We start from the raw sequence: 72,089 nt of genomic DNA, 5'->3' as shown, positions 1-72,089 counted from the left end.
GTTTTATCACCTCTTTCAACTGGGGGGATATGCTTCAAAGAAAAAAAGTGCATTTTGGAGCAGTGAAAATTATGAAAAAGACCCATGTGTAGGCTTATCGGTGTCTCCATTTTTTTGTTTTGATACGAGGGAAATGTGGTCCCTAATGCGGTGAAAGAATGGTCGCTTGGTTTTTCCCATGTAGAAGGCCTTGCATTTACACAGCATTACATATACAACTCCAATTGATTGTCAGGTTGCCATTAATTTGGGTTTTTATAAGCGCCCATTTGGGAGGGTGATTTGTCATGCCGCATAAATATAGTGACATAAATTGCATTTGTGACAAGGTTTTGTACCCTTGGTCCCTTTGGAAATTCCTGTCTGAGTGGTATAGGTACTGTGTATAAAATTATCCCTAAGGGATCAGGATCTTCTAAAAGTGATCTCTGGGTATTTTTTAAGATGTTTTGATACATTGTCATCCCCCATCAGGAGATACCAATATTTTTGAATGATGTCATGCACCTGAAGGTGCTGACCCGATAAACGAGTAATCAGCCTAACCCCTACGCTGAATTTGACAGGTTTGGGGTCATGTATTAATGAAGATCTGTTTTAATTTTTTTCCCCGATATAATTTTTTTTTAAGGCATTTATTGCTATATCCACATTGTTTTAGGCGTGACTGTAATGCTTTTGCTTCCTTTTCAAAGTAACTATCTTCACTACAGTTGCGTTTGACTCTTAAGTATTGCCCATAGGGCACACTAGCTATAAGGCTATGGGGTAGAGTGGCAAGACGGAAGCCTTTTCTTACCAAGAAAAACATCCAAGCCCAGCAATATTTAGCAAAAACATATCTGAAGTCTCCCAAAAACACATGGGAAAAATGTGTTATTATATAAGGTTGAACTTTTTGGCCACGATTCCAAAAGATATGTTTGGAGGAAAAACAACACTGCACTTTACCAAAAGAACACCATACCCACAGTGAAGCATGGTGGTGGCAGCATCATGTTTTGGGGCTTTTTTTTCTTCAGCTGAAACAGGGGCCTTAGTCGAGGTAGAAGGAATTATGACCGGGTCCAAATATCAGTCAATATTGGCACAAAAATTTCAGGCTTCAGCTAGAAAGCTGAACATGAAGAGGAACTTCATCTTTCAGCATGACAATGACCTAAAGCATACATCCAATTCAACAAATGAATGGCTTTCACCAGAAAAAGATTAAAGTTTTGGAATGGCCCAGCCAGAGCCCAGACCTGAATCTGACTGAAAATCTGTGGGGTGATCTAAGAGGGCTGTGAACAGGGGATGCCCTCGCAATCTGACAGATTGGGAGTGTTTTTGCAAAGAAGAGTTGGCAAATATTGGCAAGTCACGATGTGCCATGCTGATAGACCCATACCCAAAAAGACTGAGCGCTATAATAAAATCGAAAGGGGCTTCAACAAAGTATTAGTTTAAGGGTGTGCGCACTTATACAATCATATTATTTTATTTTTTTATTCTTACTTCTCTCCACCTAAAATATTTCCGTTTGTTGTTCAACTAAGTTGTACAGTTTATAGGTCACATAGAAGGTGGAAAAAGTTCTGAAGTTATTTATCTTTGTCTCATTTTTTTTTACATCACAGAAACCTGACATTTTAATAGGGGTGTGTAAACTTTTTATATCCACTATACAACTAGTTTCACAAGAAAAAAACAATACATTATCTGCTTCATATATTGACCTGGCACTTAGTATTGTCAATACTATCCTACAGCCATGGCCACCAATAAAATCCAAGCTTGCCATGAAAAATAAGAGCTGTAATATGAAAGTTTGATTTTGATTGGCGACTGTAGGAAAATACTAACTAATTCTACTATTCACATGTTGATTCATGAGGCCCTATGTGAACTTAGAGTCTAGCAAACTGCTGATCACTCATTTTGACATTTCTCTGCATAATAATAACATTTTCAAGAAAGAAGCAATCAAGGGTGTAACTCAGTGACTGCTGCCAGTGCTGTGGTTTTATAAAAGAATGTATAGTATGTAACAGAAACTTTGCTTCAGAAGCTGCTCAGAATTCTAGAGTTAAGTGATACCCTTGATTGGCTAACTTAGGCAATGTGTAATGAAACTAAAAACTTACATTATTTACACTCATAATATCAAGGTAATATAAAGTACATGTATAAAACAAACATTTGGACAGATACTGAAACTACTCCCTGAAACAGCTTCCTATGGTGGAACACAAAGAAGCAGGGGACCCCAGAAGAGGAGGATCAGGTCTGCTTTGTGCAAAACTATTGCACAGAGAAGGTAAATAAAAAAAAAAACCATTACAACATTTACCAGCCCTCAGGAAGGATGTACTGGAAATGGAGTGAGTACAAAGAAGGGCAACAAAAATAATAAAGGGTCTGGAGGATATTAGTTATGAAGAAAGGTTGCGAGCACTGAAATTTCTATCTCTGGGGAAGAGACGCTTGAGAGGGGATATGATTTCAATTTACAAATACTATACTGGTGACCCCACAATAGGGACAACATTTTTTCACGGAAGGGAGTTAAACCACCTAAGCCCCGGACCATTTGGCTGGCCAGAGATCAGAAAGTTTTTTGCGATTCGGCACTGAGTCGCTTTAACTGACAATTGTGCAGTCGTGCGACATGGCTCCCAAACAGAATTAATGTCCTTTTTTTCCCACAAATAGAGCTATCTTTTGGTCATATTTGATCACCTTTGCGATCTTTATTTTTTGCGCTATAAACAAAAAAATTGCGACAATTTAAAAACAAAAATGCATTTTTTTTTTACTTTTTGGTATAATAAATATCTCCAAAAAATATGTATAAAACATGTCTTTTTCCTCAGTTTAGGCCAATACATATTCTTCTACATATTTTTGTTAAAAAAAAAATTGCAATAAGCGTCTATTGATTGGTTTGCCCAAAAGTTATAGTGTTTACAAAATAGGGGTTAGTTTTACGCCATTTTTATTAATATTTTTTTTTTTTATTAGTAATGGCAGAGATCAGCGATTTTTATTGTGACTTTTATTTGCGAAATTATGGCAGACAGATCAGACACTTTTGGCACCATTTTTGGACCATTCACATTTATACAGCGATCAGTGCAATTAAAAATGCATTGATTACTATGTAAATGTGTCTAGCAGTGAAGGGGTTAACCACTAGGGCGTGCTGTAGGGGTTAAGCGTGTCCTAGGAAGTGATTCTAACTGTAAAGGGGGAGGGGCTATGTGTGACACAACACTGATCACTGCTCCCGATTACAGGGAGCGGTGATCAGTGACAGTGTCACTAGGTAGAATGGGGAAATGCTTGTTTACCTTAGCATTTCCCCACTCTTCCTCTCTGTGAGACGATTGTGGGTATCTCCGCGGACATTGAGTCCGCGGGACCCACGATCATGCTGACGAAGCTCCTGGCGGGCGCGCGCGCCCGTAACCTGCCTCTTAAACAGCAATATACAGGTATGTGATTCTGCCTGTACATGCCCTTCTGCCGCAGTATATCTTTGTGAGGTGGTCGGGAAGCGGTTAATAAGACACGTGGCCACTCACTAAAATTAGAAGAAAAGAGGTTTAAACCACACAAAATGGAACTTACGCTTTTCGGAATCCTCCCCCCGGTGTCATATTTGGCACCTTTCAGGGGGGAGGGGGGCACAGATACCTGTCTAATACAGGTATTTTGCTCCCATTTCCGGGCATAGATACCCGGGCCACCTGTGAGTATCTACGCCACTTCCCATCCCCGCCCGCTGTCTTCTGGGAGACACACAGGTCCCTGGAGACAGCAGGGACCAGTGGGAATGCGCAGCACGAGTTGCACATGCTCAGTAGGGAACCAGGAGGTGAAGCCGCAAGGCTTCACTTTCTGATTCCCTTATTGAAGATGGCGGCGGCAGCACCCGAGAGATGAGTGATATATTGGCTTCGGGTGCCGACATTGTCCATATTTTAAAAGTCAGCAGCTGCAGTATTTGTAGCTGCTGACTTAAAAAATAAATAAATAAATAAATCGGCGGAACTCCGCTTTAACCTTAAACTGCATAGAGGGTTCTTTACTGTAAGGCCGCGTACACACGCGGGGACTGTTCGCTCAACTTTGTTCGCTGAACAGTGTTTCGGCGGGCAGTCCGCTCGTGTGTGGGCTTTCAGCGGACAGTTTCAGCGAACAATCTGCTGAACAAAGTTTTTCGGAATTTCCGAAAAACTGTCCGCTGAAACTTTGTTTCAGCGAACAGTCCCCTCGTGTGTAGGCTTGTTCGTCAAACTAAGTTCCGCGCATGCTCAGAAAGTATTTACACGCCGAAGTTTGCATTGCAGTGTATAGGACGTCGTTTTCTAGTCCCGTCGTACGTGCCGTTCACGTCATCGCGCACGGTTTCAGCGGACTGTTCGTTCGTCATGTGTGGCCAAGTCCGTCCATGCTAATTTTGAGCGGACTGTCCGCTGAAACTGTTTGACGAACAAAGTTGAGCGAACAGTCCCCGCGTGTGTACGCGGCCTAAGAGCAGCAGGCGGCGGTTTCAGCAGGGGGGCATCGATAGTTTAAAAAAATTATTAGATAAGCACCTGAACGACAGCAACATACAGGGATATATATATATATTTTAAATAAATATATATATATATATATATATATATATATATATATATACATTCTTTTTTTTATAAGTGATTATATAATCTCCATTCTCAGCTGCATAAGGGCTAGGAGACATCGGAGTGAAGAAAGAGCAGTACACTGATCTTCCCAGTGAATAGCTGTGCATGTGGTGTGTCAGGACAACTCTGATCATTAAAGGACAGAAAAGCTGATCTGTGTGTGTACAGTCCAATGAGATCTAAGAGCGATCTGGGCTTAGCGCTCTTCTGACAGGAGAGGAGAGCACAATACAGCGCACCTCCTCTGGGCTCTTTCCTCTCTGCCTCTTATCCTCTCAGTGCTCCATCCTCCAGGCTGCTTTGTCCTTGTCCAGTCTTGAGTATGGGAGAGGGTGGGTGGGGGAAGGAGCTAAGCGGCTGCTGGCCAACATAACAAACATGGGATATGCTGCCTGGGGGGGGCAGGACTAAAGCTTGGGTGGGCCAAGCCCACCCCAGCACCCCCCTTAATCTGGCCATTTGTGTCTTTCACCCAGCAGCTGAAAGCAGGCGGGAGGGAGAGGGGGAGAAACCGTCTTTCTTTTTCTGCAGAGAGCCGCACAGGGATTGCTCTGTCATCATTTTGTTTCTCTGTTCTACAGATCCTCCTGCTATCTGGCCCCCTTTGTGCCCAGGCCCCCTATAGGAGAGCCGATGTTTCCTCACCTATCGGTGGCCCTGCATGTGACACAAGCCTTACCACCACACACATGCATTAGGTAGTCAGAAAAAGGTTAACAATCCAGTATTTAATATTCCAAAAAAAAAAAGTAGAAGGACTTTAAAACAAGCCTCATTCACCCATGTAGCTATAGACATTGCGGATAGATTAATCTTCAAAATTCACAACAAAGGCACTGAAATCACCTTTTGTATGGACAGCAGCTACTTGGCAGCCTTCTAATGTAAACGAACACCAGGTGCTGTAAGCTGTTAGAAACTGACTGAAACCCAACTTTAGAGATTCTGGTGTGATCTTTGAGGATGAATTACGTCCAATGTAAAAACATGTCCATAGTCTGGAACAGACTTAGCATCAGATATAGTTTTTCCTTTTAAATTCATCATGCTAAGTACTGTGTAAGTGTAACATCTGTAGGTATATACCACATCTTACAGAGCACACAATACTCTTCTTAACAATACCTTTATCTGTTTTTCCAGAAGGACAGTGCCAACTTTGTTCAGGCAATATCTAGGGTCAGGATCTGTTTCCTGGACTGGGACAGGACGAGTCAATCATGTAAATCACAGTGCCTGTGCAGTTCTTGGCTGTGCTTGTCTGACAGCTGCCTGCTACAGCTATTTATCCTTGTGATGTGCTACAAAGTTGTATGGTCTAAATGACTACTGGGGAGAGGAAACCAAGAAAATGTTTCCTTTTGCCCACAGCCTAATGATGAAACCATTTCATTATGGGCAAAGTTGCTCAAAAAAATCTCATAGGCTGTTTTCTAATGATTACAGGCACAGATTTTAATTTTTTTCAAAATTAGATATCTTCTGTATATTGTGACATGTCAAAAACATAAATCAAGTGATGTGACCTGATTGAAGAAAACTTGCAAATTTATTAAAAAGACCAGTTTAATATAGCTGGTTCTACTATAGTATACTCCTACTGCACTTCAGGCACAATCGAGGGAGACTAGCCGGTATATCAGACTCAGATCATCAGTATTCATGCATCATGGCAGGCGGTTCATGTGACAGACAGGGTAATCTGGTATCATACATAAAGTAAAAAGCACAACAAAGTGCACTGGCCTTGTGTGCTATGTAAAACTATATATTAAAGTAGAATTGGAGATAGCTCTAACTAATCTTAAAACTGCTCCCACTCCATTCCTCACTCCTATGCTAACTATGTGGAAGAAAGATGTACATTCTTACCTAGAGAGAGTGCTCTGACAAGGGCTGCAATGCCTGAGTGGTGACATCACCCTTAGGCTTACCAGGGACCATTCGTTGTGTGCCCACCCTCCTCTCCCCTGAAGCTGCTTCTGGCTGACACAGGGGAGCCGAATATGTGACCAGACTGGTAGTTAGTATAAGTTTTCAATGGGGGTGGTGGGAGAAGTTTTAAGATTAGTTAGATTGATCCTGGAATTCCTATTTAAATAAAATGTGAAGACTACTCATAAGCATAAGGAATCAATCTGCATACTTAACCATCCACCTGGTAACATGAAGGGTAAACATCCAATGGTTACCACCAGCATCCAACAAGTTGCTATCCACAGATAATTCTAAAATAGCTGGAAAAGCTGTGTTTCTATCTGGATGTCTAGAATAATTTACTGTTGGCAGCCTGAAAGCCTTGGATTTCAAAAACACTCTCTAGTCCCCCAAATGTATTCGGTTGACATTAATTATATTAAAACTTGGAATTGATTTCCGTATGTCAAAATGATAACAATTTTATTATTCAGTCCTGATGTCTATTATTGAAACCAAATGTCAGATTCTGTACTACACTTTCCCTGAGCTGTAATTTAAGTTTTCAATTATATAATAGTTAACCAGTAAAAGGTAACCTGAGGGCTGGCTATGTTTGTAGGGCAGATGTCTTCTCAAGTGTCAGGAACAACCAATGTCATGTCAGTAGTGTCAAATAAGTAGACACATCCTTCCTTCATAGATGATGACATTATTTTTCTAGTTGTATTGTAATTCTGAATATAGAACATAGTGGCTTCACAAACTTTCACACCCCTGTCACATTCTTAAGCCTGGTACACACTATTAGTTTTTCCATTCAATCCAGTGGGTTGAACAAAAAGAAAGCCTGTCAGCTTTGGTCTAAGCCACTGTACTAACGATCTAACGTTAGTACAGTGATCTCCCCCTCTGAGCTGTTATGTTCTGACAGGGGGGGCCTCCAGAACACTCCGATTAGCGATTTCAGCCATTCAGGAGCTGGTCGGCTCGCTGATCAGGAACTGGTCGGCTGCTGTTTTTTGAGCATACTCGTCCGACAGAAGCTGGCAAAACAACATACACATGTGTATGGGGCTTTAGACAATTAACATCTGCCTTGACATATGACATGGCAACATGGTGACTGTTTTAAACCGACTGAGTTACCTGTGTGGCCATAAATGATGCCATACATTTGTGACCCTCATTAGAACTGAGAAAACCACCTGGATGATTAATCAAAAAGTTTTACTCAAAAAAAGATGACTCAATAAGATTACCTTAAAAGTCCCACCCTGCTGGGGGGTATTCCTCTCCCTTTTTTGGCTATATAAGGGATGTTGGCAATCTTTTAGTGATATAGGTGGATGTTCTCTCTTTTATCATTACCTGGATGATTACTTAAATGTCAACACTAGAAAGTAGGTCCAGTTGAATGTGACAAATTGCTATTAGCCATAACTAGTATACCGTTAATAAAATCCTACAGAAACATATAGAATGTACAAAGATTTATGAAACATTTGAAAAATATGTGCTATATTCATCGACATCGAGGTCTTCCCTAAAGAAGCCCAATCCTTGCCCCAGAAATGTATTAGGACAATGAATTGTGACATTATCAGCCTTTTTATGACCAACTTTAACTTTATATTCTTCTGCTTTTAATAATGTCTAACGTGGTACAGTAAATTGATAAAATTCAGCCTAACGCGCTGTGGTAAAGTATATTGTGCAAGAATATGCAAAGTATGTATAATATTGTTAACAACACCATAGAGAGTAATTTCTTCTGGGCTTGGTTGGACTAAAGGTTATAAATGCCTACTATGTATATCTTACAATATATTACTTTTAGAAAGTGCATTAAACCATTAGGCTAGATTATACATTGGATTATACTCTAACCAGAAAGCAGTCTGTTAAAAATTCATGTAAAAAATATATTGTCTAACAACATTTTTACATTCAGTTATTACTGTCCCTGAATGCAAGTTCTAGGTTTAAAATGAAAAATATATTCTGATAACAATTGCCACTGAGGAAAACAGTTTTTACGCAAAAAATAAATAAATATTAAAGCTATGTTTGAATTCATCTATGTCAGTTTCACTGTGCTCAGATGACATTTGGGTAGTGTAATGGAAATGTTATGACGAAGTTCATTCAAGCAGTCGGCTAAAGCTTTTCTTCTGTCAACTTTCTGCTAACATTGGCCCCTTTTCCTCCAGGAATCAAACTCACAGACACATAGATGACAGTAAAAGTAACTTTACTGCTGTATCATATCAACCAAGAACAAGTATACTTACAAGGTGGCTTGTCAATACAAATAGCTTGTAGAAAACTTAGAATACAGTAACCAGGCTTGCTGATCTGATTCTTTTGTGAAACATACACATTACCAAAGTGACAGGGACAATCTCTGCTGTCTAATGTCAGGGGGATATAAATCACTAAGACGGCCCCTCTCATGGAAACCCTGGGAGCTTCTCTCCCAGGCTCCATTGCCTGTGGTTCCATAAATGATGACAGTCTTTAGCTAATCTACACATAACTTGCAGTGACAGTTGCTTGCATGTTGCACCGTAGACCAATGACAGTTTCACGTCAGTGTGTGGATGGTGAGAGAGGGTTGTGACGGAGTATGATTTTTTTTTTTTATATAAATTATTTTATATTAATTATGTATGTAGTGAAACTATTGCAATGATAATTTTATTTTTTATTTTTTAACCAGGGTACCCATTATTGACTCAGTTTTGGCATCTGGGGAGAACCAAGGAACAGGCCTTTACCATTGCGCTGCTCCCTTTTGCTCAGTACACAGGACCTCTTAAACTATCTACGGAATTGTGTAAATGTCGAATCTCTCTCTCAGCTGAGACTTCTTTCCACCAATTCCACTACAGCCTTTTCCAGTAGAACTCTTCAGAGGACAGAACTAACCAATAGTATCTGTAGTTCCTATTATAGTTAGCTGGCTCATAACCCCAACAAAGTTGCATGTATCTCTGGCCTAATTTCCATCCATGTTTCATGGAAGCTACCCACGCACACACAGATCCCCTTATGGTGACCAGGATATGCCAGGCCAGACTCAGGTTTACATTAAAAAACACTTGCCGATTGCCCACGGTGTATATATGTATGTATATATATATATATATATATATATATATATATATATATATATATATATATATATATATATATATATATATATATATATATATATATATATATATATATATATATATATATATATACATATATATATATATATATATATACATATATATATATATATATATATATATATATATATATATATATATATATATATATATATATATATATATATATATATATATATATATAATGTCATTACTTTGATGTTAAATATTGGTTTTTTTTTTCATTACTTTGACGTTAAATATCGATTTTATGACAGCAGCTAGCTGCCATAACACTGGTATAATTTTTTTCTTGTGGGCGATTCAGCATCTGATCAAAGTGATACCAGTGGCGCATTTGTCGCAGGATCACTTTTAGATTACTTCCCGGTGGTTTCCAAGCATACTGGAATCGGCGGTAAGCCCGGAACCAATCTGATGTGGCTGATGGCTAGGCAGAAAGTCGAGTGAGGGCAAGATAGCCCCCACCCAGCTCTGTGCACTTGGAGGACCGGAGCGACCTCTGATGTCACTTCCGGTTCTTGGGCATAAAGACATTTTTTTTTTCTTCAAAGTCAGTGTCAACATTTATTTTGCTTTTAAAGGTAAATTAGAGATCTGGGGTATTTTTGACCTGTCATGCTTATTTCTGTTACAAGGAATGTTTACATTCAACAGTAATAAAAGTGATAAACAAAAAAATAATAATAATAGCAAAGTGGAAAAATAAAAAAACAAAAGGTAAAATAAATGAGAAAGCACACCATCCCTCACCAGTCGTGCGCAGAAGCGAACACATACGTAAGTCGCTCCCGCATATGTAAACGGTGTTCAAACCACACATGTGATGTATCACTGTGATCGTTAGAGCAAGAGCAATAATTCTAGCACTCCTCCATACCTCTAAACTGGTAACCTGTAAAAATTATTAAAGCATTGCATATGGAGATTTTTAAGTACAGTAATTTGTCCACGAGCGAGTGCAATTTTAAAGCATGACATGTTAGGTATCTATTTACTCAGTGTAACATCATCTTTCACATTATACAACACATTGGGGTAACTATTGTGTTTGTTTTTTTATTCATTAAAGTGTATCTTTTCCAAAAACAATTGCATTTGAAAGACAGCTGTGCAAATACAGTGTGACATAACATATTGCAGATATAGATAAGATATAGATAAGATCACCATTTTATTCTCTAGGGTCTCTGCTAAAAAAAGTATATCATATATAAAGTATTTATTTTCTAGTAAAAAAATACTAATTTAAATTTGTGAACAAGAAAAAGTTCCAGAAACGGCCTCGTCAGCAAGTGGTTATAGCTTATCCAAACCCAAGAACAAAAATTTAAAACATGTTAGATTTTAGCCATTGAGCACCCCATTCTAGCTTTACTCAAATAAAAAAATGTAATACATTAAAGCATAAATCGATGCTCACGCTGATAACACTATAGATAGACTTTTAAGTCAATCATCATGCAGACACCCCTAGGCGTGCACACAGGGTGTTCCTGGTGTGCCTGGGCACACCCTAATCACCCTTTGTGGTTCATATTCCCCCTGTGTAGACCCCTGACATTTCACCAAATTAAAAATAAAACCTCTTTTTTCTATTTTCAACAAAAATATTGTAAAAATATATATACAATTATAAGTAATAACAAATAAAATAATAAAAATAAAAAATCCTGACACTGTCCACTGCCCTACTGACACCGATCTCTGCCTTTATGACATCATACACTGCTCTACTGACAATGTCAGTATATATACACATGCACACACATGCATATATGTTTGAGGTTTGGGGTGCACACCCTTATGCAATAGGCTATGCACACCTATGCACACTCCATATGTCACCAGGGAAATGTGTGCCTTATTTGATTCGTTATTGACCAATTTCTGTGTGGTAAAAATGTAGACAATAAACTCCAAAATGACAGCAGAAAATAAAGTGCATCATTTTTAATTACACTAAGTTAGATCAGTTTTTGAAGTCGGTAATATTTGACAATTAAGGAATTCAAATTTATCAAACTATCCCACTAAAGTCTCCCTTATGCCTATATGTTATGTATTGTGAATATCCACATAAGGTTAATGATTACTCCTTTCTGTGGAATACAAGAATTATTTTGAGTTTTGTTTAATGTGTCCACATTTGCTCCTCTTTCTGTGGCCCCCTTCCCAAGGCAGACTCTGTATCCATCCTGTCAGCTGCACTAGAACATTGCTCTATTAGCAATGTGTTGTCAGCATTTCTGAAGCCAAAAACTCTTGGAAAGCTTCCAAAACATTGTGCTTGAATAAACCCTGATATAGATCCAGCATCGGCTTAAAAGAGTTAATAAGGACATACAAAATTAACAAAAATGAAAAAGGTAGTAAAGGAAAACCAGAACATGAAATCTGTTATGGGAAATTATGATCAGTAACTTATTTAACATCATAGTTTATATCTGTGGAATATGCATGTGGAATGAATACAGGAAAACCATAATTGGAATTATAGTTTGTACTGATGTAAAGACATGAAAATAGGCAAACAACAATTCTTGTTGACAATATCCTATTAACCACAGCTTTCCAATCCTGCTGCGCTGGAGTAATAATTTAGATATACTGTCCATTCATTCAAAGCCCAATTGAACATTTGGTTTAATTAAATTAAATATATTTGAGAAGTATTTAAACAGTTTGTTTTATTTCGAAAAGCAGCCACAGCCCACATAGAAAAACCTGTACCCTACCAGCATGTCCAATTTCTAGTCCAATAAATGGGCAACTTTAACACAACAAGCTTGGGTTAACACCAGAGGCGTACTTTGGGTCTCCAACACCCTTGGCGAGAATCTCTACAGGCACCCCCCCGCACCCCCCTGTCTTCATTAAAGAGTTAGAATTTCAGTTGTTTGTTTTTTTTACATCAATTTTCATTTCATTTTAATTTAATTTTGAATGCAGCACCCACTGTATTGCCATGAATTCAGCACCCACTCCATTGCCATGAATGCAGCACCCACCGTATTGCCATGAATGAATGAACCTCACAACAGGACACACACTCACTTGCCACACTGCTGAGAGCTGACAGGGATCATCCCAGACAGTCTGACTCCCAGATGAAGTCCTACTTCCAGATCCGGATCCGCGGTGATGAGTGGTGACTCACTCAGGTCAGGAGGAGGAAGACTGGAGGAGAAAGCGGCGGCTATACAAGCTTGGGTGGAACTCCAGAAGGAGGCAGAGGAGCCTTGCGCCGCCCACCTTCAAGAGCTGGCCAGCCCCGCCTGCCACAGCACAGCACACTGGACACATGACCACTACATTCGCCCCAATCACAGGCGCAACATGGCAGCGGCCGGATCTCAATCATTGGGGACACAGGCAGTTTGAGATAGAGAAGAGAAGTGACGCAGCGGCGCAGCACCTAAGACTTTGCACACCCTGTGTTTTGATATACATGGGATGCATTAAAGTGGCTGTAAATCCTTACATATACCCTGTGAAGTGACTGGCCTCAGGTGATACACAGAGATAAAACAAATCCAATTACATAAGTTGCACCTGTTTATTTACAGCCATCTGTCTCCTAGATCCATTCAAAGTACAGAATTTACGCAGGCTCTCTCAGCTCTGAAAAAGGGGTGGGGGGGAACTGGAGTTACACACCCTAGGAGAGCTCTGAGAGCTGATTGGAGGGAAGGAACACCCTCCTCTTCAAACAGCACAAAGAAACAGAGCTAAGCCTATCAATCAGCTGGAGCTTCCTCCTCTGTCACCATTTTTCTCTTGGTGTCAGAAGTGACTCATGCAGATAGCAGAAGAATGTAGCACCAGACAGAAATTACACTTAGTGCTCTTAATTAAGACAAGTACATACTATAGAGGAATATTCATTGTTCATATTTCATGTCTGAGGTTTACAGCCACTGATAAGCTGATTTAAACGGTAAGTTCAGCTGTGATTTGGCTATGCAGAGCAAATCAACTGGTTTTGTTTAATTGCCTCCCTTTCAGCACTATTTCTTCACATTTTCCTTCACAACTCTAGCACTAGGGTCAACTGTTGGCAGCAATCAAAATTCCCAGTAATTCCAGTATGGAGGACAGTGTGACTCACTCTATTTGACTGTGCTTGGGCCAAGCACTATGGCTGTCTCACGGGAAGAGTTAGTAGCCCTATGTAGACTATGACATGAGCTACTTGAGCCTTCCTACTCAAAGTGGCTTCTTTTACTCTTGACATCTGTGCCCTTCATGGGTAAAACTTGCTAAACTTCAAAGAATTCTACCGTCTTGTCCCTCCATACAGTTTGCTATTCATTTCCAGATGCTGTCTCGTGTGTAACCTATGATCAGCACATGACCTTATCCTATCATCAACTCTAATCTCTTCTTCATACTTTTGCATCCAAGACACCAACTCTCACATTCTTAGGTGATCCCTTTCCTCCTGCCATTCAACACTCTAACTCTTAAAGCATTCAAACACATGCTTAAAATCACCTCATTGGATATATAATCTGAACCAGGATGCTCAGCATAGTGACTGATTCAGAAGCCCTTCCTCTGCCACAATATGACATATTATTGACTGTAACCTCACATACGGCTTACTGATACCCTTACTTATAGATACTTTCTATGTGTCTAGATTATGAATTTGTGTAGACATTGCTCTCTTCTTTTCCTTATTATTGCTATGCTTTGCTGTTTGTTTTAGTTTTACCAATATTATGTCTGTAAGCCTTGTTGTAATTTGTTAGGGTTATCTTTAATTACCCTTTCTATATCTATATATCTCTATATGGCACTCCAGAGTAAGGGTCCATTTCAATGGTGTACTGTCAGAACCCTTTGAAATTCAAAATGTTACCCCTACTCTCTTTCCCCTCTTCCCTATATGTTACTAATATTACACTTTGCAACTGTCATAAGTAACAACCTTGACATACAACACAGCACAGTGCAGGGCCATCGCTCATTTATTCAGAAGATCCTTTTTATTTCACAAACCAAATTTGAACATCTCAGTAATTTTAAGATACATTTTGAGAATAAAAAGAGGCACACTTCAAAGTGACACTAAAAATTGCTCTCTCTATTGCTCTCAGCCTCCAACAAATCTCCAAATTCAGTTTCTTTCTGCTGTGATCCAACTTCCTGTCAGCCCTTGTACAAACGGTCGGAGATTCTGACGGAATGTGTCTGATCGGACCATTTTGTCGGATATTCCGACTGTGCGTGGTCTACATCGGACTGTTTCCGTCGGAGTATCCGACGGACCAAGTTTTCCAACTTGTTGGTAACATTTTCAGACAAATGCTCCGATCGGACATACTCCGATCATGTGTAGAGAATTTCGATCGGACAAAGTGTCACGCATGCTCAGATCAAATTCCTACACCAAAGCTATTGGCTACTAGCCTCAACGTAGTCCCGTCGTAATGAAATAACGTCATCACGTCGGATTTTCCAACAACTTTGTCTGACCGTGTGTATGCAACAGTTTCGGACAAAATCCAACGGACAAAATCCGACGGATTTGGTTGTTGGAATCTCCGACTGTGTGTTCAAGGGCTTAGGCCGCGTACACACGGGCGGACTTTTCGTCCAACTTTGTCCGCTGAACAGTGTTTCAGCGGACAGTCCGCTCGTGTGTGGGCTTCAGCGGACAGTTTCAGCGGACAGTCTGACGAACAAAGTTTTTCGGAATTTCCGTAAGACTGTCTGCTGAAACTTGGTTTGAGCGAACAGTCCGCTCGTGTGTAGGCTTGTTCTGCAAACTAAGTCTCGCGCATGCTCAGAAAGAATTTACACGGCGAAGGTTGCATTGCAGTGTATCGGACGCCGAATTTCTCGTCCCGTCGTACATGCCGTTCACGTCATTGCGCAAGTTTTCAGCGGACTGTTCGTTCGTCGTGTGTGGTCAAGTCCGCTCATGCAAATTTTGAACGGACTGTTTGTCAAACTGTTTGACGAACCTAGTTGGGCAGACAGTCCGCCCGTGTGTACGCGGCCTTAGAGGTGGCTATGTTTGTTCTCCATGGTCCCACTGTATGTAGGAACGTAGCCACCCTCTTACTTCTGAGACAGATCGGGGACTATAGACTATGAGATTTGAAGTTTGCATAGAGCAGTGCCCATGACCATAACTAATCTGCACTGCCCGCTCCAAACAACTGGAAGTGAGGGGAAAAAGAGAGGGTTGGGAGCTCATAGAGGACATTACAAGGAGGCAGAAAAATACAGTAAGAAACAATTTTTCATTAAAAATAGATCATGGGCCCATTAAGTAATATATATGTTTTTTTTTTAATAACGATATGTATTGGGCCACTTTAACCTGTTGCATAATAATGTTCCATTCTTGTGGCAACTAAAGACAAACAAATATCTGGGGATCTACATTCCACAGGATCTCATGCAATTAGCTGATCTTAACTACAGATTTCTTACCTAATCCATCCTAAGCAGTCTATCAGTCTATAGTTTATAATAGACCATCACTTTTTTGCTGGGATGTATAATGTCCCATACACACGGTCGGACATTCCGACCACAAAATCCGTCTGATTTTTTCTGCCGGATTTTGGCCGAAATTAGTCTTGAATACACACGGTCGCACAAAGTTGTTGGAAAATCCGATCGTTCAGAACGAGGTGGCGTTCGTAACATACGACCGGACTACGTAGAGGCCAGTAGCCAATAGCTTTCGTCTCCAAATTTTTTCTGAGCATGAGTGGCAATTTGTGCGTCGGAATTCTCTACACACGATTGGAAAAAGTCTGATTTTGTTGTTGGAAAATTTTAGATCCAGCTCTCAAACTTTTTCCATCAGAAATTCAGACAGAAAAAGTTCGATAGAGCCCTCACACAAACGGATTTTCCGACAACATAATGTGTATGGGGCATAAGTATAATAAAGATGGATATCCAGCCTACACTATTGTACCTATTTAAAACTCGACCTTAAACTGTTTGAACCAAAGAATTAAAGCAGTAAGATATTTTATGGCTACATAGGAGATCTAGACTTTGTAAGTGTAGGGTCACATTACACAGTTAAGAGGAGACTGCTACATTGAAGGTCTGGAATCTGCTAAAAAAGAAATCCTATGCTCCAGACTGTGACCGATGACTTTCCTGTTCTCTAATTCATGGGTTCTCATCCACCTTACATTCAGAGCATGGCATAGGGAGGACAATCTAAGGATAGCCTGAATTCTTTGCCTCCCCTTTCAAAACTGCCCTCATCTTGGTATTGGCGAATGCATATGGCCTGAAAAACTTCATTTAGGACTACAACAATTCTCTTAAACCACTCTCCTTCTGGTCTCCTACTAATTTTAAACAATATTTACTTCAGGAACAGAGACCTCCCCATATTCAACAATTTTAAATAACTACGCCTCACTTATATTTATCTAGAAAAATTGGAGATAAAACTGGGTGTGTTCCTCCCTCCTTTTGAGCTGGGACAGAAACACCATGACACATATATAAAGTTCAATGTACTCCTAACGTTCCAGTCCAAAAAGGTGCCTTTCCAAAGGATTTTTAACATTTCCAAGTCCAAAATGGTTCAAGCAACTCCAGTAATGTCCCCTCTGATGAAGCTTCTTTGGTACGTTTCCCTCCCATCTGTGAGAAATTTCCTATATGGCTTATATGGCTGATATGACTGATACCATCAATAAATACCATGCGTTTATATTATACTTACATAAAACAAATCTCTATCAAATCCAAAATGTGTTCATATACAACGCATTGAAAAAGTATTCATACCCCTTGACATTTTCCACATTTTGTCATCTTACAACCAAAAACGTAAATGTATTTTATTGTTTTTTTTGTGATAGACCAACACAAAGTGGCACATAATTGTGAAGTGAAAGGAAAATGATAAATGGTTTTCAACATTTTTTATAAATAAATATCTGAAAAGTGTGGTGTGCATTTATATTCAGCACCCAGACAGGCCAGGCATTAAGTTGTGGAGAAGTTTAAACAGGGTTACGTTATAAAAAAAACAAAACAAAGCTTTGAACATCTCATAGAGCACTGTTCAATCCATCATCCGAAAATGAAAAACGAATGGCACAAATGCAAACCTACCAAGACATGGCCATCCACCTAAACTGACAGGCCGGGAAAAGAGAGCATTAAACAGAGAAGCAGCCAAGAGGCCCATGGTAACTCTGGAGGAGCTGCAGAGATCCACAGCTCAGGTGGGAGAATCTGTCCACAATTAGTTGTGCACTCCACAGATCTGCCCTTTATGGAAGAGTGTCAAGAAGAAAGCCATAAGAAGTCTTGTTTGCAGTTTGCGAGAAGCCATGTGGGGGACACAGCAAACAGGTGGAAGAAGGTGCTCTGGTGAGATGAAACCAAAATTTTTGTCCCAAAAGCAAAATGTTATGTGTGGAGGAAAACTAAAACTGCACATCACCCTAAACACACCATCCCCACCGTGAAACATGGGGGTGGCAGTATCATGTTGTGGGGATGCTTTTCTTCAGCAGGCACAGGGAAGCTGGTCAGAAATAGATGGAGGCAAATACAGGGCAATCTTAGAAGAAAACCTGTTAGAGACTGCAAAAGACTTGAGACTGGGGTGGAGGTTTACCTTCCAGCAGGACATCGACCCTAAACATACAACCAGAGCTACAATGGAATGATTTAGCTCAAAGCATATTTAGGTTTTAGAATGGCCCAAAGTCCAGACCCAAATCCAATTGAGAATCTGTGGCAAGACTTGAAAATTGCTGTTCACAGACGCTCTCCATCCAATCTAACAGAGCTTTTGCTATTTTGCCAAGAATAATGAGCAAAAATGTCACTCTCTAGATCATGGGTGTTCAACCTGTGGCCCTCCAGCTGTTGCAAAGCTACAAGTTCCATCATGCCTCTGCCTTTGGGAGTCATGTTTGTAACTGTCAGTAGCTTGCAATGCCTCATGGGACTTGTAGTTCTGCAGCAGCTGGAGGGCCACAGGTTGAGCACCCATGCTCTAGATAGCAAAGCTGGTAGAGAGTTACGCAAAAAGACTTAGAGCTGTATTTGTAGAGAAAGATGGTTCTAAAAAGTATTGACTCAGGGGGGCTGAATACAAATGCACGCCTCACTTTTCAGATATTTATTTATAAAAAATGTTGAAAACCATTTATCATTTTCCTTCCACTTCACAATTATGTGCCACTTTGTGTTGGTCTATCACATAAAATTCCAATAAAATAAAAATTTTTGGTTGTAACATGACAAAATGTGGAACATTTCAAGGGGTATGAATACTTTTTCAAGGCACTGTATATGTACCCTTACCCTCATAGATCTCAAATAAAGCTTTTCATAATATTCAAATGCAACTGTTGTTGTTGGTCTCAAGTTCTCCTGCAGACAGATTCTTTCCCCCCTTACCACAATACGGTGTGTTGGAAACTCCAAAAAGTGAAAAAAAAACTCACATAGTAAGTAGTGTAACAAAACTTATTTCACCAACTGCAAAATCATATCACTCACAAAAGTTATTGGTGTACTGTATCTCTTTAAAAAGGAAGTAAACCCTGATGGGTTTACTTCCTCTTTGTCTCCCTGCAAAGGTAAAGCATAATGGGCTACTATGCATTGCATAGTAACCCATTATGTGTCACTTATCTGACACAGGAGCCAGCGATGCTTCGGCCACTCACAGTGCCGGAGCAGTGATGACGGCACTCCCGTGTATGCGCAAGGGAACCGCCACTAACAACATATTGCTGTTAGCAGCGGCATGCTGCTAATGGCGTTAGTGCGCCTGCGTGCCGCTGTCTATGGCACACTCGCCATAGACAGCTGTCACTGTCTTTTAGTAAATATCTCCTAAACCGTGTAGGTTTTTAGGAGATATTTCTTGGACCTACAGGTAACCCTTAATCTAGGCTTACCTGTAGGTCAAAGTGGTTTGTAAGGGTTTAAAACCACTTTAAACCCTATATCATATCTCTTGTGTATATATATTGTAAACTTTGGGGATAATAGCTCCGCGGGACTAAGTGCATAAACCGTTTAAACTTGAAACCAAAAGATCTCTTTTTATAAGCAAATCAAAAATAAGGCTTTCTTCAGCACACAGGTCAAAATATAAAACAAAGTCCTCTTATCTTCAGCATAAAACAAAGTCCGCTTATCTTCAGCACAAAGCAAAAATTAAAGAAAAAACACATACAGTTTTGTAGCCGGGTCTTTGCCCCAAGGTTATGAGAGTCCTTATCGAATCTTTAGCAGCCTCCAACCAGCAACACATCTCATCAGACAGGTGTAAATCACCTACTCCTCCTCACCACCACCTCTTCACTACTTTCTGTCTTTTATGAGCTTTTTCCTGGAGGCCTTTAATCCCCTGTGTGCTGAATCCCTGTGGTCAGGGAGGGAGGCTCTTTCCCACCTGAATATCACTTCAGAGCCTCCCAAATTTCGGGTCCCAACTAACTCTCTATTAATATAGAAAGGACTGAGAGTTAGTCCTCTCCTGATTGACTACACCCAGAATTCCTCACTCATTCTGGGTGACCCCCTGAAGTCTACTGTGACTCCCTTAAAGGGACCACAACCCGAATACTGGTGCTACATAGCACCCGTCCAGGACCCAACCTTGGCGTCCTGTACAATATATATATATATATATATATATATATATATATATATATATATATATATATATATATGTGTGTGTTCCACTCAGAACAGTGGTCGAAGTTGAGTGCACATGCTCAGCATCATATCCAGAGGTTGTCTTTGGGAAATAGACCTATGAGTGCTGCTAGGATTTTCTGCAGAGGGTTAAGGGGTGGGGGATCAGCCTGTCAGTGCTCAGACCATACGCCGCACACTGCATCAAATTGGTCTGCATGGCTGTCCTCCCAGAAGGAAGCTTCTTCTAAAGATGATGCACAAGAAAGCCTGCAAACAGTTTGCTGGCTTTCATTTTTAGAAGAGGATTCCTTCTGGGATGACAGCTATGCAGACAAATTTGATGCAGTGTGCGGCCTACGGTCTGAGCAATGACAGGCTGACCCCCCTTAACCCTCTGCATTACAGCTGGCAGCACTCATATGTCTATTTCCCAAAGACAACCTCCGGATATGACGCTGAGCACATGCACTCAACTTCTTCGGTCGACCATAGCGAGGCCTGTTCTGAGTGGAACCCGTCCAGTTAAACCGCTATTTGGTTTTGGCCACCATGCTACAGCTCAGTTTCAGGGTCTTGGCAATCTTCTTATAGCCTAGGCCATGGATGACGCATCACAATTTGAAGATTTGATTAATTGATCACATTAATAACAAACACCCGTGCAAAACTAAAACTGTAGACTTAAAAATTGAGCATGTAAAGTCCATCCATAAATTAATCAAATCTTCAAATTGTGAGCCGTCATCCAGGGGCCCCTGGATGACGTCATTTATTACGAAACGCGTAGGGAGGAGCGACGCGCTGACGTCAACTCATGGTTGCCATTGGAATTTTGGGAAGGATGGGTCTGTCCCTGTGTGGCCGGCCGGTGCACCGGCCGGCCGGCTCTGGAAATCTTCACTTGTTGTAAGTGCAACTGCTGTTTTTTATTCCAAATAAACTGTGGGTTTTACACTATAGGAGCCTCTTATCTCTTTCATGCTATTGTTATATACCGATGAGTCTTGAGTTTAAGAAGCGGATTGAGGAGCGCTGGGTATTTTTATTTATGCTTTGGAGGCTGTGTATTAAAGAGATCTGCAGGATTGTCTGATGATCCAGGAGCAATACACTTCCATTACAAGTTCTCTGTGACCCTCTGTAGCGGGGGGGGGGTCATAGACTTCTGGTAAGAAGTAAATCTTTACACATTGGTGGTGGATTGAACACAGCTCACAATTTGAAGATTTGATTCATTTATGGATGGACTTTACATGCTCAATTTTTAAGTCTACAGTTTCAGTTTTGCACGGGTGTTTGTTATTAATGTGATCACATTTATTTTCAATGGTCACTAATTTGGGACTCTAACGTCACTGTTTGAAGTTTTTTTCACTCAATTTTTCATTATATGATTTGCAGAGTATTAATATGTACAGGTTTGTGTTTAATATCCTCACATATTTGTTGTCACGCAAAATCACATTGTTCCCTTTGTATATGGTCAGTGCGTTTTTGGTTATGTACACATAATTTAATTCGTTTATGTCAACTCTTTTATTTAGCAATTTACTCCTACTGTAGTTATGTTATGCAGCAGAGTTGCAGCTTCCAATAGGTCTTTATAGAAGGTTTACTTTTCAGCTGTTTTTGCATTTACAGTGCATTTATTTACCGTAGCGCAGTCTCTTTTTCTATTTTGTCTCACAAAAGAAAGAGGAAGAAAAATAGTTAAGGCACTTCTGAGGGCAAAAGGGAGTCCAACCCTTTACTAACAAGGTGTACATAATAAAGTGTGTGTATATATATATATATATATATATAGATAGATATATAGATATATAGATATATTTATAGATATAGATCTATATATATTTTTAAGATTTTAAGATTTTTAAAAACTTTTGGGTTTCAATAAGCTATAACAGACTTATTCAAACACTTTTGTGTTGATCTGTAAGATCAATACAGTTTATTCCTTTAATAATACTTATAATAATAATAATTTTCACTTGAATACTGTTAGTTGGCACTTACAACATGTATTAGAAGTCACAACTGCTCTGATATTAGATATCTTTCTATTAACTTTTAAATTTACCAGAAGCTTTATGCAAGTTATAGTCATACCATATTGGATCTATGAAAATTTATTTTTTCAATGGTATTTGATAGTTGATGTGGCTATACATTTCTCTGGCTGGCTGTACATTAACATTTAACTTGAAGATTTCACATTTCCTACTTTAAAAATGAATTTTGCTCACAATACAGTTCAAGTTTAACATAGGCTTATAGCTTTTTCCATCATTGGTATAGTGTCATTGAAGGAGAATTTGGATAAAAATGCCTAGGCTTTTACTTTAACTCTATTTTATTTTATAAACCTCGTTTATAAGAGCAGAAATTGATTTAAATAGGATTGCAAGATTTATTTATATCTGGCCATGAGCAAAAAAAAAAACGTTAAAATTGTGGAAACAAAGATATGTTTGTAGATTTAAAAAAGAAAAGATAGTTTAATGTTCTAACTGAATTAGGCAACTGTAAAAATCAATGGTATGTAAAAAAAATGTAATTTGATCTTTAGTGCGTCGTTTTTCTTCCAAAAAAGGAAAAATACTAATCAAAAGCATGCAATAATTTTGTTCTTCTGTTCCATTTTATTGTATAATCCTTGATCTTGAAGAAGTGGTGTAACTCTAGGAAAACAACTAAATATACTTTTTAACCTGGCAAGGATATGTAGGTGTTGTTAGGTGATATACACACATCTTGAACACTAAATAGATAGATGGTACCCTTGTTCCCTGGTTCAACAACCGAGCTACCTGGTTCAGTAATTATGCTTCTACGTACTGTATATCAGTGGTCATCAACTCTGTCCTCAGGGCCCACTAACAGGCCAGGTTTGCAAGATAACTGAAATACATCACAGGTGATATCATTTGCTGCTCAGTGATTGCAGTATTCTAGTCTGCATCTCCCCAAGGTAATACATAAAACCTGGCCTGTTAGTGGGCCCTGAGGACAGGGTTGATGACCACTGTTCTAGTCTGCATCTCCCCAAGGTAATACATAAAACCTGGCCTGTTAGTGGGCCTTAAGACAGGGTTGATGACCACTGTTCTAGTCTGCATCTCCCCAAGGTAATACATAAAACCTGGCCTGTTAGTGGGCCCTGAAGACAGGGTTGATGACCACTGTTCTAGTCTGCATCTCACCAAGGTAATACATAAAACCTGGCCTGTTAGTGGGCCCTGAGGACAAGGTTGATGACCACTACTGTATATCATCTATCTCCAGCTGATTGCTAGACAATGAACCTAGCTGACCCAGGGAGCATTACATCTGACACAGGAAACATTACATAGTAAAACAAGGAGTAGCATTGTGATAAGGGATGGAAATTTAGTTGAAATTGGCTTTGCAGCGAAATTGCTAATTTTTTGTTTGCAGTTTGCAAACATTTTGCAAAACAATTCTTCTAATTTGGTCCTGCATCACTGCAAGACAAAACTGTGATATGATGTTTTAAATTTACCGTAGTGTATATGAAACTATGGTCGCTTTAAGACAATACCTTTGTGTTGACACAAAGCTATTATCATTGTCATTGCAAAGGCATGTCATATCCCATTGCTGCACCATCCCCGTTTCCCTCCAAACAGACAATTGTTAATAGGCTTTGTGTTTTAAAACAAAACCCGATCTTTGTCCTCTGCTGTCAACTGAGTGCATGGGTGAGTCACCAATGTCCTCATTTAGACCGCTTTCACACTGTGCCGCCACCGGCATCAGCGGTAAAGCGTTGCTATTTTTAGCGCCGCTTTACCATTGTTTTAGAGGCATTATTTAGCCACTAGCTGGGTGGTTTTAACCCCCCGCTAGTGGCTGAAAAGGGGTTAAATCCGCCCACAAAACACTGCCGAAGGGACATTTTGCCAGAGGTATCACAGCGCTGCCCCATTGATTTGAATGGGGGCGAGTGGTGGAGGAGCGGCGAGTTCACCGCTCCTTTACCGCTCCAAAGAAGCTGCTGGCAGGACTTTTCCTGATGCCCTGCCAGAGCACCACTCCAGTGTGAAAGCCCTCGGGCTTTCACACTGGAGTGAATGGAGCAGCTGTTTTAGGGCAGTTTGCAGGCGCTATTTTTAACGCTATAGCGCTTGCAAAACGCTCCAGTGTGAAAGGGGTCTCATGCTTTGAATTTAACAAATGGGACTTATGCACACTCATTAAGTATGGATGGGCCATAACTTGGTAGATAAAAGAGTAAACATATACAGTGAGGGGAAAAAAACTATTTGATCCCCTGCTGATTTTGTATGTTTGTCCACTGACAAAGAAATGATCAGTCTATAATTTTAATGATAGGCTTATTTTAACAGTGAGAGACAGAATAACCACAAAAAAATCCAGAAAAATCGATTTAAAAAAAAGTTATAAATTAATTTGCATTTTAATGAGTGAAATAAGTATTTGACCCCTCTGCAAAACATGACTTAGTACTTGGTGGCAAAACCCTTAATGGCAATCACAGAGATCAGACGTTTCTTGTAATTGGCCACTGGATTTGCACAAATCTCATTAGGGATTTTGTACTACTCCTGTTTGCAGCTAATCTCCAAGTTATTAAAGCGGGGTTCCACCCTAAAGTGGAACCTCCGCTGATCGGATTCCTCCCCCCCTCCGGTGTCACAATTGGCACCTTTCAGGGGGGAGGGGGGTGGAGATACCTGTCAAAGACAGGTATTTACACCCACTTCTGGGCATAGACTCCCGTGGGAGTCTACACCATTTCCTGTCCTGCCGCGCTGTCTGCTGGGACACACACGGGTCCCAGTGACAGCGCAGAGAATTTCTATTGCGCTGCGCGACTCGCGCATGCGCAGTAGGGAACCGGGAAGTGAAGCCGATTCGCTTCACTTCCTGATTCCCTCACCTAGAATGGTGGCGGCAGCAGCCGAGGGCCTAGCGATCGATCGGCCTCGGCTGCCGGCATCGCTGGAACCCGGGACAGGTGAGTGTCCATTTATTAAAAGTCAGCAGCTGTAGTATTTATAGCTGCTGGCTTTTAATATTTTTTTTGGGTGGAATCCCTCTTTAAGGTTTTGAGACTGACATTTGGTAACTCAAACCTTCAGCTCCCTCCACATATTTTCTATGGGATTAAGGTCTGGAGAATTGTTAGGTCACTACAGGACCTTAATGTGCTTCTTCCTGAGCCACTCGTTTATTGCCTTGGCCATGTGTTTTTGGTCATTGTCATGCTGGACCCATCCACGACCCATTTTCAATGCCCTGGATAAGGGAAGGAGGTTCTCAACCAAGATTTGATGGTACATGGCCCCGTCCATCTTCCCTTCGATGTGGTGAAATTATGTTGTCATCTTAGCAGAAAAATACCTCCAAAGCATAACGTTTCCACCTCCATGTGTGATGGTGGGGAGGGTGTTCTTGAGGGTCATAGGAAGCATTTCTCCTCCAAACATGGTGAGTTGACATGATGCCAAAGAGCTTGATTTTGATCTCATGTGACCACAACACTTTCACCCAGTTCTCCTCTGAATCATTCAGATGGTCATTAGCAAACTTCAGACAGGCCTGCACATATGCTTTCTTGAGCAGGGGGACCTTGTGGGTGCTGTAGGATTTCAGTCCTTCACAGCATAGTGTGCTATTAATTGTTTTCATGGTGACTATGGAGCCAGCTGCCTTGAGATCATTGACAACATTCTCCCATGTAGTTCATGGCTGATTCCTTACTGTTCACGTGATCATTGAAACTCCATGAGGTGAGATCTTAAATAGAGCCCCAGACTGAGGGAGATTGACAGTTAGTTTGTGTTTCTGCCATTTGCGAATAATCGCACCAACTGTTGTCGCTCTTTCACCAAGCTGTTTGGCGATGGTCTTTTAGACCATTTCAGTCTTGTGTAAGTCTACAATCTTGTCCCTGACATCCTTGGACAGTTCTTGATTTTGGCCATGGTGGAGAGATTGGAATCTGATTGATTGCTTCTGTGGACAGGTGTCTTTTATACAGGTAACAAGCTGAGATTAAGCGCACTCCCTTTAACCACTTCACAACTGCCCCATAGCCGAATGACGGCCACAGGGCGGTTTCTTAACTCTGGGAGGCCGTCATATGACATCCTTCCAGAATTCTGCTCTCGTGCACCCCCTGGGGCGTGCATTTAAGAGCATCCGTGACCCCCGGGTCCACAGGACCCGGCGCATCACTGATCACGGTAAACGGCCCCTCATCGCGGCCGTTTACCACGTGATCGCTCCATCAAATGATGGAGTGATCACTTGTAAACAGCGGAGGGAGAAGAGATCGGTGTCAGCAGCGCTGTGGGCTGCATCTGCAGTGCCCACATCGCTGCTCACCAAAATTAATCCCTCAATACCCTGGCAATACTCTGCAATACCAGCCAATACTCTGCAATACTCTGCAATACCCACCAATACTCTGCAATACCAGCCAATACTCTGAAATACCAGCCAATACTCTGCAATACTCTGCAATACCCGCCAATACTCTGCAATACCAGCCAATACTGTGCAATACCTGCCAATTCTCTGCAATACCAGCCAATACTCTGCAATACTCTGCAATACCCGCCAATACTCTGCAATACCCGCCAATACTCTGCAATACCAGCCAATACTCTGCAATACTAGCCAATACTCTGCAATACCAGCCAATACTCTGCAATACCAGCCAATACTCTGCAATACTCTGCAATACCGCCAATACTCTACAATACCCGCCAATACTCTGCAATACCCGCCAATACTCTGCAATACCAGCCAATACTCTGCAATACTCTGCAATACCCGCCAATACTCTGCAATACCCTGCCAATACTCTGCTAGAAATTGCCATACCCAGCCATACCCTGAGACACCCAGCCATACTTGGAGATACTCTGCAATACTCTGCAATACTCAGCCATACTTGGTGATACCCTGCAACACTCAGCCATAGATGCCCCCCGCCCTCCGGTGCGTCTACAGACTCGCCAATATGATCAAAGCCAGAATCTTTTTTTTTTTTCTCAGGCTTCCCAGCTTAGAGGTGACATGCGGGGTCTTATTGACCCCATATCTCACTGTAAAGAGGACCTGTCATGCCATATTCCTATTACAAGGGATGTTTACATTTCTTGTAATAGGAATAAAATTTATCAAAAAAATTATTTTTGGGGAAATAAAATGTCAAACTAAAATAAATAAAGTAAAATGAGCAATAAAAAAGAAAAACATTTTTTTAAAGCGCCCCTGTCCACATGTGCTCGCATGCAGAAGTGAACGCATACGTGAGTCCCGCCCACATATGAAAACGGTGTTCAAACCACACATGTGAGGTATTGCTGCGAACGTTAGAGCAAGAGCAATAATTCTAGCCCTAGACCTCCTCTGTAACTCAAAACATGTAACCAGTAAAAAAAAATTAAAGCGTCGCCTATGGGGATTTTTAAGTAGCTACGTTTGGCGCCATTCCACGGGCGTGTGCAATTTTGAAGAGTGACATGTTAGGTATCTATTTACTCAGCAAAACTTCATCTTTTACATTATGCAAAAATTGGGTAAATTTACTGGGTTTTTTTAAGCACAAAACTTTTTTTCCCAAAAAAAAGTGTTCGAAAAATTGCTGCGCAAATACCGTGTGAGATAAAAAGTTGCAATGACCACCATTGTATTCTCTAGGGTCTTTGCTTAAAAAACATATATAATGTTTTGGTGTTCTATGTAATTTTCTAGCAAATAAATGATGATTTTTACATGTAGGAGAGAAATGTCAGAATTATCCTAGGTGCTCCAGAACGCCTGATGGTGCTCCCTGCATGTTGCGCCTCTGTATGTGGCCACATTGTGTAAAAGTCTCACATATGTGGTATCACCATACTCGGGAGTAATTGCTATTTTGTTTGCTGTGAATAGCCCAGACATCTCAAGTCTCCCAGAAGGTGCGGGAGACTCCCGCATTTATACGGCGGCTCCCACAGACCAACAAGCGCCTCCCGATCTCCCAGGAATGATCGGTGCGGAGAGGATCAGCTGTGATCACGATCTCCTTTGTATAGATTTTTAGCTGACATTTGTTTCTCCTTCTCTCCCTCCTGTGGCTGACAGGTAAAAAGCTATACAGGGAGATCGTGATCACAGCTGTCCCTCCAGCCGCACCGATCATCCCCAGCTGCTCTGCGTCCCCCGACCCCATCCGTGTCCTTCTCCGCCCCCTCTCATCCCCCGCAGCTGGATCCCCTCCTCTCCTCTCCCTCCAGCTGTGGGGGGAACTAGCGTTATGACACAGTGAGCGAGATCGCTCCTGTGTCCTGTGATTACTGAGCAGAGTAAACTGTGTTTACTCTGCTCAGTTTATGAATGAACAGGAGTCTCTCTCTCCTGTTCATTCATCTTTAGTGCTGAGAAAGGAACTGGGGAATCTCTGTCCTCAGTCCCTTTGTCTATCTCAAAGGGGAGATGTCAGGGGTCCCCAGACCTGTTTCGACCCCGGACATCTCACCAAAGCCCCCCAAAATATATATAAAAAAAAATAAAAAAATGAAAAAGTGTAAAAAAATTAAATAAACTACTGACACCACTCCCTAACCCCCTCTCCCCCCCAAAAGCATTGTGAAAAAATAAATAAAAACAAATTAAATTGTAAAAAAAATAGATTATTAGAAATAAAAAAAATCACTGACACTGCCAGCAAACCACCCCCCACCCCCTTCCCCATAACCACTGCAAAAAATATTGAGAAAGTGATGCGGGCGGGGGGGGCGGGGGGGGGGGGGGGGGGGTTGTGTCTGTGTTTGCGGGCGCAAAGTACCACCTCCCCAAAATGAGTGATAGCCTTTCCCCAAAAACGCCGGATGAGAGGATCTAAATATTTACAGTATATCAGTGCCTGCAATTTTTGTCTTTATGATGAAGCAAGCCCTGGACAAGAATTTTCTGAAAACCAAATTCCTAACACGAAAGGAAGCTTTCTTTGGAAATATAGCTTTTAAAATAGTTCTCACTGCAGATAACTATTTAACTTTCCCCGTTAACATTTTTTATCAAAATACAACTATTTTAGTTCCTAATGTGTTTGGAAAAAAAACATTTGAGAGTGCTACAGCTAGAAATATTTGGCAGGTATGGAGTTTTACTTTTGGCAGGCAAACAGATAACAGGGAGTTATTTTGAATCTAACCTTCCTTACTCATCTATTCTGATAATATTTTACTGTAATAACTTTATCATTCCTTTGCAGTTATGCCAGTTTTCAGAATCTTCAAGGGAATTCAGTTATTTAAAAATAATTGAACAATAAATGGTTAGTTTACCCAGTACTGCAGAGCCCATTGCATTAGGGTGTGCGTGTGTGTATACAGTATATATACACTGCTCAAAAAAATTAAAGGAACACTTTGAAAACACATCAGATCTCAAATGGGAAAAATATCATGCTGAATATCTATACTGATAAGGACTGGGTAATGTATTAGGAATGAAAGGATGCCACATTGTTTGATGGAAATGAAAATTATCAACCTGCGCAGGGCTGAATTCAAAGACACCCCAAAAATTTAAGTGAAAAAATTACGCAGCAGGCTTCTCCATTTTGCTGAAATTTAATTGCAGCAACTCAAAATGGCACGCATTAGTTTGTATGGTCCCCACGTGCTTGTACGCATGCTTGGCAACATTGGGGCATTCTCCTAATGAGACAACAGATGGTGTCCTGGGGTATTTCCTCCCAGATCTAGACCAGCGCATCTCTGACATCCTGAACAGACTGAGGTCAACCTGACAGCATTGGATAGATCAAAACATAATATCCCAGAGGTGTGCTATTGGATTTAGGTCAGGCGAGCGTTGTGGCTATTCAATTGTATCAACTCCCTTATCCTCCAGGAACTGATTGCATACTCTTGCCACATGAGACTGGGCATGGTTGTGCACCAGGAAAAACCCAGGACCCACTGCACCAGCATAGGGTCTTACAAAGGGTCCAAGGATTTCAACATGATACCTAATGCCAGTCATGGTGCCATTGTCTAGCCTTTAGAGGTCTGTGTGTCCCTCCGTGGATATGCCTCCCCAGACCATCACTGACCCCTCACCAAACCAGTCATGCTGAATGATGTTACAGGCTCAGGGTTAACCTCGTCTGTGAAAGCAAAGGGCACCAGTGGTGGACCTGCCAATTCTGGTGTTCAATGGCAAATGCCAATTAAGCTCCATGGTGCTGGGCAGTGAACACAGGGCACACTAGAGGACGTCAGGCCCTCAGGCCACCCTCATGATGTCTGTTTCTAATTGTTTGGTTAGAGACATTCACACCAGTGGCCTTGTGAAGGTCATTTTGTAGGGCTCTGGCAGTGCTCATCCTATTCCTCCTAGCACAAAGGAGCAGATACTGGTCCCATTGATGGGTTAAGTAGCTTCTATGGCCCTGTCCAGCTCTCCTAGAGTAACTGTTTGTTTCCTAGAATCTCCTCCATGCTCCTGAGACTGTGCTGGGAGACACAGCAAACATTCTGGCAATGGTGTTTATTGATGTGCCATCCTGGATACTGCCTGTGCAACCTCTATAGCAGGGGTCTCCAAACTTTTTTCAAAGAGGGCCAGATTTGATGAAGTGAACATGCGGGAGGGCCGGCCATTTTGCCTGACATTCTTTACACCATTAAAATTCAGTCTAAAGCCTCGTACACTTGCTCGGATTTTCTGCAGACAAAAACTCAGACTTTTGTACAAAGGCGTGTGCCTGGATTTTGTCTTGCATACAAATGGCAAGGAATTGTTGTCCAACAAACACTAATGTAGTGACATACTACGTGTTTTTTCAGCTCTTTAGCGCCACCCTTTGGATTCCTTCTGCTAATTTTGTGTTAGTAGATGTTTGGTGAGTGTTGATTCGCGCTTTTCATTTCGCACTTTTCATTTAACACTTTTCAGTTTGCGCTTTTAATTTCATGCTTTTCATTTAGCGCTTTTAATTTCGTGCTTTTCAGTTGGTTTCTGAATGGCCGTTCGTCAACCAGACATGTTGCGAAATTGGAGGATATAACATGTTATTTATTACTGACCTTGGAGTTATTGATTGACCCAAGTCCAGTCCAGGAACAGGAGAAGGAGGAGTTCTTGGACCAAAAAGTGGTTGCTTTGTTAATCGTGACCAATTATATACCTTTGCTGTGGGAACTCCAGGAGGATAAACCAGATGATTATTGGAATTATCTTGGGATGACGGACCCCTGCTTTTACCAACTCTTGGCATTGTTGACTTCCTATATTAAGAAGCAGGACACATGTATGAGGCTTTTATTTAATTTTTTGGTTCAATAATAATGATTTAATTTGTTATATTTTCTATATTTTGGGATGCATAGAATGCACTTTTTGGTTAGGTTTTATTGGCAGATAGCATGTCTAATTTAATTTGTTTTCTTTTGTTTTCTTTTTTTAATGCACAATAAAAAAAATTGTGGGGAATAATACTTGGCTATGTGTTGTATGTCAAAGGACATTTTGGGAGTAGGCAGTTACATTTTAAAAAGTAAAATTAACAAGGGACACCAACATAGCTGTATCTTTGATCTTAAAAACTATGGGATAATGGTGTTGTGTTAACTTGACCAAAAAAAAATAAAAAATAGAAGCATAATAATATTATTCTTGATATCACTAGAAAAAAAAAGCCTTTGAAAATTTGTTTGCAATAACTCCATCAGTATCACCAGCAAAGCAGCTTCATTAATATCCCATTAACCACTTTAGCCCCGGACCAATTTTCAGCCTAAGGACCAGAGGTCTTTTTACAATTTCGCACTGCACTGCTTTAACTGGTAATTGCGCGGTCATGCAATGTTGTACCCAAACGAAATTTGCGTCCTTTTCTTCCCACAAATAGAGCTTTCTTTTGATGGTATTTGATTGCCTCTGCGATTTTTATTTTTTGCGATATAAATGGAAAAAGACCGAAAATTTCGAGAATAAAAGATATTTTCTACTTTTTGTTATAAGAAAAATCAAATAAACTCAATTTTAGTCATACATTTAGGGCAAAATTTATTCAGCCACATGTCTTTAGTAAAAAAAATTTCAATAAGCGTATATTTATTGGTTTGCGCCAAAGTTATAGCGTCTACAAACTAGAGTAAATTTTCTGGAATTTACACAGCTTTTAATTTATGACTGCCTATCTCATTTCTTGAGGTGCTAAAATGGCAGGGCAGTACAAACCCCCCCAAATGACCCCATTTTGGAAAGTAGACACCCCAAGGAAATTGCTGAGGGGCATGTTGAGCCCATTGAATATTTTTTTTTTGTCCCAAGTGATTGAATAATGACACAAAAAAAAAAAGTTTACAAAAAGTTGTCACTAAATGATATATTGCTCACACATGCCATAGTTATATGTGGAATTGCACCCCAAAATATATTCTGCTGCTTCTCCTGAGTACGGGGATACCACATATGTGGGACTTTTTGGGAGTCTAGTCGCGTACGGCACCCCGAAATCCAATCACTGCCTTCAGGATTTCTAATGCCCCGTACACACGAGCAGACTTTTCAACATCAAAAGTCTGACGGAATGATTCCGGCAGACTATTCGAACGTGTGTGGGCTGCAGCGGACTTTTGATTTGCAAAAGTCTGACAGACTTTAGAATTGGAACATGTTTCAAATTTTTCCGACAGAACTCTGCCGGACCCAGAAATCCGCTCGTGTGTGTGCTAGTCTGACGGACTAAAACCGACGCTAGGGCAGCTATTGGCTACTGGCTATGAACTTACTTATTCTAGTCCAGTCATACGTCATCACGTTCGAATCCGTCAGACTTTGGTGTGATTATGTGTGGCCAAGTCCGTTCATTCGGAAAGTCCATCAGAACTCTGTCAGAACTCCGTCAGAACTCCGTCGAAAGTCTGCCGGACTTAAGTCCTGTCGTGTGTACGTGGCATAAGAGTGCAAATTTTTGATTTCACTCCTCACTACCTATCACAGTTTCGAAGGCCATAAAATGCCAAAATAACACAAAACCCCCCCAAATGACCCCATTTAGAAAAGTAGACACCCCAAGCTATTTACTGAGAGGCATGTTGAGTCCATGAAATATTTTATATTTTGCCACAAGTTGCAGGAATTTTACAATTTTTTTTTTTTTTTTTGCACAAAGTTGTCACTAAATGATATATTGCTCACACATGCTATGGGCATAAGTCAAATTACACCCCAAAATAAATTCTGCTCCTTCTCCCGAGTACGGGGATACCACATATGGGGGACTTTTTGGGAGCCTAGCCATGTACAGGACCCCGAAAACCAAGCACTGCCTTCCGGATTTAAATATAAAACGCTACAAAAAAAAACTGTTAGCGATCACAGGGATCAGGCCTGACTCTGCGATCGCTGCAGTTATGTGTTTAGTGTTTTGTAAGTGACAGTGATCGATCGATACTGCACTTGGGTGGGCTGGGCGGAGGGGCAAAACGCAGGTGCTAGCAGGTATCTGGGCTGATCCCGCTAACAATGTTTTTTTTGGAACCCTAAACTGCTGGGGACGCTAGTATAGATCTGATCAGATCAGATATTGATCTGTTCAGATTCTATACCACTACGGGAGGTTTATGCTTTGCGCGTGGGTGTTAGCGGTACTGGCACTAGCCTAGCGCTGCCTGGGGCGACTCAGACCCTGACCCTAAAACCTAATTGATATCACCTGCCGGGTGATTAGGGGGTTAAACCTTTATTGGGTAATAAATGGTGGGTGCCCTGATGCTATAAAAAGCAAACTAACTAACCAGAGTCACCCGTAACACTTATACGGTGATCACTGGTGAAAGGGTTAACTAGGGGCAATCAGGGGGTTCAAATTTTTATTAGGTAGTATATGGGGGTCCCTGGCGCTATATAAAAACCCGACGGGGAACATTAATAACTGGCTAACCAGCGTCACTTATACGGTGATCGCTGGTGATAGGGTTAACTAGGGGAAATCAGGGGGTTAAAACCGTTATTGGGTAGTATATCGGGGTACCTAGCGCTATAAAAACCTGGCGGTGAACCTAAAAAATAACTAGCTACCTAGCGACACGAATGCAGCGATCAGAAAAATGATCGCTTAGTGACACTGGCAAAAGGGGGTGAAAGGGTTAACTAGGGGCAATCAGGGGGTTAAAACCATTATTGGGTAGTATATGGGGGTACCTAGCGCTATAAAAACCTGGCGGTGAGCCTAAAAAAATAACTAGCTACCTAGCGACACTAGCGACACTAATGCAGCGATCAGAAAAATGATCGCTTAGTGACACTGGCAAAAGGGGGTGAAAGGGTTAACTAGGGGTAATCAGGGGGTTAAAACCGTTATTGGGTAGTATATCGGGGTACCTAGCGCTGTAAAAACCTGGCGGTGAACCTAAAAAAATAACTAGCTACCTAGCAACACTAGCGACACTAATGCAGCGATCAGAAAAACGATCGCTTAGTGACACTGGCAAAAGAGGGTGAAAGGGTTAATTAGGGGCAATCAGGGGGTTAAAACCATTATTGGGTAGTATATCGGGGTACCTAGTGCTATAAAAACCTGGCGGTGAACCTAAAGAAATAACTAGCTACTTAGCGGCACCAGTGACACTAATGCAGCGATCAGAAAAATGATCGCTTAGTGACACTGGCAAAAGGGGGTGAAAGGGTTAACTCTAAGGGCAATCAGGGGGGTTAAATCTTTATTGGGGGGTGGTAGGGGGCTACCCTGGACCTAACACTAACTGCCTTGACACTTTTTACTTTTACAACTGACACTGAATGCAGTGATCAGTAAATAAATGATCACTGCAATCAGTGACACTGTGACTGGGGGGGAGGGGGATCTGGGGGGGGGGTGATCGGGGGGGCGGGTTGTGTGCCTGTGTGTTAGTTAGTGTTAGTGTAGTGTTTGGTGCACTTACTTTTAGTCTTCTCCTCGTAGTCCGGTCAAAAAGACCGCCCCGAGGAGAATGACATCACTTCCTCCCTGCCTGTGTATACAATACACAGTGGGAGGAAGCTTCTCATTCACCAGGAGCGATCGAGAGGGGATGGCCAGAAACCAACGGCCATCCCCTCATCCCGGATCGCTCCTGAAGCGAAACGGACCCCCCACCCGCTGGAAGGCAAGCACGTACATGTACGTGCTTGTGCCTGTACATGCCATTGTGATGACGTACAATGGCATGCAGCAGTCGTTAAGTGGTTAAAGAAGAAGAGAATGTGCGCTGCATTTCAACATTTCATAATCTGCCACGTCACGAATGTTAATTCCCATTATGAACGCTAGTTTACAAGACTGACCGCTTTTGGCTCGCCCCTTGCTTCCGAGCAGGCGTGTTTGTACTTTTGACTTTTGTCCGATGGACTTGTATACACACGCTCGGAAAATCCGACAACAGACATTTATGTGTGGAAAATTTTAAAACCTGCCATTCAACATTTGTCTGCGGAAAATCTGACAACAATTGTCAAATGGAGCATACAAACGGTTGGATTTTCCACCAACAGCTTCGTCTGAGCACTAATACACTGCCCAACAAGAATTCTCTTGCCTTTGTGGCTGTGTGGTGAAGAGATGAGCTGGGGTGTTTTTTGGATATACCATATTCATCGACTTATAATCACTTTAAAAAGGAGGTTTCAAAGAAAAATCTTAAATTTTAAATAAAGAACTGTGAAGCAAAATAAGGGTCAGTGTCCATCAATGCAGCCTAATCAGTGCCCATCTGCAGTCTCATAAGTGCCATAAATGCAGCCCCAGTTTGCCAGGAATGCATCACCCACCATTGCCATGAATGCAGCACCCACATTGCCATGAATGCAGCACCCAACTTGCCGTGAATGCAGCACTCACGTTGCCATGAATGCAGCACCCACATTGCCATGAATGCATCACCCCCTTGCCATGAATGCAGTACCCCCCATTGACTTGAGTGCAGACTCACCATTGCCATTAGTGCAGCCTGATTCATGCCCATCGGCAGCCTTGGAGGAGACAGGGAGGGTGCGGGATGAGCACCAACAGACATACAGGAGAACCTTCTGTTTTCTCAGTAGCCTCTTTAATAGAAAGTCCTGCCTCCTATGATGGACAGAACAGTCGTCCAATGGCAGCGCAGGAGATGGGACTTCCCTTTACAAATGCCTCTGTGTAAATAGAAAATTCTCCTGTATGTACAGCACTTGTCCCGCCTCCTCCCCATCCCCTCCAAGGCAGCCAGCATATATATCTCAGTGCTAGGGGATTTGTTGGGGGCAAAAAAAGATATAGATGTCAAAATTACCAGGTGGGCCATCCAAAACCGGGAAACATGGGCTGCGATTGGCCTGACTTTGGGCATGCCTGCTTTATAGGGTCCAAGTATTGCCTCATGCTACCAGTAGTAACACTGACCCTGGTCAAATGCATGAAACTGAGAAAGGGATTGAGGAAATAGTTTACTATGCTTCAGTGACGAATGGACACAGGAGCAATCAGTACTGATCACTCACAGTGTTCATTCACCATGTGCCCACAGAAGCCGTTGGGAGAAGAGAAGAGGTAAGCTGATAGTGCTGTGGGGGAGGGGGGCATACAGGGTGATCCAGACAGCACAGTGGTAGGGGTAATCAGAGTGGGAGTAGGAGAGCAGATATCTACCACATATAAGCCCACAACACTGCAGGGGGAGCCACGAGAAGAGGCAGAACAGCTGGCCCTCCTGCTTGGCAGGTGCCCAGGCTTCCCCTTTAAACTGATAGTGTCCAGGCCCAGTATAGGAGGGCCGGTTGTACCGCCTTATCAGCGGCTTGCTTATCAGCGGCTTGATAACACAGAATGATAATGCTAATGTGCACAGGGTGATTAGTCTGTGCCCAGGCACACCTGACACACCCCGTGCATGTGCAAACCTGTGCTCCTGCCTCATCTATCCATCCACTACCATTTTGGGTGCACTTCAAACCTTGGAACCTTACTTTTTATGTGGCTCCCTGTTTGAAGTGAGTACCAGAGCTGCATTGGCTAATGGAGTGTAATCAGGTCCTGCCCAGGAGGCTTGGATTTTTACACTCACACACACATACTAGGGCAAATTTAGAAAGAAACGAATTAATCTGTCAGCATATTCTTGGAAGGTGTGAAGAAACCAGGATACCCACAGGAAACCTATGCAAGCACATGGAGAACATGCAAGCATGTATATCACACTGAAATCAGAGACCGCAAAAACGACTGAGATGCCAGCTGTAATGTGTCAGATTTCATGCCAGTAGTTAAAAATTTTAAAGCTTTGGCACACAGACCACTGACTGCTCCATCCCTTAAAAATATAAGTGGGAATAATTTATAAATTTTATAATAATTTATATATTAGAAAAAAATCCTCTTTATGAGGTATGATTTTGTTATGAGAATTTTTTTCTAATTGTAGCGCCGGGCTCCTGAAGACAATGTTTTTGTCAATTTAAATGTTCCTAAGACCATAGTTGGGTTTTAGGGTTAATTACAGTAAATTATGGTCTCAGCATCAGTTTGGCTGGACTGTATTATGTTCTGCCTGGACATAGGTGTGGGTGTCATCTTTGGCAGGCATTGGAACACAGTCTGGTTGGATGCATTGGGTACCAATCTCTCTCTTGGAGCCAATCAGTGGGTGCGTTGTCTCGCTGAGTATTCTGTGAGAGGGTACTTAAGGTCTTGGGGTCACATGGTTCTGGGTTTCCTGTCCAGAAGTATGTTCTGACTCCCTGGTTCTGGTCCTGGTCCTCCTGACCAGCCCCCAGAGACCCTCATCCATTTCCGAGTCTCGACCGAGGCACAGTAACTGGAAGGAGGGTTCCAAGGTGGTCCGGTGCTGTCTTGGTTTTGGAGAGGCCCAGCAACTGAGAACGCAGCCAGTGGAGGACTCTTCAGAAGAGGGTCATGCACAGGGCTGGCTGCTCGGTAAGATCCTGGAAGCTAAGTTGGAAAGGACACATCCTTACGATATCGCCGGACCGGCTGAAATATACTGGCATCGTATGAAAGTACCTAGTTTCATCCTTCAGTTACAACCAAGTCTGTGGCAGAGACTTTTCTCATTCTAAACTTCTACAATCAAGTCTGTGGCAGAGACTGTGCTTTTTTGAATTAACTGTCGGTTGCTAAATCCACAAAAAGGGGATTTATCCAATAGCTGTAACATCCAGTTGCGAATGGCTATTCCCTAGATTGTATAAAGAGAGACATTCAAGTATTAGCAGTTCCAAGAGTACCTGAGCTTTACTACCCATACCCTCTATTCCCTACTGAGAGACTGTGTTCTGTTCAACGTTTTGCAAAAAAAAATCCCTAAAGTGGATTCAAGTGTCGGTCGGGAAACCCCTAGATGAGCACGAGGAGGAGAAGGTAACGGTAAGCCCAAAAATGATCAGCCGCTCCTTCGGGGGTCAGTGCTACACGTGTGTGCTCGTAGTCCGGGATTTGCCGTTACCTCTCGCAATGGAAAGAACTGTACATGTGAGTTTATGGTATAGAGGGTGTAAGTTTTTGGAACTGCGCCATTTTGTGAAAGGCAAAAGACATTCACTGTTGATGGGTTCGTTCCCCTACACGAGGCACCGCGTGAGTGTGTCGTAGGAGGAGAGTGAGGTCAGTCGTGTTTGCTGTACACAGAAAAGTTTATTGGAAGAGGAAGAATGTTCCGAGTTCCAGGGACATTGTCTGTTCCAGGACCCAGGATGCCATCGGTAGAAGGCACTACAACCTTACTCAGAATCCTTATAGACCTGCCTAGGTATACACCTAGTGGGTCCACATCTGTGGGTGAGTGCGCACCTTGGTGGGGGCAGCCAGGGGGATTTGCAGTGATTCATTTGCATGGGTTTGGAGCACCCGTGTATGGAATTCCTTTAAGGATTTGTTTTTCACTGCCCTCACTGGCAAAATATTTGAACTTACTTTATGGACTTTTTTTACTTTTTTCTGTTGACGGTTTTCACAGCATTCTCATGAAGCACCAATTTATGTAAAAGCACTTTTTTATGCACTAGATAACATTTTTATGTATGCATATATTGCACCATTAGACTAATTTTTTGGATACATTGTATTGCATATGCACATGCTCTATCAGCGTGTTTATTATATATAATCATGGTAAGGTAGGGCAGTTTTCATATTTCGCAAGCTTAATTTATGTCTTAAATAGGGATGAGCTGATGGTTCCATTCAGTCGCTGTCCGAACATTTAGACGAGTGCCCAAACCTTTGCCCATTTGGCCCTGTTTAGCAGGAGCAGAAAATCATTTATAGAAGAAGTATTTCTACTGCTTCTACAGTATATATGATCTTCCCGCTTTCATTGGTTGCTAAGTTATCAACAGGTGCTTGCACCTGCTGCTTCCCTAGAAACCGCTGCTTCACTGGAATCCTTTGTCACATAATCAAAGGTGCAGGGACAGCAGTGACATTGGCTTTGGCCATATTTGATCAGTGGTCTCATTGCTATTCTTCCCCTTCCCTTCCTAACCTGAGGGAGGATGGGGAAACGGACCTCCTATCACAATTTGGATTGGCAGAAGTGTTACATAATGGGGGATTTTAATTATCCAGACATAGACTTGGCGGAGGGAACCACGCATTTGTCTAAGGCTCGCCAGTTCCTAAATGTCTTGCAGGACAATTTCATGGGTCAGATGGTAGACGCACCAACTAGAAATAAAGTGTTACTAGATCTACTGATTACCAACAATACAGACCTGATCACTGATGTGGAAATACGGGGCAATTTAGGAAACAGCGATCACAGGTCAATTGGCTTCAGTATAAATCACACAAATAGAAAATATAGGGGCAATACAAAGACACTGAATTTCAAAAGAGCTAACTTCTCTGAACTACGAAACTTGCTAGAAGATATAAATAGGGATAAAATCTTAGGAACAAAGAACATGGAGGAGAGATGGGTTCACTTTAAGAGCATATTAAATAAGGACATAAGCCAGTGCATCCCATTGGGTAATACATTTAAAAATAGCAAACAAAAGTCCTGGATGGCTTAACACCAACGTAAAAATGCATATAAAAGCAAAAGTGAAGGCATTTGAAAAATACAAGGTTAAGGAATAATCATCAGCATTCACACTTTTCAAAGAATGCAACAAGAAATGTAAAGGTACAATTAGGGCAGCTAAGATAGAACATGAAAGACACATAGCGGAGGAGAGAAAAACAAATCCCAAGAAATTCTTTCAGTATATAAACAGCAAAAAAGGCAGGACAGACCATATTGGCCCCATAAAGAATGAGGAAAGACATCTGGTTACAAAGGATGGGGAAAATGCGAAGGTATTGAATTTAATCTTCTCCTCAGTCTTCATGAGGGAATCAGGGGAGCTTCAGTAACCAAAACTGCAGTGTTTTTCCTCGTGACACATCACAGGTTGCCATTTAGATAAAAGAAGTCCCGTAGATGTGGTGTCAATCCTATTAATTTGTTCATAAACGACCTGGAGGATGGGGTAAACAGTTCAATCTCTGTATTTGCGGATGATACTAAGCTAAGCAGGGCAATAACTTCTCTGCAGGATGTGGAAACCTTGAAATAAGATCTTAACAAATTAATGGGTTGGGCAACTACAGGGAGTTTAATAAGATACGTGGCCACTCATTAAAATTAGAAGAAAAGAAGTTTAACCTTAATCTAGGTAGAGGGTTCTTTACAGTAAGAGCAGCAAGGATGTGAAATTCCCTTCCGAAGGTGGTGGTCTCAGCAGGGGGCATTGGTAGTTTAAAAAACGATTAGATAAGGACCTGAACGACTGCAACATACAGGGATATACAATGTAATACTGACATATAATCACACACATAGGTTGGACTTGATGGACTTGTGTCTTTTTTCAACCTCACCCACTATATAACTATGTAACCTTCCCCTTATATAGCTGATGTTTAGGGAGCTGTCATTTGGCCATGAATGCCATCAGGATCAGAAAATGTTTTTTTTCTATCCCGTCATGTCAGCGGAAGGAGGGCATCTTGATTGACAATGGATTTACAATAAAATACATTTTTGGGGATTTTTATTTTCTTTATAAAGGACTTGTCAAACATTGTAATGTCATTGCTTATAGGTGACATTTATTTTTTATGTGAATAAGTAAGGGTGCTATGTACCTTACACTCATTCCCAAAGGGGTGTGGGGAGGTATCTTATTATTAAAGGGGGCTCAAAGGGTTTGACATGCATTCTGGGGGGAGTCTATGCAATTTTGTTTTTATTCTTGCTGTAGGATGTGCTACGGCAAAAGTAACATTTACAAAAAAAAATGAAGTTTAAATTGCCGGCAAATTAAACTTAATTGTGTGGCTTCTTAAAGAGGTTGTAACCCCCCCCCCCCCAATAAAAACAACAAAAAACCTGTAAGGCAAAGGCATAATGAGCTAATATGCATCGCGTACTATCTCATTATCAAATACTTACCAAAGATTTCTTACCCAGTCTTTCTTCCGGGTTCACAGGCTCCAGCGCTTTGATTGGCCAGATCCGCAATGACGTCACAGCACAGGGCCCTGAAGAAACGGCACAAGTGGCTGTTCCTTCAGAGTGCATGCGCTGATGATGTAATTTTAGAAGATGTTTACAGTATCTATAGGTAAGCCTTATTATAGGCACACCTGTAGGTACAAATAAACAAGGGGCGTTTACTTCTGCTTTAAAAAGAAAAACAGCACACAGACCTCTCCAAAGGTCCCCCACAATACATAACAGCCCCCTAGGGGTTTGCTATGTATTTTGGGGGACCTTTGTGGTCTGTGTGCCATTAAAAAAAAAAAGAAGGCTAGGGGGGAGATGTAATTTGCCAGTAATTTAAATCTTTTTTTTCTTTGTAAATGTCAGTGTAAAAATCACTGCTTTGGGTGCAGGGAATTTTTAAAAATGTTGTTTGCATTGGTACATGTCTCCCAGGGCAGCAGTCAACCCCATGCCGTTTTTTGTCACCGCTTGCCTATAAGCTCAGAAAATGGTTACCGTATATACTCGAGTATAGGCCGACCCGAATATAAGCCGAGGCCCCCAATTTCCCCCCAAAAAAACTGGCAAACTTATTGACTCGTGTATAAGCCGAGGGTGAGACATGCCTGTCCATCCCTGTGTGTGTGTCCGTCCATCCCTGTGTGTCCGTCCATCCCTGTGTGTCCGTCCATCCCTGTGTGTCCGTCCATCCCTGTGTGTCCGTCCATCCATCCCTGTGTGTGTGTGTGTCCATCCATCCATCCATCCCTGTGTGTGTGTGTCTCCATCCATCCATCCATCCATCCCTGTGTGTGTGTGTCTCCATCCATCCATCCATCCATCCCTGTGTGTGTGTGTCTCCATCCATCCATCCATCCATCCATCCCTGTGTGTGTCTCCATCCGTGTGTGTGTGTGTGTGTGTGTGTGTGTGTGTGTGTGTGTGTGTGTGTGTGTGTGTGTGTGTGTGTGTGTGTGTCCAGCCTACCTTTGTCCCGAGCCTCCGTCCCGTGCCTTGCCTCCTTGCCTCCGTCCCGTGCCTTGCCTCCTTGCATCCGTCCCGTGTCGTGCCTTGCCTTGCCTTGCCTTGCCTTGCCTTGCCCCCGTCCCGTCCCGTCCCGTGCCGTGCCGTCCCGTGCCCTCTTCGTCGGCGGCCATTGTAAAGTTCAAAAGCTGCGCCGCCGCCTTCGCCTGTGATAGGCGGAACACTGAATTTCCCAGCAGCCTGTGTTCCGCCTATCACAGACGTCGTATCATCCTCGTCCGTAGTACGAGGATGATACGATGTCCGTGATAGGCGGAACACAGGCTGCTGGGAAATTCAGTGTTCCGCCTATCACAGGCGAAGGCGGAGCCGGAGGCGCGGCTTTTGAATAGAATGGCCGCTGTCTGTCTGCTCGACACGCTGATCGAGCGGGCAGACAGCGATGACTCGAGTATAAGCCGAGGGGGGCACTTTCAGCCTCAAAAAAGAGGCTGAAAATCTCGGCTTATACTCGAGTATATACGGTATGTTTAATTTGACAGATTAGACTCCCATTGATTTCAGTGGAGTTCAGGTTTTGGTTTAGCGTCTGAATGCCCTTTAATTTCGCAAGACCCTAACTCAAGGCAGTTTGGCCTATCATTACTTATAACGCAGACACACCGGGGTGCTTTGAAAGGTATTTTCAGCTCTGTGCAGGCACTTGCAGCTGTCTGCTTTCACATTATAGATTTAAATCACTTTATACATTTCAAGTTAATGTGGGTTCATTGCAGAGCCGTCAATTTTTTTTGTTCTGGGGGTTCAGCAGCAGGTAATAAGTAAAAGTATTTTTAAATAAAATGAATTGTACCAAAATTATAAAGGCTGCAAAAAGGAAAAACAATATGTGTTGCCCCTAGAAAGCAATCACATCCTTTTAATTTTATCAGGTCCTTTAGGAAATCGAAGCCGATTTCAGTCTTTTCCTTCTTCCAGATTTTATGAACACTGTCCAGTAAGGTTAGCTATTTCCATTATTAGTGTCCAAACTGAATAGGTGCAAAGTGAGTGCGCTGCCTACCTACAAGGAGATGGTGCCTTTTGCACCCCCTCAGTAAAGTTGGCTATTATGGTGCAAAGTGCACCATGTTGTGTCAGACAGAGCACTCACTGACTTTTTTTACTATTACAGATAAAAAGAAAGGGGGGGGGGGGGGATGCACTGCCTACCACTTGATGTTGCCCTGTAATAGCCAATCTTACTGGGCAGGTACAAAGGGCACCATCTAGTGGAAGGCAGCACACTCACTGTGTTCAGATTAGCTTAATTTTCAATTAATCACAGAATAATAAAAAAACAAAAACAAACATAAAAAAAAACATTCATCTGAAAAATTACCAGCCCTGAATACACTGACTTTTCTTCAGGCTAGGTTCACATCTAAGCGGGTGCAAGAAGGTGTGTAATTGCACAGCTTCCTGCACTGGCAGAGGCAGGGCTGGACTGGGACAGAAATTTGGCCCTGGACTTCATCCAGACCGGCCCACTTACATTTTTAGTGTCCCATCAGCACCCCTTACATCAGAGTGTCACATTACAGCCCCCATCAGAGTGTCCCATCAGGACCCTCTTACATCAGAGTGTCCCGTCAGCACCCCCTTACATCAGAGTGCCTCATCAGCACCCCCTAACATCAGAGTGTCCCATCAGCACCTCCTTACATCAGTGTCCCATCACCAGCCCCCTTAAATCAGAGGGTCCCATCAGCAGCCCCCTTACATCAGAGTGTGCCATCACCAGCCCCCTTAGATCAGAGTGGCCCACTGAGCCATCGGCCCACCGGGAAACTCCCGTTAGTCCCGATGGCCAGTACATGCCTGGGCAGAGGAAAAACATACTACTGCTTAAGAGATATGCAGAGGTACACTACAATGCTGGAAACCCTCAATCTACGCACGTTTCATGCACCTCATTCAAATCGCACCCCCCTTGCAATCTACAGTGGTGTCAGTGCTATCTTAATGTCACCCCAAGCAAAGGTTGAAAAACACAATGTGTGTGTCTACAGCAGATTACATTCACAAAACAGCCATGAGAACTGGTTGCAGTGTGGTTCCAAAATTGGTGCATGCATGACTTTGGTGTGATTCCAGCCCATTCAAAATGAATGGGCCTTGATTGCACTGCAATCAACACAGTAAGCCTGGTTTCACACTATAGTTTTTCTGTGCAATTCACATGCACTTTTGTGTGGTATGATTTGAGCCCGTTTTGAATGGGCTGAGTCGCACCACATCGCCCCAATGAAGTGCAGGCATCTTTTTTTTTGAAAACCAACCATGCAATCTGGTTCAGACAAAAGCTTCGTTTGTGACCTTCTTTTGGGGAGTTGTTAACTTTGAATTGACACTTGCAACAGATCAAAAACACAGTGTGATTGCAATGCGGTGCAGGAAACGCACAGGGATCACAGCGTTTCCTGCACCACATATGTATGAACCAGGGGTAAAACAGGGCCAAGGCATGCCGCTGAGGGCAGCAGAAAGTCCAGCCTAGTAGGTTGTCAAACCTTCAGATAATACCTGTATTCCCTTTGTAATTTATACATGATTTAGCATTTACTTAAAAATGTTTTTTTTTCTGCAGCAACATATTCTCAAATGCCATGATTTATGCATGCTATTTTCAAACTGTATTTTGGAATATATTCTTACTCGTCTAATTACATTTACCAAATTCTGTGTTATCATCTATATTTCACTGTAACTGTAGCTGAGATCTTGAATGTGTGAACAGTGTCAGCAGTTTTCATGTGGATACAAAGTGAACTGCTTTCATCAGCACTAATTAATCTGCTCGGGATGTGAAGCGCTTCAGTTTGTTTTGACAATATACTTTTGAAATAATATAGGACATTTTTACTTCCTCAGCCATGATGAAGAGCCATTGAAGTTAATTAAGCATAAGCAGATTCATAGAACTGTAATATTTAGTATACTGTACATTGACTATAAATCTTTAAGTGGAAGTCCAGGCTTTTCCTAACTATGCTTAAATGTGCTCCCACCCCTTTCCAACTCCTTCTCTAACTATGATGTAAAGGAAAGATGTCTATAAGTGCCTATTCTGAGGGTGCTTCTGTCCGATTACAGTATCAGCTCCCAGCAGCTTCAGGGGAAATGGGGGACAGCTGATATTGGATGACCTATAGTAATGCCCCATACACACAGTCGGAAATTCCAACGGAAAAAGTCCGATCAGATTATGTTGTCGGAAAATCCGATCGTGTGTGGGCTCTATTGGACTTTTTCTGTCTGAATTTCTGATGGAAAAAGTTTGAGAGATGGATCTAAAATTTTCTGACAACAAAATCCGATCAGACTTTTTCCGATCGTGTGTAGAGAATTCCAATGCACAAAGTGCCACACATGCTCAGAAAAAAATTGGAGATGAAAGCTATTGGCTACTGGCCTCTACGTAATCCTGTCATACATTTTTTACGTCACCTCATTCCGAACGATCAGATTTTCTGACAACTTTGTGTGACTGTGTGTATGCAACACAAGTTACGACCAAAATCCGTTGGAAAAATTCAGATGGATTTTGTGGTTGGAATGTACTACCGTGTGTATGGGGCATATGACTGGCCATGCACAGTTCAAATCTCAGCTAGTTCAGCAGGAACCAGCGGAGATTCAAACTGTTAATGGGCAGGCTGAATGTACTAAGTTGATCGACTGAAGGAGGGATTCCCCTGTCAGCCCTGTCTGTGTTGATGGGGGAATCATGCAAATTTGCACTGCCTAAGCCTATGGGTGATGTCTCCGCCCAAACATTTTAGTCATTCTCTGCAATCTTGCCTCTTCCCTGAAGATGGTCTATGGGAGCCAATCACAAGACTGGAGTGGAGGACCCTCAGAATAGTTAGGTATACATAGCTTCCGTTCACATAGTAGTTAGAATTGGGGTGGGAGCAGGTTTAAAGGGGTTGTAAAGGCAGAAGGTTTTTTGGGTTTTAATGCATTCTATGCATTAAAATAAAAGCCTTCTGTGTGCAGCAGCCCCCATCAGCCCCATCTCAATCCAGCGATGTTGCATGAGAGACTTGGCTGTCTGGGACTCTCCCTCCTCACTGGCTGAGACAGCAGCGGGTGCCATTGGCTCCTGCTGCTGTCAAAGTCAGCGAGCCAATAAGTAGAAAGATGGGACAGGGCCGGACCACGGCTCCATGTCTAAATGGACACAAGGAGCTGTGGCTCCGGTGCCCTCATAGCAAGCTGCAGGAGGCAGGGGCGAGGAGTGTCGGTGAGGGACCCGAGAAGAGGAGAATATTGGCTGCTCTGTGCAAAACTACTGCACAGAGTAGGTAAGTATAACATGTTTGTTATTTTTACACCAAAAAATTGACTTTAGTATCACTTTAAGTTTACTTTGGAAAAACCTGGACTTCCTTAAAGCGGAGTTTCATCCAAAAATTTAACTTCTTCTTGAAGCACTCCTCACCACATTTGGCATGTCATTTTTTTTGGGGGGGAGGGGTGGGGGCTTCATTCGGAGGGGGACTTCCTGTCCCACTTCCTCCTTCCACCCAGGGACTGCCAAGGCGACTCCTCCTTTCGCCTTAGGTGGCCCCTCCCTCTAGGCAATCTCCTGGGACACGTGACAGGTTCCAAGAGATCTCCTGTCCCCCCCGGGAGCGCAGCGCGACTCGCGCATGCGCCGTTCGTGGCCGGCCGTGAAGCCGAAAGCTGTCACAGCCAGGTGCCCAGAGTGGCAATGGAGGTGCCGGCGGAGAGGAGGAGGAGAGGAGCGACACCCCGTTCAGCCTCATTGCTGGACCGTGGAACAGGTAAGTGTCTGTTTATTAAAAGTCAGCAACTACACTTTTTGTAGCTGCTGACTTTTAATAAACATACAAAGCCTGGAACTCCCCTTTAAGGTTTTGCTTGTAAATAATGTTGATATGTTAAACAGAATTTAAAATTATCATTCAGGAACAATTAACATTAATCTAGTGATGTACTTAGGGTCAGTTTTATTTGACTTTTTATGTTTTAACATTGTTTTAGTTGATTTTACATTAGGTTTATACAGTATCTATCTTTTTTTAATGTTCAATCTTTGTTTTACAAATGAAAATGTATTACAAGGTACATACTTGACACAATTTTCCCAGAGCATTATAGGTTTCCTAAAGGGAAAGCACAGCAGTAAATATTTCCTGCCATTGGCAATTGATTTACTAAAGGCAAATAGGCTTTGCAAAAAAATAAAAAATAAATTAAAAAAAATACTTTGCAAGAGAATTATCCGCAGAGTTGAATCAATTTGGTAAAAATTCACTTTGCACCCAATTGTGTGCAAGGGAAATAAAAAAATTGCTTATACTGTACATGACTGGATGATGGAGGTTTTTCACTACGGCTGGTCATACACTGCTCAAATCCTGCTGAGCTGGCCAAGATTCTTGGGCACAACCATCCTGCTGAATTCCCTTGCAATTATTGCTAGTGGCTGCTATAGCCGCTAGCGATAATCACTGTCTTCTCGCAGCGGAGATAGCTTCCCCCGTTCCTCCTTTGGGAGAAGACAATTTCTGATTCCCCTGCCAGCACTGTCTGTGTTGATGGGGGGTGTTGTGCGAATTTCTTTCCTGCAACCGTGGTTGCAGGAAAGAAATTTGCATCATGTATGGCCACCCTAAGCCTTGGGAAAAAAAACCCTTGCAAAGTGAACATTCTATTTTGCTTCAGTAAATCAAGCCCACTTTGTGGGTGTATGACACATTTACTTTTAGGTGTATATGTTAGCTTAAACTATGTAAACAAAGGGATTTTCACCACAGGGTAAAGATGAAACTGAAAATTATTGCAGGAACGTGAAATCAGAGGTAGATAGTTCTCTTTGAACAATCTGTAAAGAAACGAAGGCTGGAAGTCATCTTAGAGAAGAGTGAGGGATAATCGGAGGGATAATGTTGAAAGTGATTTATTAACTTTTTATGAAGGAAAACACTAATACATATACTTATTTATGACAAAATGTAATGTTCTAATCAGCAGTGTAGCACTACCCCCATAGGGGTCGCTTAGTATAGACCACCCTGGGCCTCCTCTGATTATCCTGTGGCCAGATGCTTGGGTATTTCCACACAACCAGGTACACACTCATGCGTTCGTTATCCAATGACCAGTCTAAGCCCTTGTACACACGGTCGGAGATTCCGACGGAATGTGTCCTATAGGACCGTTCTGTCGGATATTCCGACTGTGTGTGGTCTGCATCGGACTGTTTCCGTTGGAATATCCGACGGACCAAGTTTTCCAACTTGCCGGTAAAATTTTCTGACAAAATGCTCCTATCGGACATACTCCGATCATGTGTAGCCTACTCCGACGGACAAAGTGCCATGCATGCTCAGATCAAATTCCTAGACCAAAGCTATTGGCTACTAGCCTGAACGTAGTCCCGTCTAATGAAATAACGTCATCACGTTATGTACAATCGGATTTTCCGACAACTTAGTCCGACCGTGTGTATGCAACATCACTTCCGGACCTCTTCCGAAATTAATCCGTCGGAATTACTCCAACGGATTTGGTAGTCGGAACCCCCGACCGTGTGTACAAGGGCTGAGAGATTTGTTTTTTGTGTTTATTGGTAGAACCTGGATAGGAGAAGGGATTAGTGGGATACTTCACCTTTTAACTATGCACAGAAGAGGATAACTCTCATTTGGCCTCACTTGATTAAACTGAATAGCAGATCCTCTGCTAAACCGTTCAGAATTAGTATGGAAGAATAAGTCTTTTGCTTGCTCTGGCAGCCGACTTAATGAACTCTAATTCTTATGGACGCTAACCAGTATTCCTTTTAGCTGGCGTCCACTGACTTTACTAGCTTGCAGGGATGACCCTCACAGAACAGGCCCCTAGATTTAGGTCTGTACTCACAGTAGCCAGGAACAGATCCTGCTAGGTATGTTGCCCTCTCTGTCAGCTCTGCAGGACATCTGGGTTGCAGCTTCCACTGCCCTGGCCCTCAGGTTGACCACCTGAGGCCGCAGTGGCAGCCTATACAGAGGAGGAGCAGCAGCCCCCTTCCTCCAGGACCCCGCTCTTCAGCCAAAGACCCAGTGCACATGTGTTTTCCTGGTATAAATACAGTCACTCAGCATGCCTTGAGGCACCTCCCTCTGCCAATGGGCAGGGCTGTATCTACATCCATTCTCCCATTTGTCAGGTTTCCTTCCACTGTCCAATACGCCCCTTCCTATTGGACCAGTGTGAAACAAGCAGACAAAATGAGCAGCATCTGATCACACTGAGCAGACCCTATCAATGGATCACTGCTCCCTGTTAGGCGGAGAGAGAACAAGAGGGTTTGGGACTTTAAATGAGGTAGGTCTAGCATGGCTAAAAGATGAGTCAATGTAAAAAGACATGTTTTGTTCAATACATTAGAAAACATGACATAGCAAAATAAATACATGCATGGTAAACAAGCATATCAATCACATATTATTAACCAGATGTTCATAAAAACAATCATAGCAACTTGGAGATGACATATTGAGGTATAAGACAGTTGTCCATCATAAAGAATCACTTGAAAAGTAGCATGGTGTGGTAGCTTGGGAGGGGATGAAATAAAACCATCTAAAAATAAAAAGGTGCATCAAAATTGGCCCGACACATGTTTTGTGGTGTCCTACCACATAATCAGGAGCGAGTGCACCAATGTCTGTAAACAAGCATAAATAAAACGATATGGTTACACCAAAACACGAGGGAGACTTTATGTATAAAGGAGGGGAGAAATGAACTCATCCCACTAAGTACTTACATGTCAATTAAGTCTAAACCATGCGAACATGAAAACTGGTGGCTGATTAAAATGTTTATCCTGGGAGCGATCCAAAGTGATCAAAAAGAGAACATTTGGGCTCCAATGCTGTAAAAGTGAGTAAATCAGGTAGACTGTGAATACTTCAAGGTATATAATATTATTAAAAAGCATTGAGCAGTAACTGGAGCCCAACAACAAGATGAAAGGTAGATACAAATGAAATATTGAAATAGTGAAAAAAGCCATACCTGCTCAGAAGGAAATAAAGAGTGCAGAGGATATAAGAAAAATGATGAAAGCCAGGCAATGCTATCTTCAATCAAACACTGAAAAGCATAGGCAAAATGCCCAGCCAGATGATTACCTAATGCTGTGACAGAGAAACATGATCCACAGATACTGTTTGCATCATCATCATCATCTTTTAGCCATGCTAGACCTACCTCATTTAAAGTCCCAAACCAGTGGCGGCCCGCCTATAGGGGTGCAGCCCCCCCCCCCAAAGCTACTCATCATAAAAAAAAGGCTTTTTAAGTGTGTGTGGTATGCCGGACACACAGGTGTATGGGAAGCATGACGTGCTGCAATCACTGAATTTTTTTTAAAATAATGACCCTTTAAGTGTGCGCAGGGTACTGGACACACAGCTGCTATGGGAAGCATGATGTGATTGCAATCACATAATTGTAAACAAGAAGCTCTATTGGCTTCCTTTAGAAAGTCCTCGGGGTGCTGAACTCTGCGCCCTGAACACTCCCTCTATCATTGTTCTTGAGAGGAGATATGATAGCATTATACAAATATCTCAACCATGATCCCAGCATAAGTATGACATTTTTCAGTTCCAGGGAGAGTAAGAATACACGGGGCCACCAGATGAGACTGGAAGAGAAGCGGCTTAACATTAAGGGGGTTTTCACTGTCAGGGCGGTAAGGATGTAGAACTCTCTTCCACAATCGGTGGTGTCGGCAGGAAGTATGGATAGTTTTAAAAGACTCTCGGACGTGCATCTTAACTAAAACAATATACGGGGATATGGGAAAGTATTTTCTATACACACACACACACACCAACACAGGTTGAACTGGATGAACTGTTGTCTTTATTCAACCTTACCAGCTATTTAACGATGTAACAACGTAAGGTTAAAAAAGTAAGGCTCCCAAAACGGAACCTCAGTGTACAACACTAATAATCTTAGACCATTCAGAGTACAAATCTTTAATCAATACTCTCTGAATATGGTCTTTTAGACAATTTTCTATCTGTTTACAAACACAATTTTCTAAGCCTGTAGACTTTAACTTACTCATAAGCCGTGTGTGGGCAACTGTGTCAATTGTTTTTGCTAAATCCAAGTATACTATATCCACAGCAGCTCCTTTGTCTAAGTTTATTCTTACCTCCTCATGAAATTAAATCAGATTTAATTGACAAGTTCGGTTTTTTTTTTATGACTCACCGCTGTCTATTGCTTTAAATATTGGTTTCTAGCAAAAACTCTTCAAACTCTGTGGTATTTATTCAAACTCTCCAGTATCTTTCTGACTATAGAAATTAAACAAACCAATCTGTAGTTTCTTGGTAAAGACTTTGATCTCTTTTTAAACATATGCACCCCGTTGGCCTTATGCCAAATGGTACCATGCCAGTCATTAAAGCGTCTCTAAAAATTAGACGCAATGTCTTTCATGGGTGACTGATAATGAGCTGAGTTGTTGATGTTCACCAATCTACTCAGCTCTGCATACTTTTTTTTACTGGTTATTTTCTATACCTGTAGTTATTAACAGTATGTTCATCAGAGCCACTCTGAAAACACTTTGCAGCATATATCATACTCTCTGAAACTATTTGTTTCAGAAATCCATATCCTTGGAGAATCATATCCCCGTTAAGAATAACTGCAGATGTATGGATAAAAATAAGCACATCCCTGAACAGCCTTTACTACTATCTCATTTGAGAACTGCATCCTTTGTGTTGTGGTAAGTATAGCTCTGTGGGATGAAGGTTGCACAGCACAAAATATCTGATCACAGGCTATATATTTGCCCGGGGAAGTCCTCAGAACTCTGCTCATACTGGATGCCAGATCTCTAGATGCAAAATGATATAAAAACTGAATAAATTATTCTATTTAAATAAAGTAGTATTAAGCCCCAAAACACACATTTAATATAATGCAGTTTACCAATCCTTAAACGTGGTGGCTTCACTAATCTTCTTTTTTTTTTGCTTTTATCTTTCATTTTCATTTGGTGATCCAGCCAGTACCTTTTTTAAGCCCTTGTACACACGGTCGGACATTCTGCCAACCAAATCCGTTGGATTTTGTCCGACGGATTTTGTCAGACGGATTGTGTCCGAAACTGTTGCATACACACGGTCGGACCAAGTTGTCGGAAAATCCGATCATTCACAACGTGATGACGTTATTTTGTTACGATGGGACTACGTACACGCTAGTAGCCAATAACTTTGGTGTAGGAATTTGATCTGAGCATGCGTGGCACTTTGTCTGATCGGAATTCTCTACACATGATCGGAGTATGTCCGATCGGACCAGTTTGTCGGAAAATATTTCCAACAAGTTGGAAAATTGGGTCCGACGGATATTCCGACGGAAACAGTCCGATGCATACCACACACAGTCGGTTTATCCGACAAAACGGTCCGATAGGACACATTCCGTCGGAATCTCCAACCGTGTGTACAAGGGCTTAAGGTTTATCAACTCTGGATGGAAGAGCAACAAAACCACCTTTGGACAGCAGCATTGCCAATTTGGGGAGAGGGTAGTGTCATGCCACATACACACGACCTGACTTTACATCAGACTAGGTCCGAAGGGATTGATCCGTCGGACAATCCGTTCGTGTGTGGGCTAGTCTGATCATTTTTTGAAAAAAAATCTGACGGACCTAGAAATAGAACATGTTTCAAATCTATCCGATGGACTCAATTTCGACGGACTAAAATCGGGAAAACCGTTCATCTGTATGCTGGTCCGACGGACCAAATACGTCGCAAGGGCAGCTATTGGCTAATGGCTATTGAACTTCTTTGTTTAGTCCCATCTTACGTCATCATGTTCAAAACGAACGGACTTAGTTTGTTCGTGTGTGGCCAAGTCCGTTTGTTCGGAAAGCCAGTCGGAACTCCGCCGAAAGTCCGTCAGAAAGACCGTCGGACCTAGTCTGCTGTAAAGTCCGGTTGTGTGTATGGGACATTAGATGCATCAGATTTAAATGGACTTGACTAACAAATTAAAGCAGAAGTAAGGCCATACTTCTCCTGTGTGTCACAGGAGTGCACAGCCTGGCGCTCCAGTAAGCATTGGAGGGCCAGAGCAGGGAGCAGTGACTGTCGCCACTCTGCGCTCAGAGCGGACCCTAGAACCGAGTGATCAGAGGTCTTTGATTGCTCAGTTTTTGGTGTAGAGCCGGCAGGGGCCAGCTGCAGCTCAGATCGATGCTGCAGCCATCTGAGTGAGTATGTAGGTTTATTTTTTTAGGATCCCGCACTTCTCTTTTAAAGTGGGGTTCCAGCTAACACTTTTAAAGTAGTTACAGCAAAAGCTACAGCTACAGCTACTTTTTTTTCTTTTGGGATAAAGGTTTTACATAAATAAATAAAAGCTGATCATGGTAAGCACCCCTGTCAGTGTTAAATGGTTTGTCTCAACCCTATAACTTCCACTTTTTGCAGGACAACTTTTCCTGTTACAGGAAACTGAAAAACAACAGACTTACTAAGGAAGCCACCACATCTGAGAATAGGTAAGCTTCAATTTAATGCATTTTTTATTTTTGTGTTTACTACTGCTTTAGTAGAATCCAAAATTTAGCTTAGTGACAGTATGTCCTGGATAGTACTACACATTTTCCCACTACACTAATTTCCCTTGCTATAGCACTGTCTGTTTTTAAATATTCAGTTGGCTGCTTGGCCTGTTATCAGCGGCAAAACATGCTGATTTTTTTTACTTTATTTATTTATTAGACTCGACTGTTCAATAATTCAGCAGAAAACGAATTTTCCCCTTTTTTATAGGTTTATTTATTGAGCTTATTGACTTGTTAAAATCCTTCTAGTCTTAACATTTGACTTTGACCATAGACAGGCAGAAATATCTTCAGGGATGGCTAGTAGAGACACATTTAACCGCACCTATTCAAGTACACAGACCCATGGAGAGGCCTATCTGATCATGGCGGTGGCACATGCTTGGTGCTTTTGATTGGGGCCTGCTCACAGACAGATTTAATAACAAATCTGACTATTGCAATGTATGAGGCAGAGTACTTATACCGCGTCACATGACCGGACTTTCCGGCAGACTAGATCATGTGTGGGCTAATCCGATCGTTTTTCACATAAAAAAAATCCGATGGACCTAGAAATAGAACATGTTTCAAATCTGACCGACAGACTCAATTCCTATCAGGAAAGCCGTTCGTCTGTATGCTGGTCCGGCGGACCAAATACGAAGCAAGGGAATCTATTGGCTATTGGCTACTGGCTATTGAACTTTCTTTTTTAGTCCCGTCTTACGTCATCACGTTAAAAATGAACGGACTTTTGAATGGACTTAGTCTGTTCGTGTGGCCAAGTCTGTTCGTTCGGAACTCCGCCCGAAAGTCAGTCGGGAAGACCGTCGGACCTAGTCTGCCGGAAAGTCCGGTCGTGTGTACGTGGCATTACAGCTACTTGACATATCCATTATTATCAAAGTGAACCTGTCACTTTTGCCCATTCAGGTTCAATTTATAGCCCACACTAATAATTGCTTTACACATTATCCCTGTTAAAGTGTAGCAGCCCTGATAAGGAGAATAGTCAGGAATACCAAACTTTTTCTCACCTCCATGGGACAGTTCAAAGGCCTGGCAACTCAGTCACTGCTATGATCCTGAATTATTTTCAAAATTGAAAGGATGAATACTCCCTCCCCACTCAGTCCCTTTACCTGTATCTATAGTTAAGGTATGCCTTATCTGCGCAATTTAGAACTGCAACACTGGAGTGGAGTACTGCTCCCTTACTTCATTCTTTGGCAAACACTGCCTCCACTAAGGGGCTCATTTCAGGCCTATACTCTAATGTACATTTAGCAGTGTTGGACTGTAAGGCCGCGTACACACGCGGGGACTGTTCGCTCAACTTTGTCCGCTGAACAGTGTTTCGGCGGACAGTCCGCTCGTGTGTGGGCTTCAGCGGACAGTTTCAGCGGACAGCCTGACGAACAAAGTTTTTCGGAAATTCCGTAAAACTGTCCGCTGAAACTTGGTTTGAGCGGACAGTCCGCCCGTGTGTAGGCTTGTTCGTCAAACTAAGTTCCGCGCATGCTCAGAAAGGATTTACACGGCGAAGGTTGCATTGCAGTGTATAGGACTTCGTATTTCTAGTCCCGTCGTACGTGCCGTTCACGTCATCGCGCAAGTTTCAGTGGACTGTTCGTTCGTCGTGTGTGGCCAAGTCCGTCCATGTTAATTTTGAGCGGACTGTCCGCTCAAACTGTTTGACGAACAAAGTTGGGCGAACAGTCCCCGCGTGTGTACGTGGCCTTATGTAGATCTCCTGTGTACAGCACGTTAGGTAGAGGACATAGGAGGACAGATGATCAGTGATTCTAGAGTCAATCCCCCTATTTTTTTTTATGTCCCTCATAAAAGCTAATGCAGCTCTTCCTGCTTCAAAGATCATATCGTACACCCCAAAAATTATTTTAATTCAGGCGACGCCCAGATGCCTTCTGTCCAAGGTGTGGATGTTCACCTGGCAATCTTGTCCACATGCTCTGGAGGTGCCTTAGGTTGCATATAGGGTTACCACCTTTTCTTCAAATCAAACCCGAACACTTTAGCGGAACACATCTTTTTTTATAGTATAAACTATACATCTATTTTTGAAATGAAATACAATTTCTAATCAAATGAAGGTAATCGCAAGAGTCCACAGAGTTCCCCTTTTACATCTGAACTCATAGAATTCCCTTACACTGTGAGGTGGGGGGACGGGACTCTGCAGACTCTGATGTAAGGGAGGACTCTGGGGACTCTAACATAAGATGCTCTGGGAACCCTGATCTAAGGGGGGACATTGAGAACAGGGATATACAGAGAAGACTCTGATGTAAGGGGGAACACTGTGGCCTCTGGTGTAAAGAAGAACTCTGATGTAAGGGGTGCTCTGAGAACCCTGATTTGACCTTAGTGTACTCACTCAGAGGCAGGGGAGAGAAGGGCCAGGGATGGATGGTGAGCTCAATCCCCGCTTGGTAGTCAGCACCTCTCATCCAAATGTAGCTGAGGCTGCTGGACTTCAAATTTCTGGCCCCCACTTTCTGAAGCACCGTCCCGGGGGTGGAAGAGTTGAGCACATTCTCAGAAGGGTAGGAGTGGGAGGAAGAGGAGTATATCAAGCCCTCTCTCATCTCACGTCTGTGTGGGGGAGGAGTAATTATTAGTGTTGGCTTTTGGGCACTGTGAAAGAGAGTATAACAGACACTCGCGGCTTACAGAACAGCAGCCAACAACCCTGCTGGGATGCCATGGTCTGGTCTGAATGTATCCAGGTTTCAGGTGGTCTGAAACCCGAACGCATGATTCCAAACCCGAACTGTCCAGGTGAATCCTGGACAGGTGGCAATCCTAGTTGCATAGATACTGGCTGAAATTGATAACCAAGATAAATACTGTTTTTAAATTTGTCTTTTTTACTGGATCCAAAAATATGCCTGCTAGGTTGCATGGACGAAGAGTTAATAACCCCTTCCTCACAGATATAGATACTTTGGTGCCTTTTTCTAGACCGCAATCTCATTGTGCAGAGGTGGATCGCCCCCTTGCTTCCTACCCACTCAGGCTAAAAACTGTCAATGAAATTAGTGAGGGAGAAGATCATTGTCAAGTGTCTGTGGTAGTGAATACAGGAAAATAAACTGTGCGTGACAATAAATAAATAAATAAATAAAAAATAATTGATTATACTAAATGAATCAGTAGGCTGTAGCTCAAAGTATATACACACAAAAAAGGCACAAGAAAAACTAAAGAGCTGCACCAAATACAATAATTATTGAAAAAATTACAATTATTTCATGCAATCAAAAATAAAATGATAACCAATAGTTTCAAATGCTCATAAAGTTCCCATCGGCTAAAGATCATTTGCTGAAGATGACTTCTATATAGTGACAGTTCATTCACAAAAAAAAGGGGAAGGTTGCAAAAGAAAATATATATCCAAACAAAATTCTCTCTTGTAATTCTTATTAAGACATCATGGTGATTTCACACATAAGGAGTGAACAAATGCCCGTCACCGAAATGTAAATGCACTTGCCAGACGGCAAAGCGTAAGGAGTATTTAAATATGAACCATCCACATCCTTAGACATGAGCCAGGAACTAGGGATCACCCTGGAACAGGACCTCTAAAGTGTCACTTAGATCTCTCAAACTTCGCACTCCAAACATCAGCCAGATATCACACTAGTGGTAACTCAAAAAGAAGGGAAGCTGCCCATAGTGTAAAACCGATTAAACATTTATTAAAATTACTGAATTATTGCACTTACAAGAAAATCTGCATCAAACGCATGGATAAAAACAAAAAGCCAGACAGCGTTTTTCGGGATCCCGTCCTCCCCTCGTGTAGCGTGGTGGTGTCACTGCATGCCTTCCCAGGCGCGTTTCATCATAGATGACGTTGTCAATGGGGAACAGGCAGCACAGCGACACACCACCATTTATAAGCCAAACCTCGTTCTGAGACGCTATCAGATCCGGCTATCAGTGCCATTTTGGTCATGGGCATAACAACTATATTTAGCAATGGAAATAGTACAAACACCAATTTGTCTCCAAATTATTGTATAATACCCCCCAATATCACCTCCAATTACCCTAATAGGACCCTAGCAGCAATGTACACCCCCATCATTGTTGTAAATTACCTATAAATAAACGACAAAGGGATTGCAATAGCAACGGAGACCGAGAATGTTAATTCCCATTACTACCCATTCACATATCTACCAAAAATCATTATTTAATAATTCAAAAATAAAAATAATAATAATAGAAAATTGTATTTTTTGGAATTAGTATATATCTGCACCTTATTGTCTAAAAATTAATTTATTTGTCAATAGTGACAATAATGATAATAATTAAATGAATCATAAATATTAAATTATGCTGAAATTATAATTAACACCCATCAAATTAATAACCCCAAGGAGATAAGCATCAAAATTATTGTGAATACGTGATGAACATATGTTTAATATGATATGTTTAATTAATAAAAATATAATTATATATAGACTTTAAATATTAAGTGTAAACTCCTATTTTTAAATACGTAACTTTAAGCCCGCATATACTCATAAATCTATGGTCACCATAAGTAAGCCACTCCTGCGTCTCAGATCGAGTTTACATGTATTTCAAAAACCAAATATCAAATAACGTAAAACTTTTAAAATTAGAATTGCAAAATTAAGAATTATCTATAAAAGCATTGACATCCGTGTCTATGTTTAATCCGTACGGGGCATAGGATTTCAAACGGTGGATCCAAGCCATTTCAAGTTTCAATATTTCTCTCACTATCGAGCTCCCTCGCCAGTGTGGCTTGAACTTGTGTATTCCTAGAAACAACGTTTTTAAGGGATCCTTATTATGTTCTAATAAGTAATGTTTAGATACGGAATGTTTTGGGAACCCTGTAAATATATTTGTGATGTGTTCATTAAGCCTTACCTGTAATAGGCGTTTGGTCCGCCCCACATATTGCAGCCCACATGGCCACTGCAACATGTAGACATCCCCAGTTGAAGAACAAGTGACGCACGGCTTAATGACATGATTGGCCCCTGTGGCTGTACAGGTAAACGTGGTGGTACGTCTGCGAGACCATGAATTGAGGGAACAAATCCTACATCTCCCACACTTATAATATCCTGATAACTGGTAAAAAAAACACTACTTCTTATAGGTGGGTCTATGACGTTGGGTACCAGTTGGTTTCTCAAAGAGGGAACACCCCTAAATACTACTCTAGGTCTTTCAGATACCATACTTTTTAGTACAGCATAGCTGCCAATGTTTATTCACTAACTTTTTTATACACTTATGTTGCAAAGAATATGCAGTTACAAAGGGGACACTTCCCTGAATGTCATCATCTCGTGGGCCTCTCTCAACCAACAACTCTGCCCTATTCATTTGTTTAACAATATCCAAATTATCAAAAAAGAAAGTCTTGTTGGTATCCTTTTTCAAGGAACCTAGAGGTAAGAACCTCAGCTTGTATGAGAAACTCCCCCAAATCTGAACAGTTACGCCTCAGTCTGATGTATTGGCTTGTAGGGATTGACCTGAGTCAGGGAGTATGATGGCAGCTGTCAATGGGGATGAAACAGTTCCTATCAGTCTCCTTAAAAAACATAGAGGTGTCGAACCGATCATCCTTCACTGAAATATTGAGATCTAAAAAGTGAATCCTCACTTGGCTCATCTCATAATTAAGTTGTATCCCCTTTTGGTTGTTATTAAGGGACTCCAAAAAGTTTTTGCAAGTCACGACTCTGGCCATCCCATAGGAGGAGGATGTCATCCATTTACCTAGCCCACAAGACCAATTCTGGTATGGCTTGGGCATAGATGACATCCTCCTCCCACCTGGCCATAAATAAATTGGCCAGGCTGGGAGCATATTTATCCCCCATAGCCACTCCCATAATTTGTCTATAAAATTGGTTATTAAACCAGAAGTAGTAATTTGAGTAATACCATAAGAAAGGTCACCTGTTCTTTCGGGAGGCCAGAATCTCTATCTAGGTGTACCTGAACTGCTTCAAACCCCAAATCATGCGGAATGATTGTGTATTAAGAGGTAACGTCAGCCGTTACCATCCAAATACCTGGTTTAGCAGAAATGTTTGTCAGCAGGTTAATGATATGCCTTGAGTTCTTAATGTAGGAGGGCATCCTGCGAACCAAAGGCTGTAAATAAGAATCTATGTATCTGCCCACCCGGGACGTGATAGAATCAATCCCACTCACAATGGGTCGTCCCAGGGGGCAGACTGGATTCTTATGTAATTTAGGTAAATAGTATAGGACAGGAGTGCGCGGCGACTTAGGAATTAAATATAGGCTTTCCTTAGAATTAAGGATGCCAGCCTCCCAATCATCATCACCTTGGGGTTATTAATTTGATGGGTGTTAATTAATTAAAGAATTTATTTATTACACATTCAATTTGTAGTATAATGAATGAATTTATTTATTTATTATATATATAATTTCCAGCATAATTTAATATTTATGATTAATTTAATTATTATCATTATTGGCACTATTGACACAATTAATTTTTAGACAATAATGTGCAGATATATACTAATTCCAAAAAATAAAATTTGCTATTATTATTATTTTTATTATTGAATTATTATATAATGATTTTTGGTAGGTATTGGAATGGGGAGAATGAAGTAACATTCTTGGTCTTCGTTATTATTGCAATCCCTTTGACGTTTATTTATAGGTCATTTTCAACAATGATGGGGGTGTACATTGCTGCTAGGGTACTATTAGGGTAATCGGAGGTGATATTGGGGGATATTATACAATAATTTGGAGACAAATTGGTGTTTGTACTATTTCCATTGCTAAATATAGTTGTTATGTCCATTACCAAAATGGCGCTGATAGCCGGATCTTAGCGTCTCAGAACGAGGTTTGGCTTATAAATGGTGGTGTGTTGCTGTGCTGCCCGTTCCCCATTGACAACGTCATCTATGACGAAACGTGTCTGGAAAGGCAAGCAGTGACGCCACCACGCTACACGAGGGGAGGAGGGGCTCCTGTAAAATGCTGTCCGGCTTTTTGTTTTTATCCATGTGTTTGATGCAAGTTTTCTCTTAAGTGCCATAATTTAGTAATTTTAATAAACGTTTAATCAGTTTTACACTATGGGCAGCTTCCCTTCTTTTTGAGTTACCACTAGTGGAATATCTAGCTGATGTTTGGAGTGCGAGGTTTGAGAGATCTAAGTGACGCTTTAGAGGTCCTGTTCCAGGGTGATCCCTAGTTCCTGGCTTATATCTAAGGATGCAAATGGTTCATACTTAAATGCTCCTTACGCTTTGCCGTCTGGTAAGCGCATTTACATTTTGGTGATGGGCATTTGTTCACTCTTTATGTGTGGAATCACCGTGGTATCTTAATAAGAATTACAAGAGAGGATTTTGTTTGGATATATATTTTCTTCAGCAACCTTCCCCCTTTTTTTGTGAATGAACTGTCACTATATAGAAGTCATCTTCAGCAAATGATCTTTAGCCGATGGAAACTTTATGGGCATTTGAAACTATTGGTTATAATTTTATTTTTGATTGCATGAAATAATTGTAATTTTTTCAATAATTATTGTCTTTGGTAGTGAGCCCTTGTAGATTGCCAACTCTGGATTCCCCATGGTGCAGAGTCTAAGTCCCAGCCTGCCTCTTCACCAGAGCCCCTGATTGTGGGGATGGACTTGCAGCAAACTGCAACCAGGTCGTGCCCCCCAGTTATGCCCAGCTGAGGATGCAGAGACCACTCCTGTGTGCAGAGTACAGAAGACAACAAGAAATCCAGATTAAACTGAGGTCATGATAGGCAGCAAACAAGCACAGACTACTGTATGAATGAAGTCAGGGTCAGTACACAGGTAGTGGGGCACATGATACACAAGTAGCATGCGAACAGGTGTTCAGAGTATTGTGACGTTGCTCAGACAATGTGGGCTACAACGAGACTGTCTTATATAGGCAAGCAAACTAGGAGGCGACTCAGGAAGTGATGGAGGGAAAGGAAAATAAAGCCCACAGAATAGCCGGCAATGCCCATAGGTCAGCACAGTCAAACCACACATTTGAAAGGAATCCAGGTAGAAAAAGCACTGCAGCAAGGAGGTAAGAATACACAGGTAGGAAACTGCAGTCTAACTTGTGACAATGACATATACCAGACATGGATGTCCAGTCAAATTTAATAAATTGTGGGGGAGATTTTCCTTCACTTCCTGTCCCATAGCCAAACAGGAAGCGACAAGAAATCACTGAAAATTAGGGGAACTTCTTGGGGACCCCAAGGTCACCAGAACCAGTGTCCCCATTGGAAGATTTCCCCTCTATTACTTACTATTCAAGGATTTTGTTTTACTTTCACTTTCAATAATCCCATAGCACTGGGATCTTATGCCCTCAATGAACATATAAGGTGACTGACATCACCTTGTATATATATAGCTGTCATCTGCCAGAGCTGTCTGTAGTGGGCGAACAGTTGTCAGGCTCAGATGTGAGTCAACAGGTGGCATTTGTCTTCTCTAGCCTGGTTGATGGGTAGTGGGAATTATAATTGACGTGGGCCTACGTTGCTGGATGATGTGGTTGATGATGGATGTACATCATGGGAAAAATCTTTTATTAAAAAAAATGTCTCCTGATGTAGATTCATTATCAATCATGCCTTATGCCAGCCTAAAGAAAAAAACCTGACAACCAAATGCATCGACAGCCGCTTGCTGAATTACAGCATCCTGAACTGTCATCAGTAATATTAATGAAATGGTGAGGATAATGATGATATCATTGCTCGAATATGGCCATTTACAGTCAGACTAAACACTCAGCTCATCCCTAGTTATAAGAGAACTTGTTGCCTTGTTCTGAATGGGCAATGTGACAGGGTTACTTTGAGTTTAAGAGGAATGATAGTAGTTTAAGCCAAAGCATCATTTGCTATGATTCAGCCCTTTATGGGCAGCCACTTGATTTGATATGTTATTGCAATGATCAGAGTTTTGTTGAATACAATTTTCAGTCCTTCAATTCAAATATTATGAATGCACCCTAAGCTATATAGTAAAATATGTGTAATTCTTCTTTTATTTAAAACAAATGCATTCTTGTTATTCTAGGCAATAAAGCATTTCCTACTTGATTCTACTATTAGATTTACATTTTAACAAAAAAGCACTTAGAAAATGTGGAGGTTTCCTATCCTGACCTATTTCTGCAAATGCTAGTTGCCAGATCATCAGTATTTTTTGAATCACTGATCGACATAGTGACGGCACTGTCAGACTGCTGGCAATTGCTGCAGGTCAAATACAGGTGGTGTACGGATGCATTTGGTTTCAGGTAAGCTGCATTTTTAAGAGTAAAGGTTGGAAATGGCAGCTTTCTTATCTTTCAGTACAGGTATCCTGAAAAGAATCTCTAAAACCCAATCCAGTTTGTGAACAGTGTTGTTTTAAACAAATAGGAACTGACATAAGTACATGTTAACAAGACACCAAGATTTCATATATCTTTTCTCATTTAGTCAAGCCACCGTTTTACTGTATGTCATTCTTACAAGAAGTTCTCCCAATTTACTCCTTCTAAATAGAAGTTTTGGCCATAATCCATGTAAAACCTGTATACTAATAAAAAGTACAATCAGAGGATTTCTTGAAAGGCTGGCATGTAATAGAGTTGGGTACTGGAATCTTGTGATAACGATACCCTCTAAGGCTGGATTCACACCTATGCATTTTTAGTGCTTTTTACATTTTGCATTTGCACTACAGAACATGTTCCATAGGAAACCATGTTAAATGAACTGTAGTGCAAATCTGCAAAATGCAAAAAGCACTAAAAATGCATAGGTGTGAATCCAGCCTAATAATGAATTGGATGTGATGCAGAGATGCTTCTTCTTACCTTGGGTCATCTTTATAATAAATTACTCTGATTTTGCAATATTTTATGTTTACTTCACTAATAAACAAATCAAAAATGTTTTTTTATTTTTTATTTTTTTAGTGGTGAACATAATAACAAAAGAAATAATGTTCAAAACCGCTATGCATTGTCTTTAAGCCAAAGGTTCTGTAGCTGTCTTTTTACTTTAAAAGTCTTTTTGAAATCTTGCTCCTGGCTGCTAAGTGCTTGACCTGCATCTTTTACAACCTTATCTTATGTGTGCTGTCATGGAGTGCTGCACTGTGGCAGCTAGAGGTTGGCAGCCTGGACTATGATCTGGTACTGCACTGTGAGGGCTGGAGGTTGGCAGCCTGCAGCAGAACATAAAAGTTAAATTTTTTAAATAATAAAATAAAAAGTATGAAGGAAACAAATTTAGCTGGCCAGTAAGGCCCGATTCACACTTGACACTGCAGGTTGCAGTTTGCTTATTGCAGGTGCATTTTGCGTTTTTCAATACACATCTTTAAACCATTAAACGTCCAAAAAACTGCCTCTTTTTATAAAATGCACAGATGTGAACTACATCCATAGGAAACCATGTTAAATGGACTGTAGTGTGTTTATGCAGAAACTTATTGGGGGTGAATATATACGCACATGCCAATTATCCATTTTTTATTTCTCAAAAATAGTTTTCTGTATATATTTTTCTAACTTTACTTCACCAACGTAGACTATTGTGTTCTGAGCCATCACATATAATTCAGATAAAAAAAAATTGAACTTAAGGCTGTGATGTAACAAAATAGGTAAAAAGCCAATGGGTGTGAATACTTTTGCAAGGCACTGTAGATATTCAAACTAGTGATGTTTTCAACACTCTTATATTGCACTTCATTGCTGTGCTTGTTGGACAATCTTGAAAGAATTTTTCCCTTTCAAAGTAAACGTGTGAATACATTTTTTGAACCCCTTTGCACTCTAACTACAGTATTACATTGAATAAAAATGTGGAGCAACATTCCTCCAGTTTGAACTCTCACATAATGAACTGATCATTATATTAGTTATCTAATAGGAGAAAAAATTGTTACATTGTACACAAAAAATTGTGCCTGTGATATGTTATACATTTATACATATATACATTATATACATTTTTGTCAAAGATACAAAACTTTTAGGCTCTTATGAACAAACTGTACACTTTATTTTTGCCAGACTTTGAGACCAAAACTGCTAATTTGCATGCCATAATGTAATGCCCAATCCCCACTTATGTGATATCTTGTCAAACATTGTTATATATAGTGGAGGGATTAGGATTAAAGTGCTTGTAGGCAAAAATTCTAGGCAAAAATAAGAGACACAAATTAATGCAGCTCTGTATTTACTGGAAAATCATTAGACACATTTATAATTTATATGCAGCTTGTGTAAATTCTGATTTGATTTGGTATCAGCCATTTATAATCCCCCATGAAGCAGCACACTGGGGCAGGGGGTCAGGACTGGGAATTAGGAATCCGGTGAGCTATGTGCAAATATGCTGACAAATAACATGCTGATGGGAGGAAAGAGCAGAGTGAGAAGGGAGATTACCTTACCTGTTCGCTGTTAGTCTTTGATTGTCTAGTCTGAAGGTTGAAAGTGAAAATAGGGTACCCTTGTATTCTTTAAAGTGTATTGTGTATAGTTTTCTACTAGAATAGTGCAGGCATATTTATTGATTCATGGTAAGGTGAGTCTGAAATTGCGTCAGGGTTACTGCAGGTCAGGCTAGATGACTCACAAAGGCGGATCTCTGGTGCCTCACCCTGATGCTGGAAGTTTGGAGAAATGTCTATAATTTAGTGTGTGGAGGCCAGGAGGGTTTATCTGCATACTAAGGGGGAAGATGGAGTGCTGAGGAGACTGTCAGTGTCCTGGGGGGGACCCCGGTGTCTGGGAGGGCCTCTGCCTCCAGGCTGGGCTTGGGCTAGCTTAGGAAGACCCTTACAGTGTCATGGTTTGTCTAGGAATCTTGCCTATAAGCAGCAGGACCAAGGAGGACAGTGTGAGTACATCAGCACACCCAGTAATTCACAAGGAGAAAGACTGCCACATGTAACAAGCCTTTCAGGAGGACAGCATTGTGCTTAACCCTTCCTATCCTTTGCCCTGGGAGATCTTTGGAGCAGCTGTGTGGGCTGGTGGAGAAGCAGCCAGGTGGGCTGGGAGTTCTACAGGGAGTAGAGCTGGAATCAGTGTCTTCGGTGGAGCTGGAGATACTCCTGTATGCAGCTTACAACACAGTGTGCTACTTTCTAAAGGGACAGAGAGTTCCTAGTCTGTAAAGGGGTTGTAAAGGCAGAAGATTTTTTTATCTTAATGCAGTCTATGCATTAAGATAAAAAAATAAAAAATAAAACTTCTGTGTGCAGCAGCCCTCCTCAGACCCCTAATACTTACCTGAGCCCATCTTTATCCAGCGATGTTTCAGGAGTGTCTCAGCTGCCCGGGACTCCCCTCCTCATTGACTAAGACAGCAGCATGGCATGATTGGCTCCCACTGCTGTCAATCAAAGTCCTTCAGCCAGTCAGGAGAGAGAGGGGCCGGGCCACGGCTCCATGTCTGAGCTCGAGTTCACACTGTAGCGAACATAGACATTGCATGTTATTTGCACCTACACTGCGATGCCGATAACATGCGAGTTCAGGCATACAGTTTGTATGGCTGACCTCGCATTGGATTCACACAAAAAAGGTGCATGGACTTTTTTTTTCCACACTGGAATCAGATCACATGGGTGTTCTCATTCAGTTTGATCTTATTCTTGTCCAAATCCACAGTTCACACTGCGATCTGTGGACTGATTTGGGGGTATCATTAACATTGCATTGACACCGGTACACAAAGGGCAGTGTGAACTGCCCTCGGGAGATATACAATTGTGTACATAGGAAGTTGTCCCTGGTTATTGTTCTTTAAATCAACTTGGGCATCCTATATATCTCTTCACCCCATCTAAGTTGTTTCCCCTAATAAAATATTAAAACAAAGCCAAGGGACCGCGTGTTGCCTGGCTGTGCAGGAGTAAGCTTACCAGTTACTAGCAGCCCCTGCAGTGGTAGTGCTACAGTATGTACTGTGTACCATTGGGGAAATTTTTATTCATTTCCTGTTCTAGACACATAACAGGGTATGAAAAATCTATCAAAGTGAGGGCAGTTCCCTACTTAGACAACTGTTTTCAGGACAGATATCCTCATTGGAAATGTCCCCCCTACCCGTTGTTCTGGGGACAACTCTAACATTTTTTTTTTCTCAGTGACACTGCTCACCAGTACAAATAGAGGGATGATTTTCCCGTATGCAGACACAGATGGCAATAAAAACGTAACAAAGGTTTTAAAAGGGTTGTAAAGCTTTGAGTTTTTCACCTTAATGCATCCTATGCATTAAGGGGAAAAAACACCTTGCACTCTCCAGCCTCCCTGAGCCCCCGTTTTACTTACCTGAGCCCGAATCTCCGTGGGCGCAGTCCTGCTTTGCTTACCCCCAGCTCTCGTGGGCTCTTCATTGGATGATTGATAGCAGCCCAGCCATTGGCTCCCACTGCTGTCAATCAAATCAATGACGCAGCATGCTGGGGGGCAGGGCCGAGTGATACACTCGGCGGCTATGGCCACCAAGTATATCACATGGGAGCACACCCGCAAGCCAACCCCCTTAGCTCTTGTGGGGAGGAGCCGAGACAGCCACAGAGGGTCCCCAAATGACAAGGATCGAGGCCACTCTGTGCAAAACAAACTGCACAGTGGAGGTAAGTATGAGATGTTTGTTATTTAAAAAAAAACTAAAATAAACCTTTACAACCCCTTTAACTCTCCCTCTCTATAAAAAACGGAAAAAAAATGGTTTTGCCTAGAGGTAATTTAACTGTAAGCCCTTGTACACACGGTCGGACATTCCAACAGAAATGTCCGATCGGACCGTGCTGTCGGATAATCCAACCGTGTGTGGGCTTCATCTGACTTTTTCCATCGGAATGTCCGACCAACAAAGTTTGAGGGCTGGATATAAAAATTTTCTGACAACATGATCCGATCGGACTTTGTCTAATCGTTTGTAGAGAATTCCGATCGGACAAAGTGCCACACATGCTCAGATCAAATTCCTAGACCAAAGCTATTGGCTACTAGCCTGAACGTAGTCCCGTCATAACTAAGTAACATCATCATGTTACGAACAATCGGATTTTCCGACAACTTTGTCCGACCGTGTGTATGCAACACCAGTTTCGGACAAAATCCGACGGATTTTGTTGTTGGAATGTCCGACCGTGTGTACAAGGGCTTAGAGATGTCATCCACTAGGCTGTGCTTAGTAAGGGGTCTGTGTAAATTTCAGGACTAGAAAGACATAAATATAAATTCTATGGCAGGTAAAAAAACTTGTAGGTGTATTTCTTCTGTGTACTTAGTGGCTTGGATTGAGTTCAACTGTAAGGTATTTCATGAAATCTCAGAAATATTCATGGCTTCAAAAAAGAGAAAACCTTTATACACTTAAAGTGGAACTTCAGTCCCTTTGAGCTTCGGCTTTCCACTCTGCCTCCAGCACCACCATCTTTTTTTTTTTTAGTCTGGTGCACATGTGTTAAAGGGCTTTACCCGACCTCCAGGTTCTGGCAGAGCCCTGCAGCACATATGCGGGGAGAGAGGAGTTTTGGACATGCACAGATACGCTGAGTTTTGGAATTTCCATACTGGCTCTTTTATTGATGATGAGCAGGAAACCCATGTGTGCACAGATGTGCTGTGGCACATTTGCGCATGGACAAAATTGAGGGGCGCACACCATTTTTATTTAGGTTAAAAGTCCACTTTAAGCTGGGTACACACTATATGAAATTTACTGTGTGGGTGGCCACTTCCCACTCAACATTGGAAATTCAGAACTGTAGAGTTCATGTGAAAATATATGTTTCTGAACTATAGCTTTTTGCAGATTAATATAGGAGGTGAGAATGAGTTTACAGTTCAGGTCATCAAATTACATGCCTGCAGGTTCTCCTATCAATAATTCATTCTGTGATTACTTAATTTGTCATACTGATTAAAAGAGATCATTTTGGGAGAAACTCTTGCGTAGACTGAGAACATTTTGGATAAAACAGTTGAGCAATAACCTGAATTATTTGTCAAATACAATAGGTCATTAAATGTCTCAGACAGCAATAATTGCCATATTAAGAATAATGAGCCATTCTTACTAATGACCTCATCCTGCACATCAGCACAGTAATACCAGTAAAGTGAGCAGTGTGATGATCTCAGTATGAGGATATTAACATCAAATATATCACCAAATAAAGCAACAGTTTATTTCCAAAGTTCATATCCATATTCATCACAATGATATGTCACTTGATCTTATCAACATGTTTTTATTAAAGCTGAACTCCGGGCATCAACCCATTGCCTCTCCTCCCAACTAATTACCAAGTTAAACTAATTTAAACTAACAAGGGCCTCTTCCTCATAACCCTGGTCTGTGGTTGTGGGGGTCTGCGGGCAGGGGGCTTATTGTAATCTGGAAGCCCCCTTTAACAAGGGGGGCCCTCAAATTCCGGCCCCACCTACCGATTGACCAAAAAAGTGTCAAAAAGAAATTGAAACTAAAAACCCCCCACCTTAACCCATGGTCACATGATGCACTGGGTCCTGAGTCTACTACCTTCTTCACTGCAGGGCAGGAGGGGCCTTCTTTTGGTGTCCCTGTTGCTGCCTGGGTGATGTGAACACTTTCTATTGTCTGTCCAATGGCGGGGCCCTGTCAGGCTGCACAGTGTGATGACATCACAAAAGAAGCAACCAATCAGCAGAGGCACAGACTGCAGCATTGGATCAATCAATTTTCTCACCTGCTTGGGACACAGACGGTGGAGTTGTTAGTAAAAAAAAAAAAAATACTTCAGAAGGTAAATTTTTTAATCATTATGCTAAGTGTGTGTGTGTATGTGTATGTGTGTGGGGGGGGGGGGGGGGGTGAAAGGGAGAGGGGGGGGTGAAAGGGAGAGGGGGGGGTGAAAGGGGGGTGAAAGAGGGATGGGAGAGATGAGGACTTTCATCAGAGATTGCTTTATGAACACAATTCAGATTCAAAATTTCCCAAACAAAATTTTTATTCAATTAAATTAACCATTTCAGCCTTGGAAGATTTGTTTCTTTTTTACTAGTAATGGCGGCAATCTGCGTATTTTTACTGGGACTGCGACATTATGGCGGACACATCGGACTCTTTTGGCACATTTTTGAAACCATTGACAATTATACAGTGATCAGTGCTATAAAAATGCACTGATTACTGTGTAAATGTCACTTGCAGGGAAGGGGTTAATACTAGGGGGTGATCAAGGGGCTAACTGTGCTCCCTATGTTCTAACTGTGGGGGAGGGGACTGATTATAGGAGATGACAGATCGTGGTCCTAGCTATCTTCCATGGCTCAAAACTTAAAGCAATATGCCTTGAAAACATAAAATGCACAACAAAACAAATGAGGAACAAATGGTCAGAAACTGGAGTCAATGTCTGTCAATGAACTGTAAAACATCACCTAAAGGAAGTATTATTTACATACAGAAAAGCCAAACGAAAACCATTATTAACACTTAAACAGAAAAAAAAACAAGGTTTTCACAACAATCATGGACTGTGGGTTAAAGTGATATTCAGTGATGAATTATGAATCTGCATTGGGCAGGGTGATGATGATGGAACTTTTGTTTGGTGCCGTTGCAATGAAATGTATAAGGACGACTGCCTGAAGAAAACATGCAATATTCCACAATCATTGATGATATGGAGTTGCATGTCAGGTAAAGGTACAGGGAGTTGACAATCATTAGAGCTTCAATAAATGCACAAGTTTATATTGAGATTTTGGACATGTTTCTTATTCCATCAACTGAAAGGATGTTTGGTGATGATGACATCATTTCTCAGGCTGTAATCTGATGCAGATGTTTGTTTCAGAACTGCAAAGTACATGGTGATTCTATAATATTTTCCTAGGAATTGAGTGATTCCATATTTGTTTCTTCTGCTTGATCTGCAAAAACAGTTGCAACTGACTACTGTTTTCTTTCTTTTTTTTACCTTTTTAGGTGTTTCTTAAAGCCAGAAGGTTGGAATGTTAAATGAAAATAGTTTTGAGGCATGTATGTAATTTTTTTTTTTTCTTTTACGAAAATAAACAATTGAATGAACATTTTCCAAGAGTGGTGATTCCATACTGGTTGTATAGACTCTATTTCCCATGCTGCTCCTCTACTGACTTCATAATGTCACTGCAGGAACTATACAAGCACTATCATGTTGTAAAGCATTGTGCAAACTGTTGGTACTATATACCGTATCTCTCAAGTGAGTACACATCTCACATTTTTGTAAATATTTTTCATGTGACAACACTGACGACATTACACTTTGCTACACTGTAAATGTAGTGGTACCCCCATAGGGGCTACGGGTGTGGTTGTAGCAATCCGCCAATCACCCTGCTGCCATCCCCTCATCAATCAC

This window comes from Lithobates pipiens, unplaced genomic scaffold (assembly GCF_037356315.1).
Source record: "Lithobates pipiens isolate NorthernLeopardFrog02 unplaced genomic scaffold, aLitPip1_a1.2 Scaffold_18, whole genome shotgun sequence".
Classification (NCBI taxonomy): domain Eukaryota; kingdom Metazoa; phylum Chordata; class Amphibia; order Anura; family Ranidae; genus Lithobates; species Lithobates pipiens.
Note: the sequence above shows the minus strand (reverse complement) of the source record.